General features: G+C 38.5%; 1 protein-coding gene across 1 annotated transcript; it reads left to right on the top strand.

Moving 5' to 3' along the window:
• The first annotated feature begins 3,465 nt into the window (after positions 1-3,465).
• On the top strand, positions 3,466-45,433 carry tmem131l (transmembrane 131 like). Its single transcript, XM_028445312.1, has 34 exons — positions 3,466-3,644; positions 4,306-4,379; positions 10,616-10,659; positions 18,399-18,470; positions 20,550-20,673; positions 20,808-20,924; positions 21,448-21,552; positions 22,909-22,986; positions 27,176-27,329; positions 28,400-28,458; positions 28,538-28,643; positions 28,747-28,849; positions 29,420-29,564; positions 29,746-29,916; positions 29,999-30,065; positions 31,421-31,544; positions 31,630-31,699; positions 31,778-31,887; positions 31,986-32,055; positions 32,162-32,295; positions 32,912-33,054; positions 33,164-33,350; positions 33,521-33,706; positions 34,216-34,365; positions 34,458-34,995; positions 35,085-35,194; positions 36,735-36,901; positions 36,978-37,184; positions 37,317-37,395; positions 39,475-39,581; positions 39,683-39,821; positions 42,471-42,529; positions 42,633-42,766; positions 45,033-45,433. The coding sequence occupies exons 1-34, from the start codon at positions 3,521-3,523 to the stop codon at positions 45,342-45,344; spliced, it is 4,569 nt and encodes a 1,522-aa protein (XP_028301113.1). The 5' UTR covers positions 3,466-3,520; the 3' UTR covers positions 45,345-45,433.
• The last annotated feature ends 8,335 nt before the right edge of the window (positions 45,434-53,768 follow it).

Raw genomic sequence — 53,768 nt, 5'->3', positions numbered from 1 at the left:
GTTCTACTTCTTAATGCAAAGTATGCTGTTAAGGTTAAAAGTGCAGGTTATTTTTTCAGAGCTCCACTGGTGCAGCTCCACTATGCAAAGTTACCTTGAAGAATCATTTTGACACCAGAAGTCACGTTTCTAAAGCGCTGCAGGTGATGTGATCCCTCACGCTAAACAACGCTTGTTGGTAGGTGCGGTTACACCCTTGGTTACAACAATCTGTGTGTGTGTGTGTGTTCTTGTGTGTACCTGCCCAACCTGTCCCAACTATGATTCACGAGTCTGACATGCTGACTGTCGGAGCTCCTGCATAGTTTCACCTCACATCAAGGAGCTTTTGATTGAAGCTTTTGTTGGTACACTGCCCTGCCTTCAAAAGCAATCACAATGCTGGCAGGTTTTTACTTCAGCTCATCTTCAACATATTACAGCAATAACAGACATATTTCTTATTACTATGAATGGGAGTTTAAAAGTAAATAAATAAATGATAAACATACTCTGCATTAGTGATTTCCATAATGTTTTTTCAGGTGTGTTATTGACACATGTTTAATTCCAGATGTACAGGAAAACACTCTGCTGGAGTAAAGTATTGAGTACTTGTCTTGCCCGAACACGTTCCCAGTGACTGAGTCGTAATTATATAATCCATTGTGAGATTGAGCGACGTCTGAAAGAAAGAACTGCTGCTTGTTTTGGCTTTTTCTGCAAAAAAAGCTTTACCACAAAATTGAGTCATGATTATATGTAAATGGTTTGGAATATGAGAAATATTGGTTACGTGAACATGATCGTTGTACACAGATGCTGCAAACCAGCCTGAAGAAGTTTTTTTTTTTTTTTTTTTGTTTTGCCATTGACAGGGTTTAAAGGATGGCAGTGGCTATCTGTACGGTTGCCGTATCAATATACTGACATTCTATTCCTATGCAGCGCCCCTATTTGGCCAGTTTAGGTCACGTGACTAAAACTAACCCTAACCCAAAAACAATGTTGTGATATAGGGTTATAACCTAAACCTAAGACGCTACATACAGTACTTGTACTTCGGTAAACGTACCAATAGAACTGGGAGTTGGCCGTTTGGCAACGTTACGAATAGACACTTTCTTAAAGGTTAGAATGGCAAAGAAGCTCTGGTTTCAATTTTCCAACAATTGAAAAACTTCATTGTGAATTAATAACTCAAAAAGAACTGCAAATGGGCAGATCCTAAAGTTCTGTCAAAAGGAATACATGGTCTCACAAGCTGAAGATTACAGCCTGATTTTAGCTATCACTGATAAATCGACATCATTGGTCAGACTGTAATGTGTTCCCTTTTTTGATTTATACATGTTTACTGTTTGAGACTTGAGCAACTTTATTAGTAAATATTTAATTACATTAAATTCCAGAAATACAGTTTGCAAAAGTCTGCCTTTTCTTTTTTTTAACAGTGGCTTTCCAGTCCTTCTGTTGACGGAGGTACTAAATAAAGTTCCCTATTTTCATATAGTGGTCAGTATATTGGTTATTGGTCGATACATAGGGTATCAGCTTTTTAAAATTCAGAATATCAGTATCATCCCTAACAATCTCATATCAGTCGGGCTCTACAAAAGATACTTGATTCTAATCAAGTTATAAAAAGAAATGGACATATTGAACAATCATGCTTTCATTGTCGTAGAGAATAGTTTTATGAGATTCACGCTCCTCATTCCATCATGCTGGCAAACCACAAAGACATAGATTAGTGACATGGGCTGTGGAGGGACTTGAATGATATCCACATAAATTGTAGCACCTTCAGTGAGAGTAGCTGTCTGGTTTTCTCTTCCAACATTAGTGCCTGACCTCTCAAATGTGTAAAATAATATAAAAAAAACCAGTGAATACTTTTTCCAATATATAGTATTTGTGAAAAGCCTTACTAAATGAATTGAATGTGGTTTTGCTGCAAAGGGCGGACCTATTGCACATTAAACCACATTAGGATTTACATTTGATATTATTGGACATGTTTAAGCAGCAGTATTTCCAGCCAAACCTTCAAATTAAGTGCATTTCCGTGACTTGGACCATTGTGCACAATGTGCAGTGTCCACCCAATCCCCACCCACTTATTTATGATTATCAACATGATATGGTATTGTATGGCTTGGCTTTGTCCTGTGCTACAGAGCAACATGAGCTGTGTTTGCTGTAGAAGTGTGCCAATACATTGATTAACACATTAATTGCGATTTGACATATGACGATTCAATAACAATTCATAAATGTTAAAAATCAATTGTTTTTCATACTAACTAAATGACAGGAACACGACCGCTGCTCGCGGAACAAAAGTAAAAGTCGGGGAGGCCGCCCTGACCCCTGAAGGAACGGACCAGGTAACTCTTCGGCTAAAAGCTAGCGTTTGAAAGAATCGTTCTGTATCCGATTTCAAAGTTAACCAACAAGTATATCTGTATTTCTGGCACCAGTGTCTCCTGGTCCCTGATTGGTCCTTGCATTGCGCCGCGACCAGCTCCGGGTTGGCCTGGAAGGAACCAGTGGCGAAGGTGGCTCTCGGGCCACGAGCTTTCCAGCCTCGTCCCGCTCCCAACTCACCGCTTCCTGGTGCCGTGTTTGGTTGAGATTGAATTTATCCTGGCAAGAGCCAGGTTGATGTGCAGCCCTCCCTGAACATGAACAGAATGCTTAAAGCTGATTGGATGAAGCACCTGTCCGCCATGATTTGTTTTAGCCAATCACACGGTAACAAATGATGTTGCCATGCAACGCTGCTACAAGAACAACAAGGCTCCACTGGTGAAAACATTCTTTTGGGATAGTAATGCTGCAGTCATTATATTGTTGAGTGACTTTTGCCGTTTTTGCAACACGAGTATGCAAGTTAAGGACACGTTCACCATCCTCCATCCTATTTTGATTCAGAGCTATGCTAATAACTCAAGCTCAGCTTGTTCCTCTCCCCGCAACTGTGCATGCGCCAGTTTTGCTTCGGCGCTTCTGCCTTTATCACACCCAGATATCCCGCCCTAAACCACAACACTGCACCATTATTGGTTCACGGTGGATTCTGGTGTTTGTGAACACCAGGAGAAAGATTATATTAGCTGAATGAGGTCATATTTTAGTTATTTTTTATTTTTGTTTTATTTATTTATTTATTTTGTAATATGATTACTGTTGGATTTGACATTAATAAAGATAACGGTGATACATCTGTTTGGTTACTTTAATGGATGCCGATGGATATTTTAGTTTTTTAGAAGTATGAAGTAGCCACAAAGTGAGGGAAAAAAGAAACCCTGGATGAGGGAAAAAAAGACATCAAAAATCGTTGATTAATCGGATCGTAGCACCCTGAATCGTAATCGAATCGTGAGGTTCAATAGACGGCACACCTCTGGTTTGTAGGGCCACGGCGCGTGGGTGGAGGGAGGGAGAGAGAGGGAGGTGCTGCAGCTGAGAGAGAGAGAGCGAGGCAGGCAGCTCAAACACACGGTGCTGCTGCTGCTGCTGAGCACAGAGCAGCATGGCGGGGCTACAGGACTTGCATCAAGGCAGCCACTGTCACAGGAAAACGTGGATCAACATTCTGCTTGGAATACTCCAGCTACTGTTACCCTGCGTGCAACACGGAGGGGCTCAGCTGCAAGGTTTGTGCCCACCTTCGCTTTCCTCCTGCGGGGAGTATCGTAACCAACCACCGTTGCTCAAACATGATAATGGGCTTAAAGTTAGCTAGGCTGACCTGATAGGAAACTATAGAGAGAAAAAAAAACTGGCTCGCATGTGTTATTTTAAACAAAAATGTCAGAAATAAATGCTATTTACTGTAGTGTTCACATTGGTGTGACTCGAGTGTTTTGTCCGGTGGTTTATCAGCCTGCTAGTTCAACACACTAGCCTCCTGTTTCCCTTCTGCTTTCTGTTTACTTTCAGTAACCATTGAGCTCACTATCAACTACATTGTATATAGGACAGTTTCCGTGTGTAAGAATGTATCGTAGTTCTAATATTCCGCCGCAGAGCAATGCAATACATGTGTTTTCCCAAGTTTGTTAGCCTAGGAGCTAACATTGAGCTACACAGGCAGCTAGCACACGGTCCTTTGTCAGCCTCTCCAGGCCAAGTCATTTCCTCAGCCTGCTGCTTTCCATCCAGCCTGTTTCCCTTCTCTGCTCACATATTATTATTATTACTGCTAGTATACAACTATACTGGTGGAGTGTCTTTTTTTTTGTTTTTTTGCGCTGTTCATTTTTCCAGCCCCGTGTCTCAATGTTATTGTGGTTTGTTTTCCCCCCGTTGATGCAGTTCTGAGTCAGATGTCCACCAGCGTGGTCGAGGTATGGCAGCCGGAGGATGCAGAGCCGTTAGTCCCGCTTCAGGTAATTAGACACTGTCCTCCTCTCCATAGGGTCACTGTGGTAGATGATATGAGTGGGTGTGTGGATAGATATATATTATGAAAATGTAACAGTGGCCATTGCTCTACTCTATGTGCTTTTTTTTTGTTTTAGTTATCTTGATATATTGCTTAAATTAAAAAAAATATTGCTTCTTCATTGTGTTACCATGGTAACCACCCCTTTTTTTTCCTTTTTTTTTTTTTTTTCTTCTTCTAAGTGATGTAAAATATGTGGGAGCATCACCTAAACAGCTAACATGGGTCACTACTAGCTGGGCTTCCTTTGCACATTTTGGCAAAGTTAAAGTGGAGTATCATGTTTTTTTTTTCAGGCACATACAGGGCTCTACACTAACTTTTCCAGTGGTGGCCAACTGAGAAAGTTAGTCCCACCAGCACAGAATTTGGTCGCACCTTTTTTTTTTTTTTTTGAGTGGTGGTGGGGAGAGTGTACAGCATAGTCATACATGCTAATGAATAGTTGACTTAACTGGCGTACCGTAGTTTTGTATGAAGCAAAGATTGACAATGACTCGATATATATTAAACCATTGATCCCTGAGGGAGAATATGGTGACATTAATGCTGCTCTCATACATCTTTATATAATATGAATAATTAAAAATGAGCAATCAGAATAATCCATGTCACTACAACTTATATCTACCTTTTAATTGTATCGTACTCATTTTAAATTACATTTTTATTTTTGACATACATTTTTGTTTAGTTATCATTTATTTGTATTTATTTTGTTTCCTCACTTGAGTTAAAACCAATATTTTCTGGGGGGAAAAAATGATTAATATATCTTAAAAAAAACTAAATTAAAAAAATTTGATGTGGAAAACATGGAATTTGAAAAAAAATAAATAAATAAATGCATATGCATTTACATTTCTAAATTTTTTTAAAAAAAATGTTAATCGCAATATCTGTCAGAAAAATTGCAATAGGTTTTTTGTCAAAATCGTGCAGCCCTACCCTGTCCCCTCTTCTGTTTACACGTACCGCACCATGTTTTCTCATAGAGACGTGGTCATGTGACCATGTACATCACATCCTGTAACCTGCATTTGCAGAAAAAGTGTTTCCATGGCGCTTTTGCAACACATTTCAATGTGGAAACATCTGAAATTCCTCCTCATGAAAGCGCAAAAACTTTTTAGCGATTTTTGAGTAGTTACTCATGAAGGATAGATGGCAATAGTAGCTTGGTGATGGTAACTTACCATCACCAAGCTACTATTGCCATCTATCCTTCATGAACATTATTACAAACGCCAAAGGTTATTTCAGTGCGATCACTTCACCATGGCAACAACAAATGCAGAAAGCCTTTTTTGGTAACATTGTTTACTACATGTTAAATAGAATAAATGTCTTTCTAAAGTGATCAACATGAAACTATCACCTGTTCACTTGCTAACTTCCTGCTTGCACAACTCTACAGTTTGTACATTTGTATGAGGTAGTAATTAAAAGGCAGAGACAGTACATATTTTACTTTTGTGCATATCTTGCAGTTTATTAGCCCCGTACGTCTTTCACTTCCTCCTAGCAAGACGTCGCCACAAATATGAGCTCTAGTTGTTGTAGTGACAGAGAGCATCTGTGGAATGCTACAACTCTTTCCTGGACACGATGACTCTCCTATCTTTGATATCTGTGGTTTGCACTGCTGCATATTACTGTCATTGATGCATTGTCACTCTTTGTTGCCTGATAACAACAGTAAACCTAGTAACCCTCCTCATTTTTTTCTAACATTTGCACGATCGGTGCAGAACTTATCTTCATAACATCTCTTGCTACTTTTATGAGCATTTCCTCTTCGCTGGCAGCGCCATCTAAAACAGTAGATGTTTCCATTACACTTGGAAATGCGCAAAATCTAAATAGTGCATTAAAAACTGGTAATGGAAACACCTGAATTTTGAAAAAAAACATTAACAAAAAGTTTTTACACTTTCATGAGGAGGACTTTCAGACGTTTCGATTTTGCGCCATGGAAACACTTTTTCCACAAATACACGTCACAGAATGTGACGTACCTGGTAAACATGAATCTCCAAGAAAACTATCTCTTTTATGTCTATTAGGTATTTCTAACCATGGAGTCCAACATCTTCACCTCAGCTATTTGTGTTGTTTCCATAATCTTGATCATTCACAATGCAAACACTTCCTCTTTGCTACTTCCAGTTCAGCCCTCTTGCCTTTAAAAATGCTTTCACGCTTTAATAGCCTGACTCGAATGCGTTGAGAAATGCGGACTATTTTTTAACATATATATGTCGCTAGTTTTGCAATCAGACTGTGCTTTTGTGCCGCACTGTTCCCTGAGCTGCTAAATCTACAGCTCATATTTCCTCATCTACTCTCACCTGCTCCTCCTCACTACTCCACGTCTGATTATTGTTTGTGGTATAACTCTGGCTTCCGATTTTTTATTTTAAAATTTCCAAAATTCCATGTCAGAGTATTGCTCATTACTTGTCACTTTTTATTTCTGTTTCATCATCTTTAACTTTTAGACAACTTCCAAACGTGCTAAATACATCGAATAGTCAACTACTGTTATTAATTTGATATGCTTCAGAGAATGTACGTAAATGGGATGGTTATGCTGAAAAGCGGAGGCCCTATATTTTGAGTTTTGTGTTTGTGGACTTTGTAGAACAGCTGCCATGTCATTTGAATGCTCTGAAAGCTTGATTACAGTCTCATGTTGTTTTTGTAATGTTTGTTAAAGCTTAGAATATTTCAACAATGTTTTCTCCTCCCTCTCTTTCTTTTTAAAAGCATTTCTTAAAGCCTGTCCTGTGACACACCGTAATGTGATGTATGTATCGGTAATAGTTACAATAGATGAGTCATTTTATAGAGATTATAAAACAAGGCCTAGAGTTGTTTTAGTTTTGACGATAACTCAACTTTATTTATATAACGCAAATTACAACAAAGTCATCTCAGTGCACTTAACAAAATATAAAGTTCATAGTAAGAAAAAAAACACAAAGATTCACATGAACAAGCATTTAACGACAGTGGGAAGAAAAAACTCCCTCTTTATATATGCTATATAAACAAGTAGATATTGAATAGAATAGAATAATGTATCAAGTATATTTTTGTTTATTTCTAATAATCAGTAGTTTTAACAGTGAATGGATGGACTATATCAGTTACTTTGGCTGTGTGAGAGAGAGAATGACATACTGTACACCTGTCTGTTGTACTGCTGAGCTGTTGTTCTTCCCAAAGCTAAATAATGCAGGATTCCTCACTAGTAAATGTTGTGCATAGTATAGTGTAGGAAGCTGTTGTGCCTGTGACTGATATGAATCCAGAAACACATGCAGTTTGGTAGAAGGAAGGTGGGTGACCCAGATTATTCTGTGAATCCATGATTTACAAGTGTGCCCTGAACGCTTCACATAAAAGCTATAAGTAGTGTAAGTGTCCATTTGGTCAGTGCAGTGCACATAACTCTGACAGGTGTACGTGCACTGCTGATGATCTGTTTGAAAGTATTGTGGTGGGGGATTTATTTGTATTTCGATGCACACTCAAAGTTTAGTTCAGTTAGTGTTGATTCTGACACTCGGTGTTATCTTTACATCACTTAAAACGTTAACTTCTGCTTTTCTCAACATAATATGACTTGTGTAATTACTGTGTGGATTGTGGAAGCGAATGAGCGTCATCAAAAACAGTCTTAATATCCTATTTCATGCTCTACTCCGTGGCGTTTCAAAAACAAACCCACAGCCTCTTGTTAAAGAATGTATTTTTTACTCAAACCTCTGCACATTTCCTGTGAGAACCTTGTGTCATGAGGATGATCTACAAGCAGAGCACCTTTTTAAATGTTAAACCCTATTGTGTTCCAGCTGTTTGTTCTTTGTTTTATTTGTGTGTTGTGCTTAGTTATCAAGAAAATTAGATTAGTTCAGTTCAGGTTTGTCATAAACGAGTCACCCTTTAAATGCCCAGGGGTATTGCAAGGTGCAGTGATGTGACTTAGTCTGCCATGTATACAAAGATCATGTAGTTGCAGAAAGCCACCAACTATTTGTGAACAATTTATTCAAATGTCAAGTTAATTCTGACTTTTACGACATTAAATAAATGAGATTTAAACAGTAGTAAACGCGTGGATAAGCACCTTCACAAGGGAATCACCTTTGACCATTCCTGTGAATTGCATTCCTGACAAGTCGTAGTAACATGTCTTATCATAGCAGACGTTAGTGCAGTAACCCAACAATGACTGTAATGTGTTTGGCTTCTCCACAGTAATGCTGCACAAAGACGGCTTGCTCTTTGTCTTCCACTGGTGCTTCATAAAAACAAGTTGCTCCCTGGTTATTTTCTATCAAAATTATGTTTTATTACTTGTGCTTGTTCACCAGGCCGATCATGGTATCCATCGCCTGTATTGTAAATGTGTTTGCAATACCAGTTTAGCAAACCTCATTATTACAGTTTAAAACAATACTTTGAAAGATCATGCTAGGACTGGAGTCATTTTATGTTTTATTATAGCTACTGTAGTCAGTGTTGTAGTTTTTACGATTCAAGAAAATGTTCAAATCCCAACTGTTATTTTTTATTTTTTTAAACCTAGTTAAAGGGACAAATAAAATTCCAAGCAGGATTTCAAACTCAAACTACTAACATTTAGGAAGAACCTATTGTGTATTAATAGTGTTAGTTAAAAATAGGACCCTATAACCAGTTTTGCAAATGTTGGTGGGTGTTAGGATTCAGCAATGTGATTGAAATGTTTGAAACCATCTGTGTATCTGTGTATTTGGGGAAACCCACAGGAATGTACTGTAAACAAGTGCACAAACATACGTCAAGTGCCAAAGATCCTATTATCACAGTTTTAATATCCCCATTAATAACTACACAGTAGGTCCAAATGTATGGACACCCACATTTTTTGGAAAAATAACGACGACATGCACGATCTGGATGGAACTCAGCGGGATAATTAAAGAACCAACCCAACCTAATTTTTTAATTTCACCTATGATGAGATAGGGCTGGGCAATATGGACGAAAATTCATATCTCGATTTTTTTTTCTCAAAATAATGATATATGGTTTAAATCTTGATATTTTTAACTCAAAGGTCTGACCAGAAAGACAATTCTAGATTAAATTTACTGATGCAAAATGCACACAGGCACATTTATTTACAAACAGCTGCACTTTATGTGCCATATTTGGGTTTTTCTCCTGTAACGGACAGCATGTGTGAGTGAGTTCTGTAGTATGACTTGTTTAGGGGAAGGTCTGGCTTATGATAATAAATCTCTCCAACTGTGCTTTTCATGTTGTTCTGAGAAGTAGTGAAAGCTGCGACTCCTAAAACAAGTATTTTAATCCAAAATAAGCTATAAAAAAAATATATCGATATATGCAAAATAAAATGTTCTATATCTTCAAAATGGAAAACTCGATATCTTTAATCTTGATATATTGCCCAGTCCTATGATAAGAGATGTATTTATCCGAATCCCCCTCCATAATTGAATGGGATCTTCCATGGCTTAGGGCTGCACAATTTCGACAAAAAACCTTATTGCAGATTTTCTGACAGATATTGCGATTCAGTTTACAATTTTTCAAAATATTTTATACATTTAAATGCATACGCCTTTTATTTATTTTTTTCAAATTTTGTGTTTTTTACTTCACTTTTTTAAAATTCAGTCTTTTTTTTAGAAATAATAGTCAATTTTTTCAGAAAGCAGGGCTCGAGACTGCGACCACATTGCTCACATATGTGAGTATTTTTTCAGTGTGTGCGTGTGAAAATTTCATCTGGTCCCCCTTGTTATTTTTATTTATTTTTTTTGTTTACAGAATAAGATAACAAAACAGGCTTCTAGCAACCCATCCCACACTAACCACTCCACCATACATTCATACCACAATCACAACCATTCACACATTCATAGTGTTGTGACAGGAAAGCAAAATAGAAATAAAAAAGAGCACAAAGCAAACCAACATTTACAACATAACGGAATAAAAAATTAAATAAAATCACATCCGTGAACACAAGGAAAAGATGGCCAGAAGGCAATTAAAGAACTCAGGACATACACTAAGTATATTCAAATGTCTGACAGTTCAGATTTCTCTCTTTCTTTTTGTCTTTTAAGCATACTAAACATTCTGTATTTTCATTTTCAGGTGGACAAAGAGCGAAGAAAAGATAGTCTTCCTCTAAAGGACAGGTGAGAATGTCTCTCTTTTTTTGTTCCAGAAATCTTCAGTTGCCTTTTTTTTTTCTCTTCACACATTTGTGATGGTATTACAAACCAATAACTGACAGATACACGGGTGGGGGGGAGTGTGAAACATTCTCTGAACCATTTTAGTTTACTAGTTACATCATTTGACAGAAAGTGTAACACAAACGCAAAGCAATTTCAGAGTGTTGAAAGATGATTTTTTTTTTTTCTTACAATAGTGGCACATGAGGAAAAATAGGCAGTTTTTCCCCAAAGCCTCAAAGTATTTGACAAACCAACACAGATATTGCACCATACAGAAGACTCTCTTTTTTTTTTTTTTGTGGAGTGGAATTAAGCTGTAAGACCAGTCTGGTAGATGCCCAGCTGGATGGAAATCTTTACTACTTGAGTAAAGAGTAATGTTTTTCATAAAAAAAGGTGTAAGGCCAACATCCAATGGGCTCTACAAAATGGAATATACAACCTGATGCATTACTCCAAAGATGACGTGTGTTTTGGACTTGAATAGACGAAAGGATAAATAGGATAAATATAATTATATATTTATATTTATATTTATCCTATTTATCCTTTATTCTCTATCTATCCTTTATTTATCCCTCATCCTTTATATTTATCATTATTATTATTATTATTATTGTTGCTGGGTTGTTCTTTGTTGTGTTGTTTTTATTTCTTTTATTTCTTTTATTTCTTTTTGTTGCTTGTTTTGTGCACCAACCACCAAGTCAAATTCCTTGTACTGTCCTCAAAACTGTACATGGCAAATAAAACATTTCTGAATGGCGTGGTAGCATGCAAGTGTGAAAAGGCTTTTACAAGGTTCTCTTCCACATGCGGGCCACAGTGTTTATGATAGTGAGTGAAGGGGCGTGTGACACAGAGAGTTAGAGAAGGGGTGGGGGGGGGGCGTGCATTGACAGGCACAGAACTGAATACCTGACTAATTTTAGAACTCCTTGAAAGAAAAAGGGGGGGCGGGTGGTCTGACTTCCTCAGCTGTTTTTCTTTCTGTAGAGAATATTTTGGAAACTGTATGTTTCAGTCAGAGGAGGAATGCTCGTCTGTCTGTAGTGTTGGCATCTGCTGGGAAACTGAAAACTTCATCTTTGTCACATTGTGTTGCCATGTATTATCTATAATATAATTTATAATCTAAACTACTAATACTTTTTCTATTCACTTGAAATCCTGTATTAAACAGACTGCAGAAACGATGCTAAAAGTGAGTCAAGACTTGCTATATACTGTGACACAGTCATAGGCAACTCATTTTGTCTGGCCCCAAAGTAAAACCACGTAATAACTAGGGGTGTAACGATTCATTTTAGCAACGATTCGAATCACGATTCGCTGTTGCCGATTCGATTCAAGTAAGATTTTGATTAACTTAGAACGATTTGATCCGAAACGATTCAGTAACTTTTTATCCAAAATAATAATTAAACAAGTGTGACTGTGAAATAAATACCTCGATACTTTACAGTACAGGTGAGGTTTCCTAGATTCCTGATGTTTCGTTTAAGGGAATCATCTATAAATTAATTATGGACATAAACAAAAAAGTATACAAAATTTAATGGCAAATTTATTCATCTTTTATTTGAATGAAGTCTAACCAACACCAGTTTAAATTAAAAGGGATCTTATTTTTTTCTGCTCACATTTTCAATGAATACGAATAGATTAGGTTTACTTGACTCTTCTGCTTGTTTTTTCAACATAAAAATAATACAATATTAATATCAACAATGAAGTGCAACCAAATCTGTTCAGGTTAAATAAGCAGTGGTTAAACCTGATACTTTTCCTCTTAACTTGATGGTGAGTCTCAAGGCTTCTGCAGACCTAATGCTAATAAGCTAATGCTACATGTGCTGCTGCTGCTGAAGTGAATGCTACCAGAAGGGCCTGAACACACTCCTTTAGAATATCTCTGTCTGTGTTTAAGCCAAAGTGTTTCCACACTGGATCCCAAAGGTGGATTATTGATTAATTTCTCACTCGCGGCTTCTCCGTGGTTTGCTATCTGCTGTTGCGCTCTGCGTGACATCACAGACAGCTGACGGAGTTGCCCACAACATCTTTATTTTTAAAAACGCTTTTAAAGCGCATCCATGTAAAGTCTGCCATGCTTAAATCTAATGAGTTATTTCCTTGTCTCGATACAGTTGATTGATAACCCTTTAAAACGATTTTAGATCGATAAATGTCATCCGGAAGGTCAACTTGCCGATCACAGATTGATGTAGTTGGGTCGTAGGATTATAAATCTATTCATCGATTTAATGGATGAATTGTTACTCCTTTAGTAACAAATGACGACAAAGATGCACAAAAGACGACAAAGATGCACAAAAGATGAAGACAACTAAAATAATCAGAAGTACTCCAAAAACTCACAAGATGACTACAAAAAATAACGGTAAATATGCACAACAACAAAAATACACAAAATGAAAAATCATGCAAAACAGCAACAGAAATACATAAAATGACTCCAAAAACACACACAACCACACTAAACACACAAATTGAGAAATAATATGCAAAATGACACAATTACTCTAAAAATACACAAAACAAAAACATAAACGCATATTAATCCTTTGTTATTTCCTGTATTCTTGTTCAGATTGGTCAGTATTTTAAATGGTGACATGAATGTTGATGCTGTTGCCCTCGGATCAGACAATCCCATTTTTGTGATGATAAAAGTTGCTCATATCTGCTGTAACATGTTCAGATACACTGTTTTAGAACGGGAGTGGAAAATTAATAACACTGCTGTAACACACACAAGTCTGGGAGCTGCTCTCTACGTACAGTATGTGCATATTTGACAGCACACAGCTTCATAACAAAACATTTGTGGTTTTTTTTTTAAAATTTTTTTACATAATTTATTAATGTGTCTGAGGTCAGCCTTCGATTCACCTCCTCAGCATCCATTTGTGTGTCTTTCTTGTGCTAATCGAAACACCCGCTCGAGCCGTGTTAAAATGATAGGAATTTCCAAAGATTTACAGCTCTGAAGCACAATACTCAACTGTAAACCATAAAACTGGCTATGCTTAGAATATACAAGCAGTTATTAAAAATACAGAGCCAAAATTTAAACCCAATAACAATAACAATTAGTTCTGTGTAAAGTATAAAACTGCAATGTATGCTGGGATACTTCATTGACCATTCAATGTTTTTGAACTCCTGATTGTGAGCCTCGTAGTCTTTGGCTTCAATGAGCTGACAATCAGCTGACTTTAATCTATTACTCGAATATGAAATGAGCACAGTTGTTTTTGTAGTTTTATAACACTAAACTGTACTGAATACATATAGGAAATGGCTTAACAAGTTCAACCTAAACGCTGGCTGTGCCTTTGTTGTGGCCCAGCAGCAACCTATTTTCACTTAAGCAAATAGTATCACCTTTAGGTATTTGCTTAGCAGTAAATGGAACAGGGAGGGTTAACAGCTGGTCAATACAATCTGAAAGTCATGTGGGGTCACTTTAAGGATGTACGCCTCCAAATGAGCAGAAAGCTGGCGGCATAATGTGCATTTAGATCAGTTCATGCAAAACATCAACTGAGATGTGCCTTTTTTATGCAAAGAAAATGAAAATGCTAGTATAAATGTTGCCAGTATTCACTTGTCCTTTTCTGTATACGAGCCTTTGCCCTATTGTTGACCTTATGATCTCTGGGGCTGTGGGCTGCTAGGCATCTCGTGCCTGGGTTATCAGGCACTAACCAGTCCTGCCATCACTCGTCCCCAGCCTGAGGAGCTCAGCAGGCAGCAGATATAGACGTTAATGATACCTGTAGCTGTCTCTAATCTTGTGTCAATATGGTCTCTACTTTCATTTTCACTTTTTTTAAAAATATCTTGTGTACTCAAATGTTCTAATCTCAGCTTGGTGAGTCAAGCTGTGGAATATGGTTTTAATTTCACTTTAGTTCTCTTGCTTTTCCAACATCTACCTGAACCACCTTCTGCTTCCACCCTCTCCTCTGGAGCAGAGCTGGGGTCACTGCTTGCACCCACTTTATTTGAGCTGGATCCAGGGGATCAAATACCATCAAACATAACATGTTATTTTTGTAACTGTGGTGGTAAAACAGACTACAGCTCAGTGCTGGGGCTGCTAGTGATTCTCAGGGAACACACAGGTTATTAATATTTGTAAAGTGGCTAAGTCTCTCATATTAATGCATGCTTGTTTGTTAGTCTGTGACTGTGTTGGTGCTGTAGCTGAGAGAGCGAAAGAGTTACATTTTTTATTCTCTTAGAGCTAGTGTGTACTGCCGACCTCCCACACACAAACGCACACACGTTAGTCAGTGTCATTGAGAGATAAGCGTTTCAGTTGTGTGTTGACTGTGTGGAGATGTGATGAACAGTTTTCATTTCCTCACCACAGATATGCATGTGAAGCTGTTACCACAGCTTTGTTTCCACCACTGTTCATTTTGAGTCAGCTTTAGTCAATTTAGTTTTGACTAAAATGCAACTTGGTTTTAGTAAAAACTGTGTCATCAGCAATATTTCAGTTATAGTCTAGTTTCTTCTAGTTTCTTCACAACCAAAAACAATGAAATAGACCCTGTATGTGTTAAGAAAGAAACACAAATATAAAACCCCATACCTTCAAAACAGTAAAAAAAAAAAACGATTTCTCAAGTCTTGGCAAACACGTGCACTTCAATTAATATTTGAACATTTAAACAGATGTATATAGTTGTACAATCTTTTCCTCACCTTACAGCAAAGCAATGGACTGCTGGTGTGTTTGTGGTTTTACATAAAGATGTTGTTAAAACAAGAAATTAATGTGCAGACTTTCCACTCATATTTGATCAATTCTGAAGAAACACTTAATTTTTAGGGGGTTTGTGTTGGATGCTTAGACCGTTGCTGCAAGTGCTTTTAACGGCCAACGGGCACGCATGAGCACCCATTTTCTAGGCGCAGCAGCATGAGCACCTGCTTCCCGAAGAGGGATGTGAGCCCTCAAACCGTCACTGCAAGGCTTACTGGGGACGCTACATGTAGCTGAGCAGAGCTCGGCTTTGTACCAGCCAATACTGAAGGACGCGGTATCATATCAGAAGTGGAAAAGGTTGTATGGGGACATCCCTATTATCTGTATATAAAACTACACCGGCAAACACAATCTGCTCACCCATCACAGACTTTGGGCTGTGACTAGAGATGAGATTACATTTATTTAACATGATAAAACTGATAAAGGATCCTTGGAAGAGAACCACTTATAAGTTCTTATCTCTTTAGTTTAGTATTCTGTCAGCTTAACAAAGCCTTGGTATTTATTACGTTTACCTGCTTATTACATAAGAGGTTACAACCCAAAGCAGTAGTGGTGGCACAGGGTGAGCCCTGCCTCTGTAAGGATTGTTATTGCATTGTGTAAACATAATCACGTCATCTTGAAGTTTAAAAAAACATCAAGTAAATCAAGTTTTTGTAGATACATATGACTTCAATAGAAAGTAGAAGTAATGAACCATCAACTCCAACACAAGTTTATAAGCAGTGTGTTTTTAATTAGTTTCAGTTCTTTAGTCTAAGCTACGCTAAGCATTGCTGCTGCTGTGCGTCTTTGCCTGAGTTTAAAATCAATCATTGATTTTTAAACTGCATGATGTCAAGTTTATAAATTCCCACTATGCAATAAACACAAACAGAGATCTGCAGATCTACTGTTGTATTTCTGGTTTGTTCACCTCGTGCTCTTTAGTTTATGATTTTAGGGGTGGCTTAAGGACATAATCCTTTTACATTCTCTCAAGTAAAGGTTTTCCACGAGAAACCCAAATGCTAAAAAATGCCACTAGGCATTATTGCTCATGACATGGAACTTTATATTTGTTGTGATATAAATGTAAAAACTGTCCAAACACAACTGAGTTTCATTACAGAGTATGCAGTTGACAAACGTAATGATCGATGTTTTAATTTTCACAATATGTTAGAAAAACTTTCACTAGGCAAAGGAGGCTTTTGTTACCACATAATAAATGGTCATTTCTTCTCCATCACAAATTCTTTTGATAATCTGTGAATTAATATCTTAAATAAACCTCATTATTAGACGTTTAATAAGGTACATAGATTTGATTCACGTGTTGGTTCACAGCGCCAGGGCACCAGCTCCCAGAGCTCGTTAGCACAAGTCGTGATGCAGGTGTCTTACCGTCACCAATGGTAACACAGCCTGTGATTTCCTACACTTCATCCTTTTTCCATGAAATAAGCTCAAGTCAGGTGTGTGCATCATTTGTTGCCCGGATGCTGTGATGGTGTTGAATCGAGTGATGATTAAAAAAAAAAATGAATAAATACTCCTTTGATCTGTCTCAATGATCCTGGATAAAAAAAAACCTATAACAGCAGATTTTCCTGTGTTATTATGACAGGTTTTAGGAAATTCAATTGATAGATTGAAGTCTGCATAATAGTCAAAAATACTGAAAGTTCATCATTTGCCATTGAAACTGAGACAAACTTTACAAAATAACATAGACACTAAATCAGAATATGGTAATTGTTTTTTTTTTTTTTACTTTATACAACTGTGTAGGCTTTGGCGGTAATACGGTAATAACGTATACCGCGGTGTCATAAAATAGTAACGGTATCAGTTTAAACACCATTTAAAAAATGCAATGCACTTATATAGGTGATATGAATTAAATATCAAACATAATTCATTTAATGCCTAAACATGATTCTATGTCCAGCAACAGCTGTGTATGCATAAGAATGAAAAAAAGAAAAAACAAAGTGGTGCGCTGTCAGTGACTGCTCTGATCGGAGCAAGAGGGAACGAATTAAGACAGGCCTGAAGCACAAGCATCCACTATTGAATCAATCCTTTTACTGCACAAGAACATGGATTATTCTTAGATTTGATAAGTGGATTATGTAAATAGATCTACTGCTGTCTCTGGCGCCGTGGGTACACTACGCACCTGTATTTGATGTGCGATTGTTTCCCCTTGCGCTGATTTGCTGTTGACACTTACATTTTATTAATAAAAGCAGGCTTACCACTAAAACAAACGTAAATACATCATTTGTATGAGGAAAAACTCGGTTTTAATTGTCGGTTTCAGGTCGGGCTCTGATATAAATACCTGATGTTTGTCAGAGCTGTAGGTTTCATTTTTGCTTTGTCACGTTCTGATCAAAGGTTGAATGAGATTCATATCATAAGTGGTCTGTGGTTAAAGCAAATCGGCACCACAAAAACGCCAAAACAAAATATTTGTCTCTCTTTGTCTTTCTCGTTGTCCTCCTCCACCTGCTCATTCATTCTGTGGCTCCACTGCACAAAAACTGAGACAAACGCGTCAATGCGCATGCGGGTCACATTGGAGTCTGATCATACAGATCACATTTTAAATAGTAATATGAGATGGACAAACAAAAAATCTGACCTGTGTTTGGTATTCAGAATGGTGACGGCACAAGTCAAAAGTTTGGTGGTGCTGTCTCAGCCTTACGTCATAATTTTTAATTAGTTACGGTAATGCCGTATACCGCAGTAAAATAGGGAAGAGGTTTGACTGTATCGACATTTGGATACCGCCCAAGCTTACAGCTGTTAGGTTTTTGTTGTTGTTTTAAATAAAGTTGAATTGAAACCTATAGCCATCCTGACCTGAAGTTTTTTTCTCTTCTTCCAACAGCTCTTCTACGTATGCACGGGAGAGTGGGAAACCCTTAAATTTTCAGCCTCCAGTGTTGGAGTTTGGGTTGCAGTAAGTGCTGCTTTCACTTTTTTTTTTTTTACATGTTTCGACAAACACTCTTGCTCTAAAGGGCCGAAATGACTCTTGTTTTAGAACCTCACGCTTTACGTATTTAAAGAAAACCCCAATAGTGTAACTACTCATGAATTCCACAGAGAATGACTTTAATAAACTGGGCACTTCTTCATCCTGAGAAAACAGGCAGGATATCCATGTTTGGCAATAAGTTTGTTTTCAGACAAGTGGGAGAGAGGCGACCCCGGCCTAAAGGGTTGGGAACGCCAATGTCTGCTTTCATACTCCACAACGGAGCAGCAGATGTACTGATGTGATTAAACAGCATTCCCTCTGCCCAGTCATGTTGTGAACTATGTATATTTTATCACAAAAGTGGGAAAGTTATCCATGAAAGTCCCAGCAGTGGTTGGAAACCTGTTTGGGAACAGAAATTGAGATGCCATTCAGGTGTTGGTTATGTATATGTTCTCTGGTTGGTGTTTTTGCCACATATACATTTCTGAAAATTAAAAACTTGATTCCATGATAGTAAGTTGAAAAGAAAGAAATATAATGTATATAAATATGTCAGAGCTTCAATATTACACTCTATTAAGCGTTGCCATAATTAAGGGTTTTTAGAAGAGTACTGTCAGTCATGCTTATGCAGCATTTTCCAAAATGTATATTTTATAAAAGACAAGAAGGAAAAAAAAAACCTGTTGAGATTATTAGTTTGTACTAAAATGAATTAAAAAATATATCAAGAAGAATGAAAAATAAATCAAGATTGTTGATCGACAATAACTATTGAGGGATTTCTTTCTGGTCCTATCTGTGCATGTAGTCATGCGACGCTCTTAGGTTTCGTTGTAATAGAATAGTATGGTATGCATTGGCAATGCATATGTAAATTGTAGGTTCCCATAACTTACTACCTTTTTAGAAAATATACGCATTACAGGCAAATCATATCAAATAATAATTTGTTGCAGTAATTTCTAGAGCTGTGGAAGTAAGATTATAATCAAATAAAGCGTTATCTAACACGCATCAGTCACAAGATGGTTCCTTGTGCGACTAATAAATAGGGGTGAGTATTATTGGCAAGGATGTTGCAATACGATACGTATCACGATACTTGGGTCACGATACGATATTATTGCGATATTCTACCCAGTTAATATCAAAATTAAATGTAGAGATGAAAAATCAAGTTGCTGTATATGTTCATCAGAAGATATTAATCATTCAGAGGACAAATTGAGTCAAAACTATTTGCTTCATAACATTCTATGTATTATTTATTAATAATGTTTTTGCACAATTTCACTGAAAAAAGAAAATACAGCATTACACACTGCCATCATAAAATAAATTGCAACAAGTTTCTTTTCACTGAAACTACTGTGTAGAAGTCTCAAAGTAACCATGACAACATAATGATGGCATTGTAACAACTGTAAGTGAGAACATAAAGGATAAATGACCCTGAGTTACTGATAATGCACAAACATAATAAAAAAATAATTTATCCTATTGTATCAGTTTAAACACTGATGTGAACAGATTATATGAAAATAAAATGTCTGTACATACATAAATATTGCAGGTATTACACACTGCCATCATAAAATCAAGTGCATCAAGTAACCATTGAAAGCATTGTAACCACCACTGAAATGTTGCACAAATACATAAAAATATTAAGTATCAGAAGGAAGAAAAAAATAAAAAATTGATTTTTTAAAAATAAATTAATTGATTTAAAATCGGCACCCAAAAAAATCATGATATATTGTGAAATCGATCTCATCATTGATACAAACCAGAATAAGTGAAAATGAGCTGCAAATAAAAATTAAATAAAATTTGCCTTATTTTTTACATTATGTTACGGTGGCTTTGGGGGCACATTTGTCTTGGCCATAAACTTTGGTCAGGAATAAACTTCAACCTAAGAAGACAAACCCCTCACTTTAGCTGAGACTAGTCAGGGGGCTAACAGAGCGAAGGGACCCACTTGTCCTGGATTGTATTGAGCAGCCTCGGTGGAGAATACTGTTTTAGAACCTCTGTGTCTCTTCTCAGGCCGCTGGGGCTGCCAAGAGCTGAAACCATATATATACACAACCCCAGCCAGGCGGTTCCTGTGACTCTGCTGTCAATGTTTACATCCAGCAGACATTTTTACATACCTTCCTTTCACAAAAGAGTAAGTCCACACAACATATGTCTCCCGTTAAAGCTGCAGTAACAAGTGATTAGATGGAATTGTGTTTATATATATATATATATATATATATAATGTTTTTGTTTGACTTGCATATTGTTTTCTCTCTTTCCAAGGAGATCCCGCCCAGGGGGAAGGCATCTTTTAAACTAATTTACCTCCCATTTGAGGAGGGCAATGTAGAAAATACGTTATTTATAAACACATCAGCCCATGGGCTGCTGTCATACCAAGTAAGTATGCAAAAAACACACTCTCATATCTTTGCTCTTCTTTCTAACCACATGTCTGTGTAAGCACATGATGGTCTCATTACCTCTATTTTTGTCTTTTTTACTAGTTTACATAAACCAATGTCCTAAATCAGACCTGAATGATGTCATGTGTTTGCAGTTTTACCAGCTTGAATTCAAACAACCACAAGTTACATTAACATGTAGGTTTCCTGCCAAGCTGTTTGTCTCTTTTCCATGTATGAAAAGTCCTATATAGATGAAGATTTAAAGGATTGATAAAGCTAGATTTGACATTTTAGTTTTCTTCATCTTGTTCCTGTGAGCCTGAATGATGAGGCTGATAAGTTTCCATATATCTATTTTTAACATATGGTTTGTTATCTGCAAAGGGGAGGTTTTGTTTGAAACTAAACCACAGGCCTATGCAGCGGCACACTTTGCATGTAGTTTTAAATCCTGGCTCTGGTAAAGACCTCATGTTTTATATTCTTTAAATGACTGTAAATGTGTGTGTTTGTAGGTATTTGGTGTGGGAGGTCACCAGGATCGTTATAACTCTGTCCAAAGAAAGGATAACGTGGTAGTATTCCCTCACATCCAGAGCATTAAGCTGACACAAACTCAGGTATGCTTTTCCATTTGTTTACTGCTCGCTAAAACACAGAAGAGTGTTATGATACACTGAACATTTGTATATTAGTTTGGTTGTTTTGTGAGTCCGTGTACACGCCGTGATGTGATCCAATTATCAAGAGAGAGTATTGTTTTGAAATAGTAAACTTTCGATTTGATAAAAGCCTACCCAATGAGGAACTAATGCACACTTTAGAATAGAGCAGTGGAATTGAAGCATCTCCTCCATAAAAGGAGTGATTGCTTTTACAACAGGAAGTAATGCTGCAGTTGCAATATCTTAGTTTGGGTGTGTGCAGACAGACTTTAGCTCCCAGCAGTCACTGAGTCTGCTCAGAATATTTGTGTTCATTTTTCTTCACATGCTCCTTGTGCTTCTACAAGTTTAAACAATGTGTTCAAGTTAAAGCTAGAGGGTTCCTTTATTCATCTTATCATCTGGCAGCAGCAAAGAGGTACAAAAAGATGTACAGAAAGGGTAGAATTCTGCATATTTTAAACATAACACACACCAGTCTTAACAATGTGAAATCAGGCGCCATTACGTTATCACACATTCAGGTGTTTTAAAACTAAGACATTCAAAGCAAGACAGACAGCGGCTCTCGAGTCCCAGGAATGAGGAAGCCTTTGTTGAGGAGATGTGTATCACAATGAGGAAATCTGCCCTATTTAAAGGACTGACTCTCTGCAGTAATTTTTTGTACAATAAAAGTGAATCCTGTATTAGGGCTTAGATAAACGATTATTTTTCATTAATCTTGCAGTTATTTTTTATCGATGCATCTATTAATCTAACAATTAATTTTTCCAGTTTGATTCGATTATCTCCCCATTAATTGACTAAAAATAATTTATACATGTTGATTTACATATCTAAAATGAAAAAAACATGAATTCCTTAACATTGCAGTATATGTTTATTGCTGTTCAACCCTCCAATAGATGCCTATGTGTATAGCAAACATACATTGTGTTTAATTTACAAATCAGGATGGACTACTAGGATTAGTGGTATGTAGATTTGTTCTTTCATCGCGTGTGCACGCGTGCGGCTGCTCTTGACATCTCCTGCCGCTGATGTCATGGCGGGTGTTTCCTCCTTGTCCCGTTGACGCGCTGCCGTCCAGTCACACCCGGGATAAAGGACAAGGGTTATGGGGAACAGCTACCTTCGCACTTTTGAAAGTCGGAGGACCCACTCACATCAAATATTCTCCGGCTCCGCCATCTTTGTGTTGGTCCGACGGCGCATCGGCGCGCACATTTTGCGCCGACATTATCGATTACATTGACACATTGTCCCGGCCCTGATGCTGATTGTTTGTTTTTTTTCACCCCACTGTAGGAAGATGCCTCCAACATCACTATACTGGGTTTACTGCTGGAGTGCAGCTTACCGAAGAGTTTGTTAAACAATCCTCAGGTAAGTCTTCTGCCACTTTATCTTTTCCCTACAGATATGATTTTTTTATAAATCAAATTCTACATATACAAATGTGACACGGGCCAGAGTAGAATGGTAATGACAGTAGCAGCTTTGTAATGAAATGGCGTTTGAACATATAGAAAAGCTGTGCTGTATTTATTAGAATCTTTAAATATGATGTTTAAACCTGTGTAGTTCTTGAACTATATCAAACACAGAAAAATAAATAGCAAACTTAATAAAACACAATTAGACTGGTTGGATTAGTAGAGTGAAATTTCAAGGGGAAACAGTTATTGTGATGACAGACATGGAATGCTTCCTGGTTTGTTACTGCTCAGTCACATCCAAACATACATTCATAAAGATAACTTCTTTGGAGCAGGCGGCTAGCCAAAAAAAAATTGCACCGACAGCTGGCCTTGTCATCCGAGCACCTTCTGTTTTTTCCCAGCACCCCCAAGGAGGGTGAGATCTCTTGCCAGACTCGATTGCTTTCTCAAGAGACTCTTTAATTGACGCCAATGTCCCTCCAGCGTCGGATGTAAGAGTCGGCTGCAGGGACCCAATTCTCTCATCACGCAGTATTACGCAGTCTGGAGACACTCTTGCACTCTCTTGCGTGATTGTCCAAACTACGAAATTCAGCTCCTTTCCAAGACAAATACCCAGATGTGTAAAGAGTACTGATATATCCTACTCAAGTAGAAGTACTGCTACTTGATAGAAATTATTTAATTATTCCTTTCATTAAAATGCAAACCAATATAGATTCCCCATATACATCATATAATATCATAGTCCAAATAAAAGATTTTCATGTAAGTCAGTAAATAAGTCTTACATAAAATACTCAAGTACAAGTAAAAATTAGCTCAAGTAAATAGTACTGAAAGTCAAAGTACTCGTTACTTTCACCCCCCATGTTTATGTTTTGGTAATAAATCTTAACAAGGCAGAGACACAATCTTGCACAATTGGAACTTAATTTATTTTCCACAAAGCATAAAATAAAAGGTTTGTCAAAATGTACAGTTCTTTTTTTTAAATAAAATAACACTAATTGAATTCAATTCCAAATACGAAAAAATTCTCAGGCTTTAAGTATAGCTACATTTATGAACTCTAAACCTGAGAAAATAACCAGCTTTCATGCTGTTTTGGTACATTTAGTACATTACGTTTAATCTGATTAGTCGGCTCTGATGTGAAGCATTTGATTATCTGGTCATTTACATTTTTGTAGTTTCACAATGTGTGTTGATCATTTTAAAACAAAAAAAAATTTAACGGTTGGGTATAGAAATGTAACAAATTACTTCTTGCAAAATGTATTTGAGTACTAGGGCAGGATATCACTAGGTATCTCGCGATACAATATATCATGATTTTTTATTTTGTTTTATTCATTTTTTTCCACGATAATGATATTAACGCGATAATCGATATATCGTGGGAAACTTAATCTACGATACGTTTTGATATCTGTGTCACTGAAGAAAATCTGAGTTTATCTACTGAACTGAATCTATTTCACAAGAATTACAAAACATTGTCAATCAGTTTCACATGAATAATAACCAAGTAAAACTAAGCGTATACTGCACAGTGGCTCTTCTTAACACAAACATAACACAAGGACATGTGACTAGTTGTGTAAGTGTAAGTCAGTGTAAGTCTTTATTTTGTAAGGGAAGACTGATACAAAATATTCCTTCACCAAAATATTGTATAAATAAACTTTAAATCATTAAAACCAAAATGAATGCAGAAAATAGTCATTTCAGTGCTAGTATTATCAACTTCTCTGTAAACATGGACATATCAGTGCTGCTTAACAAGCAGAATGAACTTGTTTTATGAAAACTGGAACATTTCACTGCATATGAAAAATAAACATTCCAGTCAGTGCATTACCCTGGCATCGATGGTCTCGTCCACAACAACACACAACTTTTCCCACGGATCTTCTGTAGCTCTGATGAGATGTTCAAATGTTCTGAGCAGGTGAAGCTGCTCAGAGCGCTGCTGCTCTACACGAGAAACGGACGGAGTTTCACAGGCACATTAAAGTTAGGCAGGCTCTGGTGGGCTCTGTATTTAGGAGTCAGTGATGGTTTGCGTAGTTTTTTTTGGCATTTTAGACGGGGTTTCAGGTGGTTTAGGCGGTGTTTAATGCAGCCATGACGGGAGAGGGAGGGCGGTGCATCTAATCAGTGCTCCCCAGAAACACTTCCCCATGAAAAAAATGTTCCTTGCTTCACGGTGACTCATTTCATGCCGATTCTGTCCATTTGATTCTGTCTGCAATTCTGTTCACGCGGATTTTATAGGGCACTATACTTACCTTGTGTAATAAAGGAAAAAATAATTAATTTATTGTCGGTATTTGGTGCCTGTGAATTGACAACGTACCGCAAGACGAAACCTTGCAACATATCGTCATATCGATATTTTGGCACACCCTTATTAAGTACAAGTAAAATTACTCATTTAGAAATATACTCAAAGTACAGCTTTCCATAAAAGCAACTCAGTTACAGTAACGTCAATACTTGTAATCCATTACTTTCACTTCTGCAAATACCTGCTACTTATTTCACCTTAATATCTCAAAGACAACAGAGAAATGGCCTCTGTGCCTTAGGAGAAGTTCTCAGTAGTCTCACTTTCAGGGGATTAGTTTTGCTGTTGCAGGCTTAGAGCCCCCGGTGGCTCCAGGCCAGGGTGTCTATCTGCAGCTTGTCAAGTGGTGATTCCCCCTCTGTGCAAACCTGGTTTTACAGGGAGATTTGCACTCTCGCGGCCCGATGTCAGCTTCAAGAGGGTGTTAGCCACCGGGTGGACATAAAAGATAGAAAGGGGAGGAGGGTTAGTAGAGAAGATTAAAAAGTCCACACTTCACAAGGTGTTTTTTTTTTTTTAAAGTGAAAATGAAATGAGACACAGGCCAAGATCTTGAGACAGTTTTCCTTATTACCACAAACAAAGGGGATGGCTGTTCTCTTTAAAACCTTACTTTTCCATATTATCTTTATTTGTGAACATCCTTTAAAAAACTTTGTGAAAGTTACAATTAGTTTTCTAGAGCTGTAGAGGATGCTGTATTATTATTTTCTTTCTTTTTTTTTTAAATCTTAAAGAACAGCAGAACTTTTAAGTACATTTAAACTTTCTTCCAGAGATAATTTGGATTGTGTTTAGTGGAATTGTACAGAATTTTCATCCCATGAATAGTCAAATATACAGCATACATTGTGCTTTTTATATAATATTTAGCAGGAAAGAAAACAGTTTGGATAAAGCCGGTATTCAATGTGTTTCTTACCACATGGTGTGTGCTGGGGTTTGGTTCAATTACATTTTTCAATTACATCTTCAGTTATCCATGTTCAATTACAACTTAGCTATGATTACAGTGACCGCCATTTCCTCACTACAATTATTAGTTTTACATTACAATTACGTTCTCAATTACTAAAGTTCAGTTACAATGATTCACAATTACTGAGCCTGAAACCCCATAAAATGTAACTTTCCACTTGTGTTAGCTTTCTCCTAGCATCTCCTGTGATGGATTGGTTTTGACCGTTAAATCAGCTGTAAAGTACACTAACAAATATTATCTGTCGTCTATTTTGCATCTTATCTCTTGGTTACCTTGTCAGGCATCCTATTCAATTAAAATTATGGTATTAATATTTTTGGTGTGGTTGTCTGAGCCTTTTTTCTGTCAATGTACCAGAGTTATATATTTTTAATGGTAATATGATCCTAAAGAAAACCTGAGACAGGTAGTGGGAAAAGTTGATATTAAACATATTTTATTAATTGTTAACTACGTATGCGTAAGCCTTAGAACTGTAACATGGTTCCACCGGTTTGTGTTTAATTACATTGTAATTGACAGTTTTTATAGAATTTTCATACTAATTACAGTTACAAAGTCAATTATCTGAACTCAATTACAATTCAATTATGATCACAACAGCAAAAGATCTTTTCAATTACAATTATAATTACGCCATAATTGTAAGTAATTATGAATGACATGATTACAATTAGTGACCCCAACCCTTGTCTGTGCTAAAGTTTCTTTATTTTCAATCCGCACCTGGTTTCCGTGCTTCCCCATGTTCTAAAACAGGAACGTGACTGTTTTTTTACTTCTCTTGTCTTATCTCAGGGGTCCTGCTTCCAGAGCAAGGAGCGCCTCATTCTGCAGTTCAATCTGTCAGCGCGCGGTGACCGGCCAGCTGACCTGGACAAGCTCAAACCATACATTATTGAGCACATTCTGGTACTACTGGTAGCCCCCAGTGCTGAGCAGGCTGCCTTAGGTGGGTGTCCGGGACTACTCGCATTAGGAGTCTGTTCAATGTGGGAATGCAAGATGGTTTTCCACAGTCACTGTGTTTGACGTTTCTTTCATAAATAATGTTTGCTTGTGGAAAAGTGTCTGTGCATTTTCAGCCCTGTTTGAAATGATTTAGAAATCATAACAACATTAGATTGAACATCATTAATGTCAAATGGTTTGGTTAGTTTGTTGTGACACCAAGTAAAGGTCAGGTCCTTTTCACTAATAGTTGGGGGGCAAGGCAAATTTATTTGTATAGTGCATTTCATACACAAGGCAACTCGATGTGCTTTACATGATACATTCAAGAGCTTAAAATCAATAAGAAGATTTAAAATCATCAGTAAAATCATCAACAAACACATGACATCAACAACATGACCAAAAATCTCTCTCTCAATCATACGCAGTAGAGAAAAATAGTGCCTTTAACTTTAATTTAAAAATGTTCACATCTGATGCTGACTTCAGCTTTGCTGGCAGTTTGTTCCACTTCTTTGCAGCATAACAACTAAAAGCAGCATCACCATGTTTACTGTGAGCGCTGGGCTCCACTATCTGACCTGTGTCCATAGATCTGAGAGACCTGCTGGGTTCATACCTGACTAACATCTCACTGATGTATTCTGGACCAAACCCATTCACAGATTTATACACCAGCAGCAGAACTTTAAAGTCTATTCTGAGGCTGACTGGGAGCCAGAGTAAAGACTTTAAAACTGGAGTAATGTGCTCTGACCTCTTTGTTCTGGTTAAGACCTGAGCTGCAGCGTTCTGAACCAGCTGTAGCTGTTTGATGATCTTTTGCGGGATTCTTGTCAGAAGACCATTACAATAGTCCAGTCTGATAATCAGGACATAATGTTACCGCCAGGTTTGAACTGTGAGATGTGACGTTCATTTGGCCAACTGCTCACACACTGACATCTGTACAAAACAAATATAAGATATAAGCAATTCAAACTATTTTCATTGACAAGTTAATTTAAAACTGTACTGGTACAATGTACATGAGCCATTGTTGCTAATTTTCTGTTTTTCTTCAAACAGGTGAAACAAAAATAGGAGTTTATTTTGTGAATTCTGGAGGAAAGAAGCTGTTTGTAAAGGTAAGTTTGTAAAGCTTTCTGCTTTTTTTTTTTTAGTTAATCATTTTAGTCCTGATAAGCAACTGTTTATTTTCTTCAGGATGTGCAGATGCTTTCAGAAGTGGAGGCCAGCCTGAGCTTTAACCAGGTTCTCCTGAAACCAGAATCCAAAAACTTTACTCAAGTGGCCACACTGGCATGCAGTGGTGAGTATTTACATTCTCTACTCTGTTAATATCATGATGTGTTTGTTGTTTGGCCACATGTTGTAGTGAAAGTGATCATTGATGGGACTCATTGTTGTTTCAGGGTCATTGGCTGGCCATGGAGCTAAATGCTCAAGTCATATCAGTTTGAACATCATGGAAAACAGAACGACTTCCAATTTCCCCGGGCTACCTATTACACACAGGTAACATTGATAATAGACCAAACTCATCTAGTGTTTCAGATATATGGAACTGTATACACCAGGGGTGTCAAACTCATTTTAGTCCAAGGGCCAAAAACGGACCAGTTTGATCACAAGCATCAACAATATCTAAGCAATAAGTGACAAATACTTAAACATCCTTTGATTTATTTACCGTAATTTTCGGGCTATAAAGCGTACCGCTATATGGCAGCATTCCAATAATTTAGCCATTTTCTAAGAAGAAATCATAAAAAGGCCTCGTCGTCACATTGGCCGCTCTCTATTGGCTGATGGAAATGCCCTTCAGACGACTCGGCCAATCAGAACGGACAGGTAGGCGGGTTGCTAGACTCCTGTTCGCTTTAACGGAGATTTCTGTGTTTCAATTAAGGCCGAATCAGATACTCTGAAGGGCCGGATTTGGCACCCGTGGCTTGAGTTTGACACGTATGGTGTACACTTTTTACATTTGATGATGACTATTTGTGGCAATTTTTTCTTTAATCATAATAAAAATAATAATAGTTTTGTGCATTAGTGATATATTTCTGGTATTTCTGTCTACAGATGGACCTCAGGAGAAGTGTCTAGCCTCTTCCATTTGAAGCAGAGCAATGCGAACCAGGTGGAGCTTTGGCTCACCAACCCGTATTTCCTGCCCCTCACTGTGCTGAATGCCAGTCTTTCAAAGAAGCTCCACAGAGTACTGAAGGTATGCGGTGCTGCATGGTTTGATGACCAGTAGGGGCTGCTGTCGCAAATGCAGACCTATTGCATGTCCACAGCTCCAATCTGACCTGAAATGTTTAACAGTTGGACGTGATCAGGCTCATGTAGTTTCCACTGTGATGATAAACTTTAACAAAGGAACTCTGCTGCCCCCTGTCGTTCAGGTGATGAACTTCGGTAGTCCACTGAGCGTTCCCCAGGGCTGCTGGCACATCCTCTCTCTCCAGTTGCTCAGTGGGGCTCAGCCTGTCAACCAAGTGTTCACGCTTAGTTTGGACACCAGCCTTGGTACAGCTGTGCACGTTCCACTTCACTTCTACACAAACCCCTCCAAGGTAAGATGAGTTGGAGTTTGGCCAAATTAAGGATTTGTGTAGATTCCAAGGTAATCTGTATATTTAACGTGTCTGCTCTCAGGGAGGTGTGGTGTTTGAAGTTGAGCGGGAGTGTGGACGTCCCTGCCCTCTTAGGATTTCTGAATCAGGTAAAAATTCAGAAAAGTGCTTTTCTTCTTTGTGGATTTAGAAGCGTTGATAATGTATGAAAGTGTTTTAGTCAAGATCACACTATTCCAAGACCAGAATGCACTGAGACGGAGGCTACGAGACTACAAACTCAATGAGTATATACTGCCTACTATATACAATATGTATGATTGGGATGATGACTGTTCCCACTGAAGTGTACTTCCAAGTTTCCCAAGATGCATTTCGAACCTACGACAAAAACCTGAAGCACATTGAGGCTAAATATCTGTTAATTTGCCACCTTTGAAAGTTCTGAAAACATTTTTTATGATAAAGTGACCAAAGTAGAACATGAACATCTGGTCATTTGATCCATAAATCATGCATATACACATTTCATGCCAACATTTCCGAGATTTTCGGAAAGTCGCGATTGTGCTACTGAAAAAACTATAGGTTAACTTCGTAACAAGAGTCCTATTTACAAAAGCTTTAAAAAACTAATGGAAGACAAAAAGAGATGCTTTTGTTTTGAAAAGGGAATGTTTGACTTTTAGCCTGAAACCAGTCCCAGAACCATTTTACGTTCTGCTCACAATGCATCTTGGGGCAGTTGAGTATGACTAGTTTGCCCACCATGCATACACACACCTTGGTATTTCTTATGTACTCGATCTTAGCATACGATCTAATGTGAACACTCTATGTACTAATTTTGAGTCAGACTTAGAATGAGTAGTACGTTCGTATGACATTTCTGACACAGCCCAAGACTTTTGGTAGTTGAGATCGAGTCAAGACCAAAACTATAATTATTTTAGAAAACCATGACAAGGTTTAGTCAAATATCATTCTCTCTTTAATTTTAGTTTTCTTTTAAATACACTTGACAGACAAAAACAACGTGTCCCTTTCAAACATGTGTCCCTTTCAACATGCATGAATCTCAAATCTTGGCAAATTTGTTCAACTAAATTATTTCTTGTATGTATTTAAAAGCCACTGATGTTTCAAGTTATGGTGTTTTTGTCTGGTGAATGAGGCCTAAAGTAAGTGTTCAGTTATTAATCAGATGGACTGAAACATAAGGTACTCAAATATTCCTAAGCATGGCAGAACAATCAGTGAATGTCTAATTACAACATTAATTCATCAGGAACACGTGCTTCTCTTTACCATCACATTAAGGAATTTGCAGAATAGCAGATCAGTGCCGGTCTCGACTGGTCTTGACATAAATTCCAAGACAAAACTGAATCAAATGTTCTTGAATCTGAGTCGAAAACCAAGATCTTCATAATGTGGTCTGGAGTACTACAAAACTAATATATAGCAGCTATGTAATTGATTATATGTATTGATGTCCTCTCAGGCCACTCAGAATGGCAGCGCTCTCTCCTCCCTGATGTTTTCACATCACCTTGGGCTGTTGACAGCAAACTGGCAGCTGAGCTTTTTTCTCGTTGGCAGAACCACAAAGACGAGCTGCCTTGCAAGTAAATCTTGGAGCACCATCAGTGCAAATGTATACCTTGATCGTCTTTGTTAAAAACAATTGTCTTTGCTCCTTGTTCTTCTCAGGTGGCCTCGGCTTCCTGTACAGAATCCTTCTCCCCTTGACTTTGATGCTACTCCTGTTAATGAAAGCAAGGTGAAATGTAATCATATGCATCTATGTATAATAAACACATAGTTTTTTTGTGCCAAACTTTAACATGTTTTTGTTTAGGTGAAAACGTTTGTGCTGAAGAATCCTACATCTTCAGTAGTTTCTGTTGAGATCCAAGTCCTCTCCTCGTATCCCGCTCCTCTGGAGGTTCTGGACCTGCTCACTGAATGGTATGCTCTACTGTCAAGCTGAAGTTCACTGAAAATGTTTGAGGTACAGCTGTTTAAAGCCATGACTCTGACATTTCCTTTGCTTTTTGTGTTTTTAGGTACGACATCAACTCTTTCTCCATCAACATCAGCACAAGAGAGTTTTCTTTGTTGTCTTCACCTCCGAAGGTAACATTGGCCAGTTCTTTATAACAACGAGCACATTTCCTCTTTTCAGTCTTGATTGTGTTGATTTTTTAAAACATTTTTTTGTCATCTGCCTGTTTGTGTGTAGTTGGATGAAGTGATGGACGATGTATTGGGAGAAGGTGTTGTGCGTCTGCTGCTTCAGCCATGGGAGTCCAGAGAGGTTACCGTGGTCTTCACTCCCACTGAACACAAACCTGTGACTAGCATTCTTATCATCAGGTAGACATTATCAACTTTATACACACTGATTTGTTCATTTCTTTCTGGCAGACATTAGCAAAGGCCTAATACGACTAACCCTAATTATGACTTTAATGTCAAACTCCTAAGACTTTAATCTTGAAATATTACTTTAATTTTTATAAAATTACAATTTTATTAACATATGATTATTCTCATAAAATGATATTGATATATATATGGAATCATTGTCGATATCAGATGGGGACACCCTTAACTCTTATATATATATTGACAGTTACAATGCACAATAGTAGGCTGCAGAACTTGGCATTTGCTTTGTAGTTGACTCATCTTCCAGCCAGCAGCATCTAAATACTTTCAGTGACAGCTTAAGTGTAACCTAAGCTGTTTTAGCAGCAGTTAAGCGCTCAACCTAAGAACCTATATGAACACAGTGAATCACAGTATTCAGATGACACGTTGACTGAATTAAAACTGTTTTGCTGGTGGCCTAAAATTGGACATTCCATGTTCTGTAATAGATACAAAAAGCTGTGACTGTAATTAGTGAGAAATGGCATGCAGCCTTGTCTCTATCTTTTGATTCTGTTGTTAATTTTCCCTTTAACCCTTAACTCCATGTGTTGTCCAGGAACAACCTGACGGTGTTTGACTTGGTGACAGTACAGGGCCACGGGGCCAAAGAGCTGCTCAAAGTCGAAGGCAAATTTCCTGGTCCCGGCGCCTCTTTACGTTTTAACGTCCCTCAGTCGACTCTCATGGAGTGTAGAGATGGTGAGTTGGAAAATTTCCTGAGGCTTTCGAGTGTTTCATTATTTTCTCTTAATTCCTACTTTTATGGTGTGTTACAGGTGTTATAGTTAATATTGTATCTCGCCCATAGGTGTGCGCACCAATAAGCCTCTGTTCACCATTAAGAAAAGCTTTAAGGTGGAGAATGCAGGAGAGCTTCCTCTGACGGTCATGTCCATGAACATTAATGGTTACAGTTGTCAGGGCTTTGGTTTCGAAGTGTTGCAGTGTCATTCCTTCAGACTGGATCACAACACTTCCTCTGAGATCACCATTGCGTGAGTAAAAGTTAATTACCTTTGTTACACATTCTGTACTGTTATAAAAAGGAAAAGCATTCTGCAGTATCTCTGATACAAATGGAACTCACATGTTTTTAACTTGAGTGAACTCTGTTTTCTCTTTAGTCTGTTAGAGTTACGCTCCCTGTCTTTGTTCATTTTCCCAGTTTCACCCCAGACTTCACCTCATCCTGGGTGATACGGGACCTCACTCTGGTGACATCACGAGGCACCTCTTTCCCCTTCACACTCAACGTTACTCTGCCGCACCACATGCTGCCGCTCTGTGCCCAGGTGGTTCCTGGTCCCAGCTGGGAGGAAACATTCTGGATGGTGACGCTCATATTCACATGGTGAGTGTTTTAACTTTTGACTGACTTCAATAATTGTTGGGCAGTTTATATTCAGGTGATGTTTTTTTAAATCACATTACGTGTTTGACAATGCCTTAGCTACATGTTTGCTCTGCTGTTAGCTGGATAAAAACATGTAACTTTGTAGTTTGGCTGATTCCTAGGGGATATCTAGTTTTGCACTGACCTATAAGTGGCTAGGAATGACAGTGTGATTGTAGTTCAGATTTCCAAGGAAAAAAAAATATACAGATATCTTGAAAGGAAATATTAATTTAAACGAAGCACTTACGAATACTGAACTTTCGTTGTTGTTTAGCACGCAATTTGCTGGAACAGAGTTTCTTATATGTTTGAATCATATTACCACGATACAATACACAGTTTGAGCAAAAAAATAAAAAAAAAATATTGCAATTAGCAATGAAAGTCAGGCAATTAATTCAGATTAAAACTTTTATTTGTTTGGCACTAATGTTTGTTTGTTTTTTTTGTTGTTTTTCTTGCAGTTTATCTTTGTTTGGAGTGTGTTTGATGGCCTTCCATCAAGCCCAGTATATCCTGACAGAGTTCTCCTCACCCACCATTAGAAGCAACCATAACTCTGTTTTGTCCCGGGACAACAATTCTGTCAATAACATCACCCCAAATGGAGTAAAGTATGTCCCATAGTTTATTAGATTTAATAAACTATGAAATTTCAAAGCTTTAAACCCCTAAGTGTCACATTTGTGTGTTTTTTTTCTTTCAGTAAATTAAAAGGGAGTTGTAAGACCTACGTGGACACTGGCCACGCGTCCGACAAAGGTAAGGGGCGTGGCTCTCCAGCCTTGGCCAGCAGCCCTGCACCTCGTCCTCAGTCTTCTAAGAAAAGCTCCTCAACAACACCGTCCCAACAGCAGAAGAAGCAAAGAGTTTCACTCTATTACACCAAATATAAACACAGCTCATCCCCGGCTGCAACGGTCACAATGGATGAAGAGCTTGAGGATGCCACAGATGTCCCTATGACCCCGGACCCTGATGTCTGCAACAACAACCAGCCATCTTTTATCAGTGAGATGGAGAACAAGATGCCCATGGACTATAAGGAAGAAGTCCAGAGCGTGATGGAAGACCGAGCTCCAGCAGCAGTTATGTTTCCCATGGAAATGTGTGCTGGTTTCTCAAATGATGCCCCACTGGTTCCTGGACCTCGACCAGGCATTTTAGTTTGTAACCCTGTAGACACGAGCTGCACTGAGCCCTATGCTGAGAAGATGGAGAAAAGGGACAGTTCTGAACCTGAGGTAATGCAAACTCAATAAATGTATAATTTATTTTCACATTTACATCTTGCTGACTTGTGAAATCCTCCTTTTGTTTTTCTGTCCTTCAGAGAGAAGATGGCAAAAGCCAGAAAAAGAAAGCACTAAGCATTGAGACTGGCACTGCACCAGGGAATAACAAGGGAAAGAGGAGCCGCCGGAAGACTGAAAATATCTCCAGGTAGTGAACATAGGGCTGGGCGATATGCCTAAAAAGTGTCACGATATACTGTGTTTCATATCAGTCCATATCGATAATTATTGATTCGTTTTTTTTAACCTGTTTAAAATAAGGACCAGAAGAAAAAAATCCAAATTTAAGTAATTAATTATAAATGTAATCTTTAAGATTTAAAAAGTGCTCAACAAAACTATCTAAAAAAAATAAATAAATAAAAAACCTATATTAAAAAGATAGTGTTAAATGTACAAATACAGACATTAAAAAAATGCTTAATCAAACAAAATGTGCAACACAAGTTTGTAAATAATAAATCAGTGCACACCTGAGGTAGAACTAACATCTCTGACATCAAACGAACAACAGGGTATGTATTAAGAAAATATTATGGGTGCAATTTTGGCATTTATTTCCTCATGAATAATTAAATTCTTTTCTTAAAAAAACGCACTTAAAGAACAAATAACTGTGTTTTTACTGTTTAATATAAACAGCTGCTGCTGAATATTGTTTATTTTATATCTGATAATACGTCACATACATTTATAGTTGATAATTATCTCTCTAATTTCCTATAATTAAACCAGATCAAGTTTGATGAGTTAATCATTAATTACTGAGAGCAGTACTAACGGGATATTTAGGTGTAATAATCACAATAGTTACATTACTGTCTAATGGGACCAGCTTTGTCCTGTGAACACGTGAAATATAATTAAAAAATATTGTGTTTCACAAGTTGGGACGTATTAATGGTGTCGTTAGTTTTAGGCTAAACATTTATTTCACACACGTGACATGTTAGCTTTTATCCTTCCATGCAGGTGTTAAATCTTACCATAAGAAAATCAATGGCTCTTTGTGGTTTGATGACAGTAAGCTGTAGACTTTGTCTGTTCCTTTCATGAAGAGGTTAGCATTTGCTCTTAGAGTCTTAGCCCAGTGTTATGTGTCGGTGGGTTAGCTTAGCTTAGCATGCTTTAGTCTAGTTTCCAGTTCATAATTGTTGCTGGCAGCGTGCATCTCTGTCAACATGGTTGCCGGAGCTTTGGGTGGATCTGACGGAGGAACTTGTACGGCTTTAACTATGTAGTGGTTTATGATGTACTGGTGCACAGCAGCTTCAGATAGGCTGTGACGAGCAGGTGTGTGTGGGGGGGTGTGTTGCGCAGCGATAGCAGGAGGGGGAGCCACAGCGCGCACTGATCGCGGCCTTTGCTCATGTCATTATCTCAGGTGGTGAAACAAAAAACTACTACTGTACACAGCTACTTAGGAGCGACTCAAGCTTTTCCTCTGCCGACATCCTCCAGAATGCTTTGCGGTGCTGGGTCAGGGGTTGTTTCTGGGTTAATGGACTTCAGTGAAATTATAGAACATTCTATCGCACATAATTTCTATGGATATTGATTATATCTCTATATGTTACTGTTTTTATCACCCAGGCCTAAGTGAACTCTCATTTCACTGGTAGTTAAATGACCCAAGACCTGTGAGTGTCCCCAAGCATTAATGAATGTTAACTTTTGTGTGTGTGTAGTGCTCCTGAGCATAACTTGATCATGATGCTAGAGAGGGAAAAAGAACCCGACAAATCAGGCGATCGTTCTGAAAATGGACCTCACAGCAGAAACCGCTGTTGTAACGGCTCCAAATCAGAGGTGCTAAAGCCTGGACAAAGTCCTGAGAGTGCCCTCAAGCAGAATGGTGCGTATGGTTTGAATGCATCCCCTTCGTTTTATTTGAGCTCATTTTGTATTTACTGTAAACCTTTCCATTGCAGGTGTTTGTCCTTCTCGTGCTCGGAGAAAGTGTGCTGCAGAGCGACGTGTAGGCGGACCATGTGAGTCAGGATCGGACTCAGGCAGCTCGTCAGGAAGTGTGAGAGCCAGCAGGGGCAGCTGGGGCAGCTGGAGCAGCACCAGCAGCATAGAGGGAGACAAGGACCCCAGTGCCCAGACACACGCCGCCAACGCCTCAGCTAGAAAAAGTACAAAGTGCTCGTTATTCACCTTATCTCTAGTGTTTTTTTTTAATTTTTTTTTAGAGATAAGCGGACATGAATAGACTTAAATTTTCAACTGTTTGGGCTGTGTTTTGACTGTTTCTGTTGGCTTTCTAGGGGACTCAATGCAGTACAATGTCCATCCAGCAGAGAGAGACTGCTACCAAAACATGAATGCAAATTACAAAGCTCTAAGGTATGTTCAGTAGATCAGTCAATCTGTGACGGAAAAACACATTCTAAAGGAATCTTAGATCACTTTTTGGTTTTTACTTCCTAAATCAAATTAATTATTTTTATTTAAAGCGGTGTTTCTCAAATGGGGGTATGTGTGCCCCCAGGATTACGCAATGGCACTGCAGAGGGTACTTGAGATAGCGAAAGTGGAAAATTTACAAATGAAAAAAAATAAAAATACAGGGTTTTATAATGTTTATTTTTTAGTTAAAAATGATAATCATAATAATGATGATGAAAATGATCTAGATTAGAACATAAACTGAAAATAGAAGAGTCAGTCTTGGTCCCACAAAATGTGGGAAATGATAAACAATTCTATTCAGGAGGCACAAAATTCCACTTATTTACTGAATTAGATTCTTTAAAATATTATCACTCATTCATTCCATCATTATGCTCTATAGCAGTGGTTCCAAACCTTTTTTTGTCTCTTGTACCCCTTGAGCCTTTTTGTCATACCATGAGTACCCCCTCACTCATACGTATTCATGACTCTCCAAAAGTAGAACATAACACAACTGAATGTTTAACGCAAGTCATTTTATTTAATTGAACAATTAATATTCAGGCTTATTTAACTAAAATTAAACATAAAATTATGTTGCCTTCAAGGCAATAAAAATTATAAATATAAGAAATTATATTATAGTGAACGTTTGTAGTATTAATACTAATATATTATGATTATATTGCTATTAAAGAAAAATTGTAAAGTTGAAATTAGAAAAAAAATAAGAATAATAAGTAATATAAATAAATAAATACAAAAATAATTAACCTGTCGGTGTTATAAGTTTTATGACATTTACCACAAATGGAGCTTCTTTGAATATGTCCCCTTTAAACAGGCATTTAAACTTTAAAAACAAGTCATAACGCACACGTACCATTTTATTGACGGATTTGTGAAATGACTGAGAATATTTTTTATTATCTTAAATTCTTAATTTTTCCACTTACCCCCTGCAATGTGCTCACATACCCCTAGAGGTACGCGTACCCCTGGTTGGGAAATACTGGTCTATACCATAGTATTCTGTGCAAAATGTTGTAATCAGACAAAGGGAGTACTCGAGCAAAAACAGTTTGAGAACCACTGACTTAAAGAATAATGGCACGTTCACACTAAACGCGTCGAAAGCGTCAGGTTTACATAGACAATATATGGTGGACGCGATTCTAGGAGCGTTGAAAGGTTCCACTGCAAGTCCCGCGCCTCCTGTGTAGCGCGTTTTGAGATTTCAAACTTTTGACGTGCGTCCGGCACCTCCGACGCAGCCGACGCTGGAGTTGGGATTGTTGAACTTTTGGGGCATAACGCAGCACGTCGACCAATCAGGAGCATTCCCCAACAATGACGTATTCAGAATAATGGAAAAAAAAACACTAACCGGAGACAGTTGGACAAGCGCTCTTCTGCTGGAATAGATCCCCTGTAGTTGGTGTTCTGGTAGGAGATGTGAGCGTTGATGCAGGTTGTCAAACTGGGCACGGGAGAGACGGAAGTAGCGCTGAAAGTGACTCTCGTCCGAGCGCAGCTCTGGTGAATACAGAAATGGCGCCGAGGTGCAAATAAAGCCAAGCCAGTCTCTGGATAATGTAGAGCTGATGAACGAGAGTCGGAGGGGGCGTGGTCAGCAAGGAACGTTAAACTTTATTCTCTATTCACCCACACTTCTCTATAGCACTCTGACGTCACAGTGCACACACTGAGTCACACCAACTGGAAACACAGCCTTCTCAACATAATGTTCTCCACCATATCACAGTCACTGGGTGAATTATAACATAACTGATCGCCACAATATCATCCATTGTATGAACAACACCTGCAACAGAGAAGCCCCTCCCCATAACACACTCTCTTCCCAACTTGTTTGGACACGCATCCAGAGCGTCTTCAACGCTGGTGACAAGCGTCTGCGTGAGGCACGATTTTGACGCCCGAAACGTATATGGAGTGAACGCAGCATTACACTTTATTTTTGCAGCTACCATTCTGTGGAGGTTGTAATCTTTGTTTTATCCTTTGTAGCACCAACAGTTTGTATCGTAAAGACATGTGTCAAAGCGCTGACCCAACAGCATCAAGCTTCAACCCAAGTTTTGCAGCAGTGGCTGCAGGAATGGAAAGAAACACAGGTAAGCAGTTGAGCAATAGTGTGTATGTGTAAAAAAAAAAACGTCTCCTGAGGCATTTATTTGACCACTGATGTCTAATACACTCCTCACACCCTCCCCAGAGCTGACAGGTCAGTATCTGCCTGCAGAGACGTGGTCGGCTCCATTCATCCCACTCAACAACAAGTTCAGATACAACGCCGCTGAAGCTCTGCCCTACATCCCACAGCCACCAGCACCAGCCCCAGTCCCCTACAACACGTAAGACAACAGCAACATTTGCCTTTGACAACCTTACACTGACCAAGTACGACGGTATTAAGCCAAGTATTTAGACGGAGACCTGATGATAAAGCTTCGTATAAGTGCTTAATTTGGCCTAATTGTTGTATTTATTATATATAAATCAAATTTTGCCCCGTAGTGGCCAAAGAAATGTCTATAAACACTAAAAAGTTGTTGGCTCATTTTGTATTTTGAGTAAAACTTAACTTAGACATAAGGCTAACATTACTCTGTCATTAGCAAGAATAAGGTGTCATGAAGGCTGTCATTAAGTGTTGTTCACTAAATTATGACACCTGTTGAGCTATGTTGGCATTTTTGGGTTAGGTGGAGGGATCTAGTGGGGTTAGGGTTACGAACGACACTTAATGACAGGTTAATGACACTTTATTCATGTTAATGACAGGTGTCATGTTTTAATAATGACAACATAATGTCAGCCTTACCAAGACAAGTGTTACATTATTTTGCTTAAACGTTCGAATAATTAATTAGTTTTGTTAATGGGAGTTTTTCGCCATAAAAATTGAAACAATTTTCACTTCATGTCAGTTCAACCTTCACTTAACGGATATCTGGTTGTGCTCCATAATTATAACATGAATGTGTACTAATTTAACCCCTTTCACACTAACAAGAATGACTTTACTTTGATGGCCTCTTTGATCCTCATGGCGGCGTTATTTTAACTCTTGAGTGGAATTGGTGAACACCAAGAGCGTCTCCAGTACTCCCGTGAGTTTCTCCTGATGTTGCGTTACTCGGATGTGGCAATCATGGACCCCGACGCAGCAATTCCCGCAGAGATCATCCGGACAACAAGCCAGAGCGCAGCATCCACGCAGAAAGGGTCGAGACGAAGAGGAAAACGTGGAGGTGTACGTCAAAGAATGAAAAGGCAAGGTCTTTCCAACACAGGCATCGTGTACTAACCGTCCCAGAGGATTCCTGCTCACAGGCCGACTCTGATGGACCACAGCGACCACAACAGAAAAATGTCCTTGCTGTGAATTATATTTGGGACCGTGACAGTTCTGGAGCATAAACCCACTATTTAACATGACCGTTAACTTGGTTCAAGTCTGCCAACCATCGCCCAACCAGAGATACAAGCTGAGTGAACGTCACTTACTGCCTGGTCAGGAGAGTTCATCAGAACCTCTCTCAACTGAGTCTGGAACATGTTTAAAAATGCATGTATTGATATAAATAGATGTACACAGCATGTCTGTCCATCTGACCAGTACAGTCCAGTACACATTCTACTGTAGGATGGTGATGCAGAGGGCCAACTAGGGATAGACTGATATGGATTTTTTTAGGGCCAATACCATTTTTTTTCCCCCTATCAGCCATAGCCGATGACCGATACGAAATGCAAATTTTGTTCAGCCAATATTTAAAGCCGATACTACTTTTGCATCATAAAACTTACACAATGATGATAACAAATGTTACGAGTCTCAATTTTTTTAAAAGGAACATTTATTGAATTTAACAAAGGTGAGTAAAAAAAAGTTTAACAAATAATTAAAACAGGTGATGTAGAACAAAAACAAAATATTTCTGCTCTCTGTAAATAATGCAGATTGGCGAACGCAGCAGCCCGCACGTAAAAAATGCAAAAATCGGCCGATAATATCAACCGGCTGATGTATCAGTCTGTCACTAGTGAAACGACCCATACATCCTGACTAGGGCCGGGCCATATGGACCAAAACTCATGTCTCGATATTTTTTGTCAATATGCAATATAAATCTCGATAATATTAATTCCAATGAAGTCTGAACAGAAAGACAATTCTGGGTTAAATTTGCTGATGCAAAATGCCACACAGGCTCATTTATTAACAAACACTTACACAATATGTGCCGCTTTAGTCTTTTTTTCCTATGGGACAGCACGTGTGAGTGAGTTCTGTAGTGTGGCTTGTTTAGATGAAGGTCTGGGTTAGGACACACTCAGTGATCATCAAACTGAGCTTCACATGTTCTGAGAAATAGGGAAAGCAGTGACTCCTAAAACAAGTATTTGAAAACAAAATAAGCTGTAAAAAATTCCACATTGATATAGATGATTATTGTCATTTTCTGTGTAGCTGAAATAGAAAACTCAATATATCATGAATCTCGATATATCACCCAGCTCTAGTTCTGACTGACATGCCAGAGCTAACACTCTTTTAAAAAGATTGATACGATTTTATGGAAAAAGAATGCCCTGGAGGAGTCGTGTTCTGAAATCCTGAGCGCAACATTTTTGTCTTTTTCATTCTTTTGTTAATTTTTTTTTCTCCACATGGCTGCTTATTTTTGAAAATCATTCCTTCTCCTTTGCTCAGGAAAAGTGCTGCTCAGCTGACTCAGCGTTTCTCAGAAAGATGATCTTTTGTTTGCAGAAAGCTTTGGATTGTGTGACTGGTTTACAGGCTAAAAACACCCCACTAATCCACACACATGCTAACTGTGCATGGTGCTTTGTGTTGCTGTACATTGTTCAGGCCTTTTAACAAACACATTTAACGTTGATTGCACTTGAAAATGCTGAAGTTGTGTGTCTAGACAGTTAAGGGGGCGTGAGCGTTTGTTTAATGATGTTTGAATATTTTTTCTCTCCTCTTGTAGGTTAGCCTGGAGTGGAACCAAAAGTCCCCAAACTTACCGTGAGGAGCCCAATTACATCGGTACAATGACATCATCATCATCATCATCATTCTTTGACATGATAATAATAATAATATGATGCCCTTCATTGCTCAGTGTGTGCGTGCTCTAACATGTTTGCAGGTAACGGAACCTTTCCATGTGGCTTTGCCAGTCAGGATGGTCCCAGTGTGCCCACCAATCAGAGCGCTTGGGTAGAGGAGCAGCCGCATGAATCGCCCACCACCTGGGACAGAGCTGCTTGTGTGGGCAGCAAGGTAGTCATGCACAGTGACCTGTGTGACTCAGTAGATGTGAACGTGGATCTCAAACCTAATGGATAAACTTGTGATCAAAGTTGAAGGGCTGCATCTTAACTTTCAATTAAATTCCATCCACTTTTTTTTACCAAAACGTTATGGATGCACTCAAAACAAACATAAGTACCGGTAGTCAGATTAGTTTTCCCTCATCCTGTTCATCCCAGTGCCAGCATAGGGACACTGGCCCTCATTCAGCAAATCTGGGTTCACATTGTGTCGTACGACAGGACCAACGTGTGATTCATGAAACATTCATATCTGACCAATCCCTGTGCACAAATGATCGGGTGTTGATAAATACCGAATTTGATCTTCATTTACATGTTACGCCCTTAAATCTTCTGGTTCCGAGGCGCCGCCCACTGAAGTCAAACACTGACAAAGAAATAACCCAAAGTTGGGGCCCAAACTAAAAATGAAGAAGTTGCATAAAGAAAATTTAGTTTATATCCCAAGAAAGAGTTATATTTGTACTATAGATTAAAACAGAGATCAGATTTTTTATTTACGTTCCCACAAGCAGTTAGGGATAAATGAAAATAGTAAAATAAAAATAAAAATATATATATATATGTGTATTTTTTTTGGGATTTCAAGAGACTGTCACCCAAGACACAATGCATATATGAGACTAATCATTTGTGATGTGAACAGTCTACGTACGTAGCTCAAAGCTGATGATTAGAGAGAACTGAGGCGTATGCTGAGTAGTTCACTGAAGGACCAAACATGTTTGAGCCCAAAACCCAGACAAGCTTTTTTCCAATCTTGAGTGGCTGGCACCAGATAGAATGTATAGCAGATTTTATACTTTATTGTATATTCTGAGAGAGTATGTGGATTTGTATTAGTGGACTAGGTTTCAGTTTCCTATGTGATGTAGTTCCTGAGATATTGGAAGCTGAAAATGGAAGAATAATAAGGCCGAGCGAAAATTGACACATACACTCCTCACTAAATTGGCCATATGTCAAAAAGTTCATCCAATTAAACTAAAAATGTACAGCGTGCCAATTGAATTATTAAGAACCAATTGGTGAAAATGTCTGAAATGACAGCAGCCTTAAAGCTCCAGTATGTAAGTTTTTTTTTTTTGGCATCATTTTGTCAAAAATACATAATCATCTTTGAGCATATTGTAATCCAAAGTGTTGAGTGGACAGTGAATCTCTTGCCCTTCTCCTGGCCCTGTAAATGAGGTTTATAAATCCAGGAGCGTGACGTTGGATGTCAGCCAATCAGAGATCTTTCTACAAACACGTGTGCTGTTTTGGGCGTTACTATTGGCTGATCAACTAAAGTCAGGCGCGTTCACATGCCATCGGTAGTAAGTTCAGTAAAAGTCTAATTGTGTAAGTTACAGCAAAACTCTCCATAGCGGCGCGAGGCACAACTGTTACACGGCAAATCAAGAGTAAAAAGGCAGACCGAGGTGAAGAAACAACAGTTTAAAGGCACGAGCATACTCGGGAGGAACGAACCGCTTTGACTCCTCATGGATCCCTATGACTGTACAGGGTCCGCCACACGTACTGGTGTCAGAGAGAGTGAGAACAGACGGGATACCGCGCATGTAAACCTTAGAGAAACGTATTCAAGGTGAAATATTTTACAGTGTGGATACGGAGTGATGGTTGTCACTGTGCCAGTCTCTAAAACTCCACAAAAAAATCTCCAATAACACAAGATAAAGTCCCTACATTTGGCACTATGTCTCTATTGAGAAAAGCATTCATAAAGACACCGGTAAGGGAGGCTAAGTGTTGGTTTCGGTTTCAAAACGGAGCAGAGAGAGAATTCTACAAACTGCAGCTTTAAGTACAAAATGTGTAGGTAGGGTAGTGTGCTGGGTAAAAATCACACAATTCTCTTTATGTGCTTAGTTTAAATCCAAATTATTGCTCGATTAACCCTGGTTTATTATTCTGTTTAGTTTTGTTATCAAAAGCTGCACTTAATGTGTGGAATAATGACACAACGTAGAGCAGCAGAATAGCTTTAGTTGGTGGAGGACATTTGGTTGTGGAGCAGAAAGGTTAGTGTCTGTGAGCAGAGGAACTACCGATAGAAGCCGGCGTCCCCTCAGGGAGCAGATGACCTTGGAGCTCAGGGACTAAATGTCAGAGTTCTGCCTCTATCAGACACTTTAGGTCAGAGTCCTGATGAGTGCACATGGCTACGTGGTAGTGAGCTCATCTCCTCGTCTCCTTGTCCTCCACAGCCGTACTTCTCTGGGACTCGCAGCCTGTCTCCCGTGTCCAGCCTGTTTGGATCCATCTGGACGCCTCAGATCGAGCCCTACCAGAATCACTTCCAGCCGGAGCGGTCGGCCCCCATCTCCCCCGTCTCCCCCATCGCCCCATTCACACCCCCCCACTCCCTTTTCACCCGGGAACCAGAGGGAAGCTGTGCTCCGAGCCAATACTTCAACCCGTTCGGCCCGCACATGAACCTGGACATCTGGACCTCTTCGTCCAACCGCAGCTCCAACTCACAGCTCTCCAATGACTCCGGCTACTGCGGAGACGTTTGAAAAGTCTAAAATGTTGACCCGAATATCAGCAAACAAATAAAACCTGTAAATGAAAGGAAATAAACATGAATGTTATTTTACCAATATTGGAAAAATGTGAATATTTCTTTTCTTTTATGTTCCCATTTTCAAAAGTTAAATGTTGTAAAAGGTTACGCATTTGTATATTTTTCTAGGTGTTTTGATCCACGAAAATTAAAACAAACTTTTGTACTTCATTGACATCCGTCTTTTTTAATTACTGATCATGTTTAAATGGGTTTTTAATAAGTTTAAAGTTGTATAATGACTGAATCAGTGAACTAGTTCATTATTGTTGCAAATAAATGAGCACACAAGGATTTGACTAATGAGATTAGATTGTAATTTTTAAGTTAAACAGGTTGAAATGTTTAACAAACTGCTAAAATCTTATCAAATTCCCTCCAGTTTTACTGTTGATAGAGACATAATGGCAAATGGTAAAAACTGGCTGTAAATGCTATCATTTGTCTAATTTTAGCCAATAACTTGTACCAACTAAATCTGAGGGTCAATCCTAAACCTAAAATTATTACTTACCCAAGTTATAATCCTAACTTTTAACCCCTCCAACCTTTTCTAAATAGGTCCGACAATTTTCCTGTTTTTAATATCCGTCCTGTTCTCTATAGCTTTTCTTTATATTATTTGCAAATTCCCCGAGAGGAACTTTTTCTTGGTCTATAGGACAGAGCTCCTAGGTGATCTTCTGTTGATAGAACATACTATGTTGTCCCCTAACAATAACTCTAACCCCAAATTAAATGTTGTAATAAGTAATAACTTGTTTTCATTTCAAACACATTTGAAAGTAGTGTTTACAGCACAAAAAGAATGTGGAAGTCGTGGCACACACAAAAAGTGAAACTATGGTTTTCTTGCAGGGGCACGTTTCACAATGTGTATTAACTAGTTTGATGACGTGCTTCACAGCAGAAAGTCTTGTTGCAAATGAAACAAGTGTCCGTCTTCTGTGTGCTGGGATAGTAAAAGCAGATCTTGTAGGTACGAGGAGAACATGCAAATAGTGGCATTAAACCCACATCAACACTACACTTACACCATTAGCAGTGCTTTTTAAAGGCACTGCTAACCTCTCAGTGGACACATTATGTAGCACCTTAAAGTCCTAGCATGTTTGTTAGTTGTTTTAATCAATTATCGATCACTTTGGTTCCAGGCTGGTGTCCTGACAAGGGAGTACCATCACGTTTAACGTCTCAACACTACTGCATACAAGATGAGCGGTAAAATGACACCAATAATCAATAATTGCAGTAAAAGTAATATACAGACGCACCAGGTAAACATTTATTATTTAGTAATTGTATAAAATCTCTTGATTTGCGTCCCAGATTTGGGTTACATTTCAGTGAGCCAGTGAGCATGTGCTCAGTGATGCAGTGATTCTGCTCAATACCTGGGTGTGGTCTATCCTATCCAGGTGTGGTCTATCCTATCCAGGTGTGGTCTATCCTATCGAGGTGTGGTCTATCCTATCCAGATGTGGTCTATCCTATCCAGGTGTGGTCTATCCTATCCAGATGTGGTCTATCCAGATGCTGCTCAGACACTCCATGAGGGTCACCAACCTTTCTGAAACAGAGTTACTTCAAAGGTACTGAATAATTTGAAGAGCTACCGGTTTGATATATACATTTTTAAAATACACATTTTTCACAGTTTCACTTTAATTGAGAGGAAAACCAACAGTAACTTGAAAAGGTAGGACTCTTTTTTTATTTTTCTTAATTCAAGAACTTGTTTCATTTTCATTATTTCATTGGAAATCATTGTTTCTATTTTACTAGCCTCCAAAACATGTCACATTTTTACAAATTAACAATTTTGTTAAATTTTACAAAAATCCACTTTTTAAAAGCAAAATTCCATCTGCAACACTCAAATTTTGTCACAATGTTCCAGTGAAAATAAACATTTAAAGATGGTTAATTTAATACAAAAACCTGCAGCAGTATGTAACTCTACTAAGGCTCTGACTACATTTATCACCTGTGAGCTTGAAGCCTGGGAAGTAAATCATATTTTAGACAAAGCTCATTGGTTACTGACGCTCCCGTTAGAAACAGGCCTGAGGGCCCTCTTGTGGTACATGTGGGCTACCTGGTGCCTGCGTTCACCGTGTTGGTGACCCCTGCCTTAGACTGTGTGGACAATAAAAGGTTCCAATGTTTCACATGATGTCACATGTCCCCATGCTTTAAATGTCTGGAGTCACGCTGTGGGAGCATGTCATTGGAGCTGAGCACATCATTCCAGTATTTATCTACATGTCACTAAGAGGTGAATCACATCCTACTGGCCGCCATCCATAACTTCATCAACTCTATGCTGAGGAGGTGTGTCTCTTAGAGCAGGGGTTCTCAACTGGTCTCACCCTGAGACCCACATTTTTCCACGGCCATTAAATCACGACCCACATTTTTCGAAAATAACTGTTGAAAACAGACATTCTCTCGTTTTAATCAATACATTTTCCTGTGCAAAATGCATTTCACAGCATGTCTGTCAAAACAAAAGTTTCTTTCAAAATAAAAGACAAGTCCAACATGAGAGACTAAATATTTATTTATTTTTGACCAGCTGTACGCGACCCACTGAGTACAGGTCCGCGACCCACTTTTGGGTCCCGACCCACCAGTTGAGAATCCCTGTCTTAGAGAGAAGAACATGGAAACAGTAACACACAATACTGTATACAAGAGAGTGGGTTTATACAACATGACCCCACCATGTCATTACTTTATGAATTCCACTATTGATCTGTAAAAACTAATCAATAACAAAATAAACTTTGATTGATTTAATATATGATTTTCGAAAAAAAACTCAAATGATACGTTTATATTTTTGGGTATAATTATTAAATTATTATATATTATTAAATATATGATATAAATCATATTTATAATAAGAATATGTTAAATATAAACGTGAAGAATAGATAAAATATTATAATTAATAATAAATATTAAATAAGGATATAAAATCATTGAATCTATACATCATATATAATATATAAACATATATAAAATATTATTTATAATAATAACGGTTGATTTAATTCAATTAAACAGTATGTATATAGCGATATACCAAAAAACAACAATAAGTCATCTCATAGAACTCGTCACCAAATATATAGTTAATAATAATAATGATTTCATATTATTGAGGATAATTAAACACAGACTTTTCTTCTTCCTGAAATGAGTGCAGCAGGAAGTTTGGTTGAGATCATGTGACCCTGATTGATGCAGGTTTAATGGTATCTGGATATCTACATGAACGTAGAGACCACGTGATCCAAACTGATTCTACTTTAGACTTTTTTCTCACATCAAAAACACAAAGACCTACTCAGAGACTCACACCAAAGTGTGTGTTTCACATCACACTGTATCTTTAAAACAAGTCATTTCATACTGTACACTATACCTATTCATACTGTACATAGACTGTCCTCATTTAACCAGTAGCTTGTTTATCTCTAAAGTGTTCACCAGTCTGAACACTGGAAAAATGAATCATGCATCAGTTGTTTCATTTCAGCTCGGTTAACATTTAAAACCTGTGTGTGTGTGTGTGTGTGTGTGTGTGTGTGTGTGTGTGTGTGTGTGTGTGTGTGTGTGTGTGTGTGTGTGTGTGTGTGTGTGTGTGTGTGTTCATGCGCTCGTGTGCCTAAAAGTGCATATAATTCATTGTCAGACTCTGAAGTGCAGACATATTGCTGTTATTGATCTTCAGTCCTAAGATAAACACAGAAGCCAGGATACTGATGACAGGCAGGCCTCAGGAGTCAGGCTGTCCTAAAGAACACACACACACACACACACACACACACACACACACACACACACACACACACACACACACACACCACTCCACAAAATCAGTGTAACCTCCTCCATCCATGTCAAGGCAAAGAGCAGCATGTAAAGAAAGAACATTGAGGAAAAAATACAACATTGGTAATAATAATAGAAAGTGTCTATTCATACGGTTGCCGTACGGACAACACCCGGTGCTATTGGTACGTTTACCAATGTACACGTACGTAGGGTTAGGGTTAGGTTATAACCCTATATCGCAACAGTTTTTAGGGTTAGGTTTACTGTTAGGTTTAGTCTTAGCCATGTAACCTAAACTGGCCAAATAGGGGCGTTGCATATGGATAGAATGTCGGTATATTGATACGGCAACCGTACAGATAGCCACTGCATTAATAATAATAATAATAATACACACCCACGCAGAAAAACAAGGATGTGAAGTAAACTGAATAACAAGATGCAAATGAATGATAGTGTTGAATGCTTATGTATAAAAATTAAAAAGATGAATGAAATAAAGTATATATACAGTATAAATACATAAACAGATTTATACTCTGAGTAGATGTAAAAGAGTGATTATAGTCTCACCCACTGTATAAGTCTCACCATTAGGGATGTAACGATTAATCATAAGGCAATTAAAAATCGATTCATAGGTATCACGGTTGATATCGATTTTCTCTGAAAATTGAATCGCAGTACTGTTTTTAACCAGCGCTATCCACAAGTGTAGGCGGTGGGCGGAGTCTGCTAATACTTTCTTTCTGGCCGCCTTCTACTCTTAAATATGTTAATAAATGATTAATTAACCCTTTAGCATCGACAGAATATCTGTAATATTACTTGAATATCTGTAAAAGTCCGGTTTTTCTATTAGCTCTGTCTGCTAGCATAGCTTCTCTTCTTTGCTGCAAGGATATCTGCATGCCAACCGACCACTGTGTTACCAGCGCCCTCTGCTGGTCCAAACAAATATGACGTAAATCAGTGTAATCACGGTTTTTTTTTTTTTAAAGTCCAATTGTTAAGGCACAAAATACATTTTCAGTTGCACTTTTAAAAAGAAAAAGAACTATTATGCAGTTTTGCATTGTTTATTTTAGAACCAGAATTTAAATTAATAGGCTTCATTTTCATTTGTATTATTCCTTTATTTATTTCATTCAAGATTTATTTTTAGTTAAATTGCATTGTTTTGAATAGTTTATCAAGGAATTCTTTTGACAATGAAAAATAAAAGGGAAAATAATACAGTATTTTCTAGTTTTTTTCCCCAAAAAAAAAATTTGTCTACAGTCCCATTTTGTAAAATAAAGAGAGAATCGTATCGTGAACCCAGTATCGTGAATCGAATCGTATCGGGAGTTGAGTGAATCGTTACATCCCTACTCACCACTGTATAAGTCTCACCACTGTATAAGTTGTACATAGTGGTCCACGGTTCGACACGCGGATCGGTTGTTGAAAAAGAAAAAAAAGGAACAGCTCTGTGTGTGTGTGTGCATGTGTGTGTGTGCGTAATAAGTCCGTGTGAATATTGTCATGTTTATGCTTCCATCCATCCACGTCTTTTAAGGCTTTTAAGAATTTGAAATGATAAACTCAGAAGTGCTTTCTCTTCCGTCTTTCATTCTTTTTGATGATGATTGTCAGAGGCTAGTTTTTAATTCACTTCCATGTTTTTTTTTTTTTTTTTTTAAAAAGGTGTCATGCCTTATTTTATTTATTTTTGTATACACTTACCTGGTTAAAGGATGAAGGTGTCATGCCTTATATTGCACTTGAATTTGTTTTTATATGACTCAAAATGTTATTTAAGCATTGGATTGACACCTTAAGTTACAGTAAATGTTGTTTGTATTTCATGATACGATCTGAACCGTGAGTTTTTGTGATCCGTTGCACCACTAGTTGCACAACTGTATAAGTCGATCCATTGTATAAGTCGCATCATTGTGTAACTCAACCGTCTTGTAAGTCTCACCACAGTATCAGTTGAACCATTGTATTGGATTGCTTTCACAGTATTACGTTGCATTTGTACAGTGACAATAAGATATCTTAACTATCTTGTAGTAAATCTACAGTATATTATTCAGGAGAACAACAGCTTTGAGGACAAAAGTCTCCCTCGTTCTCTGGGTCTGACAGGGCTGAGCAGCAAACCTACGTCCTGAAGCTTAAAGAATGAGAACAAAGCGTGAGATGAGCCACTGAGAATGCCACGAGCGAGGCCATTCATCTTTGATCTTGTACATTAGTTTGGCTTTACATGAATCTTTTCCTCAAACATCAAAGCCTTTTTCTGCACTATTCTATACTTAGACCATTATCCCCGTGTGTTGTGTGGTGATGATGAAAGAACCAAAGTGTGTAGACGTGTGTTGTCCATCATGTCTGAGACTCATCTCATCACACGTCATCTTAAAGAGCTCCCCTTTAAAGGTCAAACAGCGTGTGATTCGATTTCATGCTCTTTTATTCTTTAACTAGTCTGATAACGGGAACGGAAAAAGCAATGATGTGTGTATATAACAGCTCTCCATCGTCCCCCAGCAGACCATCCATTATCCTGGGACCCCCCTCCCTACTGCGGACCCATAAACAGATAAAGTGTGTTTGAGCAGCCTGGCATGCAAAATATTTGTCCTGGAGGCCGCCTCATCCCGGTGTGTGTGCGTGTGTGTGAGCTGAGGTATAAATATAATGACAGTCCTGCTGGGTAAGGGTCACATGTCCACACACTGACTCAGGACAGTGGTTCTTGTGGGACCCAGGTCAGGACCCACAGGGTAAGAAGCCTCTTCTCATGCTTCCTCCTCTGTTTTAGTATGCTTTGTGTTACACGTGCTCACATTGTTCTCTTGTTTTCAGGATTCAAAGCCAATATGGCAGCAGGTGTTATGAGAAACTTGGTCATTGGGCCTCACACTCCAGCCTTCTACACGACATCTTTCAGCAAGCGAGACCTACATGAGAAGCCTGTGGACAAGCCTGAGGAGAGAGAAGAAGAGGAGGAGGAGGAGGATGATGAGGAGGAGTGTTCAGAGACTGTGGATGATGATGATGATGAGGGTCCAGAGGAGGTCTGGGCTCTGGATGTCACCAAACAGCTGCTCAGGTTTGCAGACCTCATCAGTCGGGATGTGCAGCGTTACTTTGGCTCCGGTGACCAAGACGGCTGTGTCATCTACAGCGAGCCCGTCTCTGTCAGCACCAGTGGGCGTCTTCGTTACTATGACGACCTGCTGAAAATTGCCGGAACCGTAAGTGGCGAGGAGAGCAGAGCACGTGTTCCTGGCAGCAGTGACCTGGGGCCCCTGGCTGAGCTGTTCCACCACAGCGGGCCGGGCCCCAGCCGAGGACAACCCATGATCAAACGCCTCCTGCCCCTCAGCTTCTGGACCGAGCCCCGGCCCTGCTGCTCCATAGACACCTACAGCACCACACCCACCGACACACACTCACACAGCACCGGCAACACATACACAGACCAGTATGAGCCACTCCCCCACCAGAGCTCCCCCACCATTACCAGCTCACAGCCAGACTTCAGTGACCTGCTGGCTAACTGGGATCCAGAGATCATACACACACACTGATGAATGACACACACACTAATGAATGACACACACACTGATGAAGGACACACACACTGATGGTGAACACACACACACTAATGGAGGACACACACACTGATGAAGGACACACACACTGATGGTGAACACACACACTGATGGTGAACACACACACTGATGGTTAACACACACACTGATGAAGGACACACACACATTGATGGTGAACACACACTAATGGAAGACACACACACTGATGAATGACACACACACTGATGAAGGACACACACTGATGAAGGACACACATACTGATGGTTAACACACACACACACTGATGAAGGACACACACTGATGAAGGACACACATACTGATGGTGAACACACACAGATGAATGACACACACACTGATGAAGGACACACACACTGATGGTGAACACACACACTAATGGAGGACACACACACTGATGAAGGACACACACACTGATGGTGAACACACACACACTGATGAATGACACACACACTGATGAATGACACACACACTGATGAAGGACACACACACTGATGGTGAACACACACACACTGATGAAGGACACACACACACTGATGGAGGACACACACACTGATGGTGAACACATACACACTAATGGAGGACACACACACTGATGGTGAACACACACACTACAGGTCAAATACACACACAAGTGGTTTAGCAGAAGTAGCCTATGTGTCTATGTCTGTGTCTCTATCTGTTAAAAAGTGAAAACATAAAAAAACAAGCACAGTTATCTCCTGGGCTGAGCCCTCACTGTACAATGAAGATGTGATTTGTCCATATATCACAGGGCAGACCAGCTCTGCTCAGTGACCTTGAGGTCATGTGAACACAGTGCACAACTTATGTGTGTGTGTGTTCAAACCAAAGCAACATATCAGGGCCAACAAGAGACAAACGTTGAAAAATACAGCTATAAA

This window comes from Gouania willdenowi, chromosome 1, assembly GCF_900634775.1.
Source record: "Gouania willdenowi chromosome 1, fGouWil2.1, whole genome shotgun sequence".
NCBI lineage: Eukaryota > Metazoa > Chordata > Actinopteri > Blenniiformes > Gobiesocidae > Gouania > Gouania willdenowi.
Note: the sequence above shows the minus strand (reverse complement) of the source record. Positions and strands in the feature narration are given on the sequence as shown.

Coding starts and splice junctions, on each gene's coding strand:
- tmem131l (XM_028445312.1), top strand. CDS start 3,521: ATGGCGGGGCTACAGGACTTGCATCAAGGCAGCCACTGTCACAGGAAA. Junction 28,459..28,537: donor GAAAGAAGCTGTTTGTAAAG/GTAAGTTTGTAA, acceptor TATTTTCTTCAG/GATGTGCAGATGCTTTCAGA. Junction 30,066..31,420: donor TCTTAGGATTTCTGAATCAG/GTAAAAATTCAG, acceptor ATGTCCTCTCAG/GCCACTCAGAATGGCAGCGC.